The 69,474-nt window shown below is 36.1% G+C and overlaps 1 protein-coding gene across 2 annotated transcripts; it reads right to left on the minus strand.

Annotated features, from left to right (window-relative positions):
* Positions 1-14,296: 14,296 nt before the first annotated feature.
* On the minus strand, positions 14,297-57,589 carry LOC147398278 (uncharacterized). Of its 2 annotated transcripts, none has more exons than XM_086447426.1 (13): positions 57,375-57,589; positions 41,378-41,487; positions 41,172-41,282; positions 41,025-41,082; positions 40,844-40,933; positions 40,313-40,407; positions 40,039-40,092; positions 30,253-30,390; positions 16,815-16,872; positions 16,590-16,704; positions 16,232-16,301; positions 15,876-15,947; positions 14,297-14,724 (listed from the first exon to the last, which is right to left on the minus strand). In XM_086447426.1, the coding sequence occupies exons 1-13, from the start codon at positions 57,553-57,555 to the stop codon at positions 14,686-14,688; spliced, it is 1,191 nt and encodes a 396-aa protein (XP_086303552.1). In that variant the 5' UTR covers positions 57,556-57,589; the 3' UTR covers positions 14,297-14,685. The 2 variants fall into 2 exon arrangements, with proteins under 2 accessions (XP_086303552.1, XP_086303551.1); XM_086447425.1 differs by lacking the exon at positions 14,297-14,724 and adding an exon at positions 15,357-15,731 and having other exon boundaries at positions 57,375-57,587.
* Between the last annotated feature and the right edge of the window lie 11,885 nt (positions 57,590-69,474).

A 69,474-nucleotide genomic window follows, 5' to 3' on the forward strand; every position in this document is an offset into this window, starting at 1 on the left:
TTTTCTTTTTGAAAACATTTTCTTCTGGAAAATATTTTTTTGTCTGAAAAATAGTTTTTTTATTTGGAAAGTATCTTCTCTTGAAAAATCTTGTTTTATGGAAAATATTTTTTGGAAAACGTTTTTTCTTAGAAATTTTTTTTTTTAGAGAATAACACTTTTTTTGGAAAACACTTCTTTTGGAAAATATTTTTTCTGGAAAATACTTTCCCTTTGTAAACTATTTTTCTTCTTTGAAAATTTGATTTCTATTTCAATTTAAATGGCCCGGTCCATCAGGATTGTTGGATCGAGTTGGGCTGGGTCCTTTGCAAGAGACGGATTTTTTATTGGGTCGGTGCACCCATTTTGATTTTCAAAAATAACATTTTTTATCCTTGAGGACAATCATACACTCTGATCTCATCATTCAACATACATCCATTTCATCATTCACATGCATTCTGATCTCATCATTCACATACATTCATCAATCAACAGGTTTCATTCAATAAACAACCCAGGAACACCCACGATAAGTTCGAGTCGTGACCTACTGGGAAGGTTTCTAGACTCTAAGCTTACTACGTGCAATGCATTTTTATCTGGCCACCCTTGCCCAAGCACACCTATATATCTTTCGATACGTGGTGACTTGGTTTGATATACCGTATAGGTGATAATCTAAAACCTCAATTCACTTCTCTGAAGCCAAAAACAGCCAGTTTGATCTCCAGTTAAGAGGTGGCGCACAATGCTGAGCAAGGGCCCACTTAAATACCTCTCGTCTAGAATAGACGTAGCCTATCCCCCTCGTACAGTAGGGTACAACGGGGCAAGATCTGCTTAGGCACCGGTTTTGACCAAGAAGTGCAATTGATACACTTAGATTATCTTTTATACCTACGAGTACGAGTCAAGGGTTGTAGCTTTCATAAATGGTTTGGCATCCCACGAGGGGACCGACCACGTACTAGTACTACGTTGGCAATCGGGACATGTGACTGTGTGGCTCACAATAGGTTAAAGGCTCAGGTCGCTCCAGCCTGGGTGCATCAATATAGCTCTCAGAATCACCTGATCAGACGGTATTGATGCCCCCAGTTTGATATACCCTAAGGTACGTGACTGGAGTTGTGGTTTTCATGAATGACGTCGCATCTCCGAAGAGACCGGGCCACGCACTAGTGCCACGTTGGCTATATGGGACGTGTAAGTGGGTAAAACAGTAAACGTGCTTGTGGTGTGTGCAAAATAGGGTGGGGTGTGCCCGGGGCCTTTTTCAAACACGTGGGCCCATAGGCCAGATTATGTCATCACATATGGATATCAAATGAATATTGATCAAGAAAATAATCTAAAACCCATCACATCGAAATTAAGATGAAATCAAACCCATCACAAATATATCTTCGATCATGACAAATCAATTAATGAGCATGGCATATAATAATTGATCAAACAAAAATTGCAATAGGCATAATTTTTATAATTTTTAAGGTCCAATCAATGATCACTTTTGGGCGATCCAAAATAAATCGAGATTCCAATAGGTGTTACATTGATGATAGAATGACAATGGTTGAGATGAGCTCACTCTCAAGAACATTAATTGTGCCAACATTAGATAAATTCAGATTTTCTGTGAATTAGGAAAATACAATCTGAACTTGCATCGATGATATCTAAGGCTCCCGATAACGAGATCGAGTGAACTCAAGTTCTAAATTAATCTACTCGATGAGATCTACATTTTATTAATAGGTGTCCAAACTTTGTTCTCACCAGAATGTTCTGTAAAAACGTTTTAACGTTGCTGTCCCAACCATCATTCAGAAACAATTCCAGATTTATAGATTGAACTTGCATCGATGATATCTAAGGCTTCTGATAACGAAATTGAGTGAAATCAAGTTCTAAATTAATCTACTCAATGAGATCTACGTTTTATTAACAGGTTCCCTGACTTAATTCTAACTAGAATGTTCTGTAAAAAAGTTTTAACGTTGCTGTCCCAACTTTAATTCAGAAATAATTCCAGATTTACAGATTGAACTTGCATCGATGATATCTAAGGCTTCCGATAACGAAATTGAGTGAACTTAGATTCTAAATTAATCTACTCGACGAGATCTATGTTTTATTAATAGGCTCCCAGACTTAATTCTCACTAGAATATTCTCTAAAAATATTTTAATATTTCTGTCCAACCTTCATCATTCCATCATTTTCATAGGTCAATTTGAATCTTTCATTATTTAGGGGTCATCAAAAAGTGATCTTTAATTGGAGAAAAAAAAAAGCAATACCCAAAATCATTTACAATCAAGATAAAAAATAAATAAACAGAAAAAATAAATAAAATAAATCCAACTAAATAATAAAAAAAAACTAGGTCATCTTGGCAATGCTACCATACTTGGGGTTTTTCAAGTTTGATCCTCAATAGTCCCCAGCGGAGTCGCCACTGAAAGCGCCCTCGATCCGCGGGGTGCGCGGATCCACTTTTGACCCTTGAGGTTTGGGAGTCGCCACCTAGTTATTCTGGTCTAGGAACCAAACTGACTCTAAAATGGATAAAAACTAATCTACTACAGATAAATCCGAATCCGGGGATCATGTTACGGGATTGGAAGGTGTTAGGCACCAACCCCGCCCGGCCATTGCCGGTCTCTACTTATCCCAAATAAAGTTACATCGCTAATGACAAACCTAGATTAAAAAAATAATAAAAAAAAACTTACCTTTGATCTGCAAAAGTGCTATTCCCTCAGATCTGGTGAGAATGGCTCCTTGTACCGTATTCCTTACTTTGTTCTGTCTCCGGATCTGATTTCTGATCTCCGAGGCAAGGTATCTCCTTCTTGGATCTGGATTCTTTGAATTTGTTGTGGATTTTTGGAGTATTTTTGAAAGGTTTCTAGGTGTTGTTTAGGCTAAAATCGGAGTAGGGGTGTTAGGGAAGGAGTTGGGGCTCCAAAATTAGGGTTTTGGGGAGGTTGTGGAGGCTTCTTCACCTACTTCTTCTAAGGTTTTTTCTTTGATACCAAAATAGGGTGTGGAGGCTCCTATTTATAAAGTTTTTAGAAGCATTTAGGGTTTGATTAGGGTTTCTTTTAGGGTTTCAATTAGGGTTTTGACTTAGTCTTTAGGGTTTTAGGGTTTTGACTTTAGTCTTATGAGATTGACTTGATTAGTTTTAGATTAGGGTTTGGATTTAGGGTTTTGACCTTAGTCTTATGAGATTGACTTGATTAGTTTAGATTAGGGTTTTGATTTAGGGTTTTGACCTTAGTCTTATGAGATTGACTCGATTAGTACCTTGACTTCAGTCTTGCTTGATTGACTTTAATTTTGACTTCAGTCTCACTTGATTGACTTTAATACCTTGACTTCAGTCTTGCTTGATTTACTTTTAATTTTTGGAGAACCCCCTTCTATTATATCTTTAATTCTTTGAACCCCCGAATGGAAGGGTCCTTCAAGAAATATCCCACGAACCCTCAACAATTTTGCCTAAGAGTCCAATTGATCGATTTTTTAGGTTTAACTTTTTAAATTAATTTCATTAATGTTTCACTTTAATTATTTAATGTTTTATTTATTAATTTCGAATTTTTTAATTATGAAAATTGTGAAATTACCGTTTTGCCCTCGGAGAGGATTTTTTACGTTTTAAGTCATTTTTTAATGTTCCAGGATGTTTTGGAATCAGTTTTTCGTAAGGAATTCAATGAGAATGTTGGTTTTTTTCATTTATAAAGTTTTTATATGAAATGATCGTGAACTTTATGAGGGGTATTTTCGTAATTTTGTCAAATTTTGTGAAAATTGGCGAAGTGGTTTACTTGGTTTCGATTTGTTGTTTTATGTGTTTGAACGGATTTTCCTAAGCGTAATGTAGGCTCTAAGGTTGTTTTGAGGTTAGGGGTATTTTGGTAATTTAATCATTTTTTGTGATTTTTATCGTGAAGCTTCTTTTTGGTTTGCAAGATGATGATTTCTATGTTTCTGGGGTCATATTTTCCTAGCGTAGCGTGGTTTCTAAGTTTTGTCAGTTCGAGATACCTCACCCGGATTTCTGAAACATATCTGGTAACAAAATAAAGCATTGGAATAGAGATCCATCATTGGGAACCTTTGCGATCGGGTCGACGACTTGATTAATCAGGCGGATGCAAAAATGGGGTGTCTACAGTTGAGGCTCCAAAATTAGGGTTTTGGAGAGGTTGTGGGGGCTTCTTCACCTACTTTTCCTAGGATTTTTTCTTTGATACGAAAATAGGGTGTGGAGGCTCCTATTTATAAAGTTTTTAGAAGCATTAGGGTTTCTTTTAGGGTTTCAATTAGGGTTTTGACTTAGTCTTTAGGATTTTAGGGTTTTGACTTTAGTCTTATGAGATTGACTTGATTAGTTTTGATTTAGGGTTTTGGCCTTAGTCTTATGAGATTGACTTGATTAGTTTAGATTAGGGTTTTGATTTAGGATTTTGACCTTAGTCTTATGAGATTGACTCGATTAGTTTAAATTAGGATTTTGATTTAAGATTTTGACTTTAGTCTTATGAGATTGACTTTAATACTTGACTCTAGTCTTACTTAATTGACTTTAATTTTGACTTTAGTCTTATTTCATTGACTTTAATATCTTGACTTTAGTCTTGCTTGATTGACTTTAAATTTTTGGAGAATCCCCCTCTATTATATCTTTGATTCTTTGGACCCCCAAATGGAGGGGTTCTTAAAGAGATATCTTGCAAACCATCAACAATTTTTCTTGAAAGCCTGATTGATCAATTTTTTTATTTAAATTTTATAATTAATTTTATTAATGTTTCACTTTACATTATTTAATGATTTATTTATTAATTTAGATATTTTTAATTATTAAAATTGTGAAATTACCATTTTACCCTCGGAGAGGATTTTTTAAGTTTTAAGTCGTTTTTCAATGTTCCAGGATGTTTTGGAATCAGTTTTTCGTAAGAAATTCAATGGGAATGTTGGTTTTTGTCATTTATGAAGTTTTTTATATGAAATGATCGTGAACTTTATGAGGGGTATTTTCGTAATTTTATCAAATTTTGTGAAAATTGGCGAAGTGGTTTACTTGGTTTCGATTTGTTGTTTTATGTGTTTGAGTGGATTTTCCTAAGCGTAATGCAGGCTCTAGGGTAGTTTTGATGTTAGGGGTATTTTGGTAATTTAGTGATTTTTATCGTGAAGCTTCTTTTTGGTTTGCAAGATGATGATTTCTATGTTTTTAGGGTCGTATTTTCCTAGCGTAGCGTGGTTTCTAAGTTTTGTCAGTTCGAGATACCTCATCCGGATTTCTGAAACATATCTGGTAACAAAATAAAGCATTGGAATAAACATCCATCATTGGGAACCTTTGCGATCGGGTCGACGACTTGATTAATCAGGCGGATGCAAGAATGGGGTGTCTACAACAGGAAGTTACTCTTGCCTTAACAACCGCTCAATAGAGAAAGGTGCCAGTAAATCCCTTTAAAAAAAATTTAAATCTCAAATTGATTCAATTGGACCATAAAAACAATTCAAAAAGAAAATGCCTAAAACTAAAAAACCCAATCAAATAATCAGCAATTGTGCCAATTTTGCAATGCATTAATATTTAGGATTTTCATGTTTGATCCTCAAAATATCCTTAGTAGAGTCGCCATTGAAAGCACCCTCGATCCACTAGTGCAGATTGATTTTTATTTTTTGGGAAATCGCCACCTAGTTTTATGGTCTAGAAATCAAAAAATAACTCTAAACAGACAACGACCACAGAACCACAAAAAGATTGGAAGGTGTTAAGCACCAATCCCATCCAACGAAAATCGGTCTTTACTTTTTTAAATTATTTATATTGTAAAATTTCCTAAATCCATAATAATAATAATAATAAAAATCTTTCCTTTTACCTGAGTGATTACGACGATCGATTCCCTCGGAAACTAGCGATGAATGTTCCTCATGTAAATCTTCTCGTTTTATTTTTGTTGCTAAATCTACTTCCGATCTTCGATATTAGACTTTCTTTTTTCTAAATCTAAATATTTTTATGATTCTTTTAAGATGTTTTTTTATGTTGAAAATTAGGATTTGGGAATTAGGTATTGACTTGAGGATCCAGATTTAGGATTTTGGGAAGGTTTTGGAGAGTTTTTGATATTGATTTTCTAAGATTTCTCTTAAGCTATGAAATTAGGTAGTGGAGGCTCCTTTTTAAAGAGCTTTGTTGATAAAATTAGGGTTTGATTAGGTCTCTTAAAGATAAGGTCTATCTCTAACTAATATGTTAAATGATATAAATAAGATTTTAATTAATTTTTAATTAGGTTTTATTTTTTTATTTACGTAGAATGGGAATTTTTAAAATTTGAAAAACCCCCCAATGGAGAGTTCTTTATTATATTAGTCTGAATTCTTTGGGACCCCCGATGGAGGGTTCTTTATTAAACATTAAGTGGGCCCTACTTGAATAAATGGGCCACCACTTAAAATTTGGCCCTTGGGCTTAATTAATTGAATTTATTTTTTTAAAAATTTTAATTTGATTTATTAAGATTTCACTTTACATTAATTAATATTTTAATTATTAATTTTTGATCTTCGAATTTTAGGGCTGGAAAATTATCATTTTACCCTCAAAGTGGACTTTTGAGTTGGGATGTCTTTTTTTGACATTTTGGAATGTTTCAGAATCAATTTTTTGTAAGAAATTTAATAAGAGTATTGGTTTGTATCACTTATGAGTTTTTGGAGTATCGTAAACCCTATGAGGGGTATTTTAGTAGTTTTATCAAATTTTGTGAAAATTTGCAAAACAATTTATTTAATTTTAGTCATTGTTATATGTATTCGAAAGGATTTTCTTAAGCGTAACATAATGTCTAAGGATGTATTGGTGTCAGGAATATTTTGATAATTTAATCATTTTTTGATGATTTTTCTTGTAAAATTTTTTTTGTCTCAAAATGATAAACATATTTTCCTAGCGTAGTATGGTATCTAAATATCACATCCAAGCTTGGTAAGCACATCTAGTAACAAATAAAAAAAAACTTTAGAATATTAATCCATCATTGGGAATCGTCGCAATCGAGTTGACAAATTGGTTAATTAGGCAAGTACAAAATGAAGTGTCTACAGCCTCCACTAACACCATATAGACATACCCGACCACTGTCTCATTATTTGGCAGTGACTCGAAACACCTTCTTGCAAAGTTCTCTAGTGCATCTATCCATTTCAGCATCTTGTTCACATGTAGGTTAGATTAGATAACAAGAATCGTGCATTGAGGTATAGAATGAGTATGTTACTGAGTAGAATATGATCACAATATGTTTGAAGAATAAATGAGTATTCATGCTAAAATCATAACTTATGGACTCAATATCAATATAGTTTTCTGATATATATAGGAAAATCTTATCACATGATGGTGACGTTTGTCGATTAAACTAAGTAATTATAAAATACTTGCACAATTTACCATAACTGGTTATAAAATACAACAAACACATTCTATCCAGACCATCTAAACCCTTGTATTATTAACTGTAACTTTCTTCAAAATCTTATAAATTTCATGTCTTTTCTTTACTTTCCAACTTCTATGTTTACAACTTGTAGCTAGAAATCAAATTCCTCAGTTCAAATGTCTAGGTTTCTAAATTTCGGTATTCTCAAAATATAAACCACATTCCACATCTCATTAACAAAAAATAAATACATTCATCATATTGACATTATAATGTAGACAAGTACAGTATGACATTATAATGTTGTATGCTGAAACGTACAATAGATTTCACAATTAATATTCATGCCTCAGTCAAGGAATTCCATAATTATCATTGAGAGACATTAATGTTAGTTCCTAATTCTATGGTTGGTTTGACCATAAGTGGTTCGCCCTTTGTCCAGTTCAGGTTGGCCATTGATGAGGGTATCACACGATCACGGGGACGCTTCTTCACCTGGGTCAATCGAGTTGACTACTATAAGCTAACCTCGATCACGAGGATCAACCACCTTCGTCGTGCCTATCAGGCTAACATGTGAAATCTAAAGTATCACTATCTCATATATTCACTTTCCCTTCTCATTATAATCCAAAAATAAATAAACACATCCCGTGTACCTCTGACCCAAACATAAATGCACGAGCACTCCCTAACCAAAAGTAAATACGCTGGGTACTCCTGACCCAAAATATAAATGAACACTTGGCACTTTTTCATCCAAAGTCAATGATTCTAGGTATTAACTGATCCCAACTACCCATCCATTAATATTTCTAGCATAGGAATTCTTACCTCATAAGCTCTGATGTACATAAAAATATCCATTCTTGTAATAAAGATTAATACCATCTTCCAAATATTAGGACACCTTAACTCTAATTCCTAACTAAGTCTTTACATGTTTCTATTAACTTTCTCATTTGTAACTATGTTAACTCGTCAAGTTTGAGTTCGTGTTTTATTTTTCGATAAAACATATTTCCTCAAAAAATTCTTATTTGAACTCACATTCTATATCACACAATCGATTCAAGCTAGACTTACTACCACATTATCACTTAGAATATATTAATGTTTTCTAAAATATTTTTGAGTTTACATCAAAGTATTGTTCGTATTTATCGTAAAAATCGATCATTCATAGTTATAGTATAACACAAGGATAACAAGAAAACTTGATCTTTAAAACTTCATAAAGTAAAAAAAGAATTGTTTAAAAAGTGATTTTACGCTAATCGATGATCATATGGGTCCCATGGAGTTTTCGACCAAAATTTCATTTTCTACCCCCTACATGTCATCTGCAGTGGTAGTGGGCTATTTTCTGCAGTGGCACCGCAAAATATGTTTGCGGTGGGTGGGGGTGCCACCATGACTCCCACCTTGCAGAATCAGATTTGCATAGGAACTTTTTTTTGTAGCTTTTTTTGTGCTTTCTTTAATTGTATTCCAAACATTATTTGTCGATGGTGTTGAATAATATAGTGATTGTAGAACACTTGAGTTTAAAAATTTTCTCAAAAAAATCAAATCACATCTACCAAGTGAAATCATAGCTTCGTGATTACGATCATACAATTGTAAATACTCAAAGAGTAGTTATTCGTAAAAATATCATATATATTTTTGAGATATAGAATATAAGCCACAATCATATAGTGATTATTAAAATAACTATTCGGAAGGGAAATAATTCTACCTGAGTCAACTAGTGCACCGTCTACCAATTCCTTCTGAACTTAACGAACTTCCTTGAAACTAGATCAATTCCTCATACTCTTATGTCTCAGGTTTACGTAGGACCTTTGAAAGTTAGGATTTAACAAAGTTGTAGGAAGGAATGGGAACCAGGTTGCTGGAAATCTGGTTTAAGTAAAAGAGAACAAAATGTCTCTTGAGAGACCTTTAAATAGAATTGAATGTAAATCTAACCATGGTTAACTTAACCATTGTTTGATTAACTAAGGTTAATCACATATGGGGTTATCATGCCACATGGCATGGGCTTACAAGAAGGAATGACATGTCCCAAAAGTGCATGGCTATGGGACACCTTGAGGGGTTAGGTATCATGGATACTTAGCTCATCTTGACTATAGTCAATGATAATTGACTTTGATAAACTAACCATGGTTAGTTACTAACCATGACCTTAATAAAGATTCCTTGGTTAGATCGACGAATGGGACCCACTCTAGGTTAGAATGACTTAGTTTCCATCATCATGACTTTGGTCAAACCTAGTTGACTCAATTGACCATATCTGGGGTTCAACTTCGGAACACCTAGCTGAGTTCATTTCTCGTCGAATTTCAATATGCAAATAGTCCATCTTCAATAATTTTCTGAGATCTATCTAATGATAGTATCTGTTTGCCGAAATCCTTATTCCTTATATAACCTGTTGTTATGACGTATTCTCACTCATCACGATTTTTCATCAACTTTTAGAGCATATTTCTTTTTAGCAAATTTTCTAAAAATGTTTTACCCCAAACTTATTTTTTGATAGACTTCCCAATCTTCTAATCTTATGTACTTATCAGAACATTTCCTCGAGTTTCATGGTATTACGGGCGAGTCTTCACATGACATCAACATAAAGCTAGAAAAGTTCTCTTAAAAAGCTTGTAAGAGAATTCATCAGTACAAAACTGGCATCAGTAATGAGCTAGGAAAAGCTTTTGTTATTTAAGGCTCTTAGCCTTTTCTCTTATATTTTTGTATTTTAATCTTCTAGTATTTTCTTTTTAGCTAAATAGTCTTGTAAGAAATAGAAGAAGAAGAATTTGTAAGTTTCTCCATGAAATAAAGAAAAATTCTTTCATCTCTTATCTCTTTTCTCTTGCAATGACATTAGGCTAAGCTCCCCTCCATTGGAAAGTGGAAAAGCCTAGAGCAAGTTCTTGTGTTGTTTCTAGTTTCATGCCTTTTTTTTATCTAAAATGCTCATGAATTCTCTTTAAGATTTCTTGCACCTTTTATTTTTAATATAGATACTTTATGCTTAGATTATATCAAGATAAAATATGTTTAAACTATATAATTGATAGTAGGAAGTTCAAGGAATTCTACTTTGTTTATGTTCCTTCATTTGATTTTATTTGCTAAACTTTCCGATCTAAGGAGCTAACATCAAACTCTTACGATTGAGTTATAAAAAAGTTAGAGACTAGGAATTGCTCATCAACATGTTCTAGGTAGATCCACCTCCAATGGTGCTTTAATTTCATAAATTTACTTGCTTTTAACTTCATTTACTTTAGTTAATTTTCTAGCAACTTTAAATCTTTTTGATAAGTTCAAAAATACAAAGAAAAACAGTTTTAATCCCATTTGGTTGAAACGAATTTTATCCTCTTAGCTTAACTCTACTCCCCCTTTCTCTTGCGTTCGATCCCCTACTTGCCCCACAAGTAAGGTAAAAGTAAGATTAATATTAACTTCGGTGGGAAGAATAACGATAGTCCCATTAAGTTTATACAAGAAATCAACATGGGGCCCGATTTGACAAAAAATGATGATTTTTGTTTGATGAAGGATTATGAACCCGACCGTGATCCACTATAGGTTGTTGACCTCGTTGAGTCCATGATTAGAATTGATTGTGAATGGTTGGCCTAACATTATTAAAGGCCTTGTGACTTTGAATTTGTAAACTCAAATTGTAGGACCGATGTGCCTCATGGGCATTGTGGGCCTAACTTAGGTCCCATAAAGAACAAGTGGGTTCCTTGTCTCGATTTTATGTCATTTTGAGTTTCGTCTTGATAGCGGAGTGATTATTTCCCCTAAATTATGTTCCCATCTTGGAATGGAAATTTTGAGCAATTGAGCACGTGAGAGTCCAATTTTGACCCTTTTAACCCCTTGGGGGTCATTTACATGAGTGTGGGCCTAACATTGAAGCCCTTGTGACTTTGAATTTGTAATCTTGAATTGTGGGACCAGATGTGCCTCGTTGGCATTGTGGACCTAACTTAGGTCCCATAAAGAACAGGTGGGTTCCTTGTCTCGATTTTATGTAATTTTGAGCTTCGTCTTGATCATGGGGTGATTATTTCCCTAAAGTATGTTCCCATCTTGGAAGGGAAATTTTGAGCGCTTGAGTACGTGAGAGGCCAATGTCGACCCTTTTAACCTCTTGAAGTTCATTTTTTTGAAGTGATGAGACTTTGATGGTAAAATTATTTTTTTAATTTAGGTGCCAATGGGCCACAAACCCAAGAATAGTGTTATCAAAACAGAAGGCAGAAAAGTTTTAGCTTCTGGTCCCTACTGTTATTCTAGGGACTTAATCTAAACCATTGGTTCGTACTTTATGTATGCACTCAATATTTCTTAAGTCTGTACAGTAAGCATGGACTCAATTCATTTACTTAAGTTCGTATAGTAAATACAGATCAGAAGCTTTTCTGTCAAAGCAAAATTGTTTATGTTGTCTATCATGGACACTGTCCTGAGTCTTTGTTTTTGGGGTTTTGGAGGACATTGCCTCTGATTTTTGGTTTGGGCAAGAAAAAAAAAATAGACATGTTTTTTAGATGCATGAGTTAAAAGAGAATAAATAGTTTTTTCCCCTTTACCTAAGGGAATGAGTAAAATCCTAGATCTGTACTACTTTCCTTCATAGGCTTCAAAACTTATACAACGTGGACATGGGATCGATGCATGCTGGTTTCCGAAGTCTTTAATCGTGTTTTGATGCATGCTGGTTTATGGGTAATTTCAAATACACATTCTTCAAACCTCAATGTACATTGAAGTATTCAATTTTTAAGTTGATGACGGGGTGGATGTTTTCCTCTCCATCACCCAAAATAACGATCTTGGAGGTTTGAGAATATCAGCATCCAAGGTTAATTTTTGAACAAAGGAGGGGTGGTTGTGTAGTGGGTTGTGAAGCGCATATGCATTTTTAAAGGTGTAATAATTCTTGCATTGTTTGTTTGAGATAAACAAAAAGAATAAGTAAATAAATAAAAATTATAATCATTCTATATATATATAGGGAGCAGTTCAGCGGCCCTAAAGTTTGCCAAACATTTTTCAAAACATGGGTTAAAAGTTCTGGAATGGGCTGAGTTTTTGTGAGGATGATCTCAATGATTAGGACATCATCCTCACCAAAAATCAGCCTATTCCAAAACTTCTAACCCCATCAAAAGTGATTTACAAAAATTGGATAGTCCACGATTCTTCAATTTGTAAACTAGGGTTAGAAATTTCAAAATGAGCTGATTTTTGGAGAGGATGATCTCTTCACTGTAGAGATCATCCTCACAAAAAATCAGCTCATTCTAAAGCTTCGAACCCATGTTTTGAAAAATGTTTGGCAAACTTTAGGGCCGCTGAACCGCTATATATATATATATGTTTTAAATGAATGAATCAAGAAAAATGGTTGGATAGCATCCCCAGTGAATTCACCAGTTGTTGCTACATGATATTCAAGTTCGAAAATCACCTCTACATGAATTTGGAGTCACCACCATTCTTTCCTAGAAAAGGGTGTGAATGGTAACCTGAAAAGTATTTTTCGGAAAATCGACATTTCAGGCATTGTAGTGACTTTCGTATGGATAAAGGTACCAATCTACCTAAGATATAAGTGAGGGGTCCCTTCTAGAAAATAGGGAAGGTGTTAAGTACCTTATTTCCTACAACTTAGGTGATAACCTTAGATTCGGTCACTTTTTAAAATAAATGAAAATTCGATAAATTCGATTTTGTACCCTTAAGTCTAAGGGACTTTGATCTCAACTTAGATCATAGGTGGTTCCTTATTAAAGAGAGAAATCCCCCTTATGTCCATGCCTTGAGAATACAATTTTTAAAAATGTATGGGCTTTGTTGGCTAAAGGTCCATTCTCATAGAATGAGAAGACCCTACTACCTTTAACCTCGAAAATGGTTTGGCGGTGGGTGCAAAGTGTATGGGGATTTTTGAAATGGATTTCAACCTCTACTCTTTCAACCTAGCCGAAGCCCAATCTACCAAGTGTAGGATAAGGTATACACTACATCCTAGGATCGATCTAAATCAAAAATAAAAAAGAGGGGGAGAGATAGAAGAGGGATAATGGAAAGGATAAAAAGGGGAATTGTATTGTTATTTTGTCCTCACTCTAAGGGTAAGATGGGACGAAAAATAAGAAATGAAAAATGACATGAAATTTGTGAATGCAATTAAGGAATTATGAGGTTAGTGGAGGGCATATTTGGTAAAAGGGGTTGAGATAGGTTGCTTTGACCCATATGGGTTGGATCTCTCAATCCCATACCCTTATTGAGTGTGGGTCAAGCTAAAAGAGTGGTGTTGATAGAGGGAATAGTTGATGTGAGGGGTTTGATTTTGGAAGTGAAGGAGATAATGCCATGTGTCCCCAACATAGGCATGTCTTAGCTTTAGGTGAGTTGATTAAGGAGGTGGGGTGTGAGGAGTATGTGGATAACTTGTGGTGTATTTTGAGAAGAGTGTGATGGAGTGAGGTGATGGCATGTGGATGTAGAAACAATGATGACAATAATAAGATTGATCTCTTTTGAGAGGTTAGTTGTGATGGTGACAAGTGTCCTCTTTATGAGCATAGACTACACCCAAAGACTTTTAGATTTCGGCCTTGGAGTTGGGTTAAAATGGTGGGTTGAATAATGAGGATGAGCTTAGGGCTTTGAGTGGGTTTGACTGAGTTCAAGGGTTAATGATGGCTTAGATTGCTTTTAGAATGGATTAGATAATGATAGAAATTAAATTTAGATTTAGTGGGTTAAGGGATTTGGTGGGCTTCGATAGATTTTTTTTGAAAAATGATTTGTTAATGATCCCATATGCTCATTAGAACCTTACGACTTTTATTTAAAGAAAAAAACTGCCCTTTTTGAGGGTTGGGCCCTTAGGACCTTTCAGTTTTAAAAATACTATTTTTAGGCCTTTTTACATGAAACCTGTTCAAATTGAGGTGTCTACAAAAATCATATCAAATTGAGGTGTCTACAAAAATCATAGATGCTTTCCTTAAGATCTATGATTCCTCTCCACGTTCACATCAAGATGTGCAACAAGAGGTCCAATCTTGAGGCCACTTAAGCACCACTCTTCTTTCAATTTTAGAAAACTTTTGCTCTCAATGACCCTCTCTCTCTCTCTCTCTCTCTCTCTCTCTCACACACACACACGCACACCCCGCTTGCATGTGTAATCCTGCACAATGAGGTTTCATATTAAAGCAAAAGTTTAATAGTAAAACTGGAAGACAATTTGAAGAAATTCAATTCTATTAAAAGCATATATTTCCCATTGCTTAATAACTTAACATATTTGTTCAAATTTATCACCTACATAAACTTCAATTAGTCGGATTTCATTAACATTGATATCAAGAACACATGGTGTCTACATAAAAAGAAAGTTATAAGAGGAAGAAAAAAAATGTTTGATGTTCAATCTATAAAAATAACTAAATTATGTGCAATGAGACAATGGAGGGTTTGGTACACAGGCCAGTATTTGATGCAAATCCAGTTAAAGGTGGAATACTTCTGACTTAAAACGGACTTGACTAATATTTTAAATTATAAATTTTTTCTTATGATATACTTAAATGATAAATACATTATAAAATCAGATATAACCCATTTGAAAATTTTAAAAGAATATTTAAATTATTATAATAAAAAAAGTTTAATCCTACATAAATATGTGCCTTTGCATATGCAACCTACATATTTATATATATCTTCAAATTTCACATCATGATGATCACAAACAATACAGGGATTTCCAAAAACAAAGATCAATTCAGAAATGATCACAGGTCTGATTCAACACTGATCTTTCACTAATCACAAGCTTGAAACACTTGTTTTTATTTTCCATTTTTCTTGTATCAAGAAGTGTTTCTTTCTTCCAGTTTCATCTGTATTTGAGCTTTCATCTAGTATCAAGGTAATTGTAGAAATCTATGGCTAGATTATACATTACCGTATGCAAAATCTCAAAGCAGGAACAATGAAAGAAAAGATTTTTTTTTTAAAATAAAGCCCTCCAATATATAATTCACAAAGATTACACTTTAAAACAATGGACACGATTCATGGTTTATTTTGTGCATAGATGGACGTACGAACTGCTTGGTGTGGACCCAGAGCTTTTCCATTTACTAAAATTTGTTCCAAGAAATCCACACGAATGGATTTGAATTGGTACCGCTGCTCCAATAACCAAAGTGATAAAAAAAAAAATTTAAAGAAAAACACTATCATTAAAAGGGTGATTGATCAATCAATATCCAACAGGCCACCATGTTCACTGATTATTAAAAGAGAGAGAGAGAGAGGAGCGAAAGAACATACCTTGAACTTCCAAGAAAAATGGATGACCCGGAAATTTGGTTCCAGTAACGTCAGACGATCTCCTTCTTTTATCTGTGACCAAATGCATATGTTACATATTCTTTTATTGAATGCTATATTCTGAAATACCAAAAGAATTTGTCACCAGTGGGTAACCCAAATACTACATCATTTTCTTAAACTTATTTCACCACCGCATTGCCATTGAAATTAAAGTTGAAAGATTATGATTGCTCTAATTATAAAAGTAGACTGCAATGACATTAAAGTTAAAAAAATTATATATTAGAAACCAAGGTTACTTGTCAACATATTAGAAAACAACAAAAGCCTAAAGTTAGCCAAGTCATCCTTACCACATCAGCAGATAGCCCATATGCTGAGAGAATGACGCAACTCTGCTCTGAATCACACAGCAAATAGTATCTACAAAATCATAACAAAGCCCAACTCTAGTCATAAAGCAGCAACTTTAAAAACACTTCAGACATTGAAGTTGGAAATAATTCAGATCTTTGACATGACTTGGTTTCTCCCACAATAGTTTAGAGAATTGGGAGACTCATCATCATCGAAGCCTATTAAGAAAGATTTGGGGTGCAGAAAGGGAGACCGTGTAATCAAATACTCTCATGATAAAAAAAAGTCAACCTTTTTAAAACTATAAATAAATAAACATAATATCCAGTAAATATGTTCACACGAGTGACTTACAAGGGAGCTACATTTTCATGCTTAATAAAGAGTATCACTTTTCCTAGAACTGCTACCGCTTTGTTCAGCCCTTCCACCAGGAGATTTATGGTAACTTTCTTGTGCGAAGAATTCACTTTATGATGGAAAACCAATCAGAAAATTTTATTGGAAAGATAAATAGTAATGTCATCCAAGAGTACCATAGGCTATTAAATAATATCAAAAGACAAGTGGGATACTAACAATTAACCTCTCTCAGAGATGATGCCAATGAGGCAAGTTGTTTTCCCCTAGTGTGCGACTGCAAAAAAAGACATTCTTGTAAGAATCAGATGCATTCCTGTAGAATATTCTGGAAATTGCACGAGTTTAAGATACCCATTTTTAAAAGAAACTCAATTTTTTAAGTTGTTGACAACCCTTTAAAGCTTAGCGGTGATACAAAAAAAATGATGCATATAAGGATGCCTCTAAAAATGGAAGTTAAAAGGAAAGCTTGGATGCATAGATTGCTTGAATTTGTATGAATTAAAAAATTCAATAGATAAAAAAACACCTCCAATTCAAGATCAGCATGTTTTATATTTAGGCTTCAGCACTTTTTTGTTTGTTGCAGAGCTGCCTCTTGCGAATCTTGAATCAATGTCGTCTTAGAATAAGCACCTCATCAAGGATTTGTCTTCCTTTCACAATAGCCATTTGATACGAAAAACCAACGATCCAAGAAATTGCAAGTCTAGATATCATAACTTTAGAGAAGTATATAAGAGCTACAAAATGAGAGGAAAACTGAAAGGATGTGGATTAAAAGTGAGAGCAGATTTGACTACTGTTATAGGAACACCTAGGTTTTATCAATTCTAAGTTTATTCTACGTAAGGAGTAGTGGGGGAAAGGCTAGTTAGGTGCTGAAGAAAATAAATTACATAAAAGAATTTCAAGAGAATGAGGTTTTATTGGCTGCTGTGAAAAGTTCCAACAAGGCCAACTGGGTATGTGAAAAATAATGTTTTGCAATAAGGAGTTGTAATTAGGTTAGATGCATAGAATAGGGTTAGATTTGCTTGAGAGAAGGTTTGAAAGGTTGTAGATTGGGTTGTAAATTTCATAGTTTTGAAAGACTTGGAATAAATTTTAGAAGCATTTGAGTAAGTTTAGGTGATTGATTGTGAACCAAGAAGGGCTTGGTTGGGAGAATCTTGATTTGGGAGAAGGTTTCAGGGTATTTTGATTGGGGTTGGATATGGGTTAAGTTAAGGATGATCTAAAATAGAAATGAAAAAAAAAAAAGATGAGAAGATGAAGAAGAAAAGGATATAAAAGAAGATAGTACCTTGGAATCACTGCATAGGACTTTGGAATCACTCCAAGATGGCCTCACACCACATCCAATCACTGGAGAAATCTCAAAAAACAAAAAGAGTTGTACAATTTTTTTAATTCCATAAACTATAAGAAATCAATTACAATAGATAGACTCTCCCTTGTTAGTCTCAAATATGAATCCTAACATGACTTAAACTTTACCTTTAAGTCCTTGAGGTGCAAAACCCATGTAAAACTAATACCCTATCAGTATTTTGACCAAAACTTTATCAAAACACATCCGATTCGCAAAATCTTCGATTTGTTGTATAGGTAATTTAACCTTTCAAATGACATGAAAATCAATCCAATACCACGAGTTTTTACCCCTCAAAATAAGGCCTAAAGAAAAATGTTGTAAATAATACTCAATCCCAGATCAAACTCCTAAAATATCAAAAAGATAACTCAAAACTAGATTCGAATAATTACAAATTTGTCATTGTAACCCATGACTTTTGGCTTGAATTGCGTCACGCATTAACAACATTTCAATTAGGATAATACAAGAATTTAGATAAAATTAAATGGAGGAACAAAATTCATTCAACCAAACCCAATCATTTGGGATTAGGCTTTGATGATCATAGCAACATAACGCCTGAAAAACCTGTGCAGTGTGTAAAATAGTAATGGAAAACACACACGAGGGAAAAAAATTCTCACTGTGAATACCCTCACTTAATAGGTCATAATCCTCTACAAAGAGATCACAAAGGGAACACCAATCGACTCCTCCATCAAATATGTTATGCTTCGAGATCAAGGCCTAGTCCATGGAGTCAATATTTGTCACAATGGATCACCATAGTTTCATAAGGTTCCAAAATATAACTTTTGAAATTAATGCAATGACTAATCCCATCCACATGTTTGAACACAGAATAATTGAAGGAATGTAAAAGACGTGTAGGGGTATCTTGGGTAGTTAATGGCTCTATAGTAATTAGTGTCCCTTATGTATTTTCTCAAATAAATAAAAGTTATTATGTGTGTGAGTGGAAGAAACACTGAACACTTTTTCCTCAAACTTTATCAAAAAGTTATTAAAGTGTATAAATATGAAAACTAGTTTAATATATATCCCTTACGATAAGGATTTTTAGTATGCTTAAAAGACCACCCAATATCATTGTTGACCTTTTCATCTACTGAAGTAACAATTTTTTTTTATAAATATAAATTGTATAAATGAAAAGAAAGGGAGGTTGAGATATCCCCCAAACAACAAGATTAGATAAGCAACAAGGGAAAAGCATAAAGAAATAAAAAATACATGCCCCGCAGGGAGCTTACACCCACCAAAGATATCCCAGTTAAAAACAAAATCTTGGAAACGCACTCCCTCAAAGTCTTTGCTCATCTTTGACCACATGAAGAGAAGCCCCAAAATCTCTACGATCACTGTATGAGACGAGTTCTCTTTGCAATGGAAAACCCTGTTGTTGTGCTCTCTCCAAAGACCCCAAGCAATGGCAAAAGGCAGCATGGCCCAGAGAAGCCTCTTTCTTGAATAGAAGATATTGAAACTCCACCCCTCCAGAAGTTCAGAAAAAGATAAGGGAAAAACCCAATCCACCTGGAAGCGAGATAAGAAAAACATCCAAATAACTCGGGAAAAAGGACAATGACTAAGAATATGATTAACAAACTCCCCATCCCTAGAACAAAGAAAGCAAAAGTTTGGAGTAATCCACCCTCGATTTATCAAATTATCCAAAGTTAGGATTTTACCCAACGAGGCAAGCCAAATAAAGAATGATACCTTAGAAGGAACGTGAACGGACCAAACGATAGATGGTGAGGACGAGACCTCACCTGACGGCAACAAACAATAATAGAAAGACTTAACAGAGAACTTCTTATCCTTAGCCTTGACCCACTCCCTTCTGTCCTGCTCATTCTCTCTGAATTGGATCGAATTCAGGAGATCTAGAAGAGATGTAACTTCCGTCAATTCTCAATCATTAAAATTCCTCCTAAATCCCAGATCCCAAGAGTACGTGTTCCCGTACCAAATCAAACACTGCCTTACAGAGTTATTTTTTTTCAAAGTGCAAGCGTACAAGGGTGGAAATTGAGTAGACAAAGATAAATATCCACACCATAAATCCTCCCAAAATCTGACCTTGTCCCCCTTTCCCACTTTGAATCTAATCTCCTTATCGAACTTATCAACACCCTTCAGGATACCTCTCCACACACTACACTCGTAGGTCCCTGTAACCTCTCCGCTATACCAACCAAATCTCTTCTCTCCGTATTTTGCCTTAACCACTTTCCTCCACAAGTTATCTCTATCTTCCCCGAATCTCCACAGCCACTTCCCCAGAAGAGCTTTATTAGAAATTCTCAGCCCTCGGATCCCCAAACCTCCCTTCTTCTTCGGAATGCAAACCAACTTCCAATTCACCAAATGATACTTTCTACCACCATTATTATCATTCCACAAAAAATTCTTCATAAGTCTTTCAATCTTAGCTTCCACTGATTGGGGCAACGAAAACAATGATAAGAAATAAATCGGAATACTCGTTAAAGTACTTTTAATCAACGTAACCTTACCCCCCTTTGAGAGATATTAAGCCTTCCAAGTACTCAATTTCTATTCCATTTTCTCGATAACACCCTCCCAAATGTTTTTACTGCAATACGGAGCCCCTAAAGGTAAACCTAAGTAGGACAAGGGAAGCGTATCACTCCTGCACCCCATAGTAGCTGCTAAAACTGGAAGATTCGGCACCTCACCCACACCAAACAACTTGCTTTTCTGCAGATTGACGTGTAAACCTGAAATTGCTTCAAAACAACCTAATAACACCCGAAGAGCTCTCACTTGATCTTTAAAAGGATCTAAGAACACTAAAGTGTCATCTGCGAATTGCAAATACGAAATCAACAAACCTTCAGTAGACACTCTAAAACCAGATAACCACCCTATCTCGACCCCCCTTCTGAACATTTTACCCAAGGCCTCAGTCACTAAAAGAAATAAAAATGGAGATAACGGATCTCCCTGTCTCAACCCCCTGGAACTCCTAAAATACCTTGTCGGGCTACCGTTGACCAAGATAGAAAAAGAAACCAACGTTATACACTTCATAATCCACCCAATCCACTTAGACCCAAATCCCATCCTACCCAACACATACTCCAAAAAATCCCAACTCACATGATCGTAAGCTTTTTGCATATCGATTTTTCCTATTAATCCCGCCTTCTTGTCTTTAATTCTAGAATCTAAACATTCATTAGCCATTAACACCCCATCCAGAATTTGTCTTCCCCTAATGAAAGCACCTTGTTTATGACTAATTAATTTCTTCATAACTTCTTTCAATCTATTAGCCAACACCTTAGATAAGATCTTATACACCGATCCCACTAAACTAATAGGCCTATAATCACTCAAGTCAATCGCCCCCACCCTTTTAGGAATCAATGCCACGAAGGTGCTGTTCAAGGCATAATCCAAACACTCTTTTTCCCTGTAACTCCCAAACCACCTTCATGAAATCTTCGGATAAAACTTCCCAACAATGCTTGAAAAATTCCACTGTAAAACCATCTGGCCCGGGCGCTTTGTTCCCTCCCATTGAAGTCACAACTAATCTCACTTCCTCCTCCCCAATCTGCCTCTCCAACCGCACCCTTTCTTCACAAGTTAACGTATTGAATTCTAGGTTATCCGGACGAGGTCTCCTATCCTCTCTTTCCTTATAGAGCTCTTTGTAGTAACTCACTACACCCTCCCTAATACCCTCTTCCCCTTCCACCAAACTCCCATTGATCATCAAATTAACCATTTGGTTATTTTTCCTATGATAATTGTCTACTGAAGTAACAATTATCTTGTTACTCACCCAATTTACGCATCAGTTGCAGGACCAAAGGAATGTTTCGAGGAGTATGTGGAGGCAAAAAATACAAGGAACCTAAAATACGTAGAGGATTGTCAACAAGAGAAGACAGGGTAAGCAGGTGACCAATAGCAAGAAGGGAAAAGAAGAGGCTTGGATCAGGGGTAGGAAAAATTGATGGTAATAGCAATGTGTGGGAAGATTCCGGGTGAACGATTGTAGGAGGTCATAGTATGATCCATCTATATGAGTAGTATTTCTTTCGTACCTCAATTCCATTTTGACATTGGATATGTAATTAGATAAACATGATAGTAACGTTGTATATATTAGATTAAGCTTAAATTATGCTAGACCTGACCAGTTGAAGTCTAACTTTATGTAATAATAATAAGGGTTTATTTATCTTAGAACTGAGTTCTTACGGATAAAGAGAAATTTTATTGGGTTCATATAGCTTTAGTGATGATCCACGTACCGTTTCTAACATAACCTTGTCGAAGATGTGACGTGTCAAGTCACATCCCCAGAGGTGGTGTGACAATGTCAGTGTTGTGGATGTGTTTTATTTTTGGTGATGAGTTATGATTTTTATTTATGTTCTGAGAATACCGAAAGCTAAAAGCCTAGATATCTTAACTAGGGAAATTGGTCACTAACTACAGATTGTAACAACAAAAGTTGGGAAGAAACAAGTAACAAGGGTTTAAGAGAATAAATAGAGTATTCAGTTCAGAGAGTTAAGGTAGATTGTTTGAAAAGTTGAATAACCAGTAATGGTAAATTTGGTGATACTTATACAATTACTCGGATTTATCGATAAACCACACTAAGTTGTGATGAGTTTTCTCAATTACATACCAAACTATGTTGATATCAAGCTTTTATGATATGGGTTTATCATGTTTAACCGTTCATCCTACAATCATTGATGTACCCCTCTCTACTGGGTAACATATCTGTTGCTCACCCATTCTGCCCCTCAATTATAGGATTCAAAGGAAACTTCGAAGAACCAGTTATAAGTGGAAATGCTTACCTTGGAGAATTTTGAGGTTAGTCTTATCAGAAGGAATAACATTAGGAGGTTTGGTGGATGAGTAGTCGTTGGATTCGAGTGATTGATGAGACGGATGGTCTAAGTTGGCAATATTACTAGAGGCGATCAATAGCTTCAGAAAATTGATGGTGTGAGCCCCAAGATTCTTTTCAGGATATTTGTAATATTAGTTAAACACTTTTAACTATGTGAAATGTTTGCAAGTATTTCACCATTTTGAAGATAAATACAATAGTTGTGATTAGTATCAAAATTTGTGGTCCCACTCTGACTTAAAATTTTAACTTAGTTCACATGCTCAACTTTTTGAAATATTGAAGAATCAGTGGTCACGTAATGTTTCTGACGTAACCTTGTCGTAGACATTGCGTGTCAAGTCATGTCCTTGGAGGGAGTGTGACATGTTGGCTCAAATCTTAAGGTTTTTATATTTTAGATCCTCATTGGGAAATACAACAATTTGGAATAAAAAGTGAACCCACTTTTGGACCCACTTGGTTTAGGTTTAGATTTCCTTTGGTGTTAGGAGAAATTAGGGTTTGAAAGAGGGATTTTGGGAGTTCTCTTCAAAACTTAAGTTTCTAAAACAAAAAAAACTATTTTATTAAATAGGCCTTACTAAATAAATGACATTGGGGGGGTTATTTATGCAAAAGAAAACAAAAAAAATGTAAAAGAAATCTCAACAAATGACCCATGGTTATTTACGCCTCAGGTTTGGGATTTTCTGCCAAAACTGAGGCTTAAGCCTCACATAACCTCAAGGTGTAAGCCTTGAGGTGTACACCTCACACACCTAAGGCGTAACCCTCACAAAATCCTTATGAGATTGAGGCATGATCCCTACGCCTCGAGGCGAAGCGTAAGCCTTTTAAAATACTGCAAGTAAGAATCGCAAATAATCATGTTCATCCTTGAGTATTTCAAAATTCGATGACGAGTTTTTTTAATTTGGGGAGAATAATGCAAGATGCAAATCAAGCAAACAATCTAATTGAAGGGGACATTAGATATCATGGGTCATTATTTGGTGGATTTTATAGCCATTTATGTGTTGAAACTTTTTTAGAGATATTAGAGTCCTTTTCTATTTGTTTTAGGTTATTTTGAGTCCTACTTGTTTTAGAAATTTATTTTTAGGTACTTTAAGTTCAGTAGAAGAGCTTTTTTTTTTAATTATAAATTTTACTTTTTCAAAACATTTTTATTTCGGAAAAGTTATTATTTCGAGAAAGATACTATTTTGGAAAAGTTACCTTGGAGTACAAGGTAGAGTAAAATTAGAAATCTTTTAGGTTTTAGCAACTAGTGGTTTCTATTTAAACAATGTAATAATAGGTTGTTGTAGGGAGATTGTGAAGGAATGAATTACAAGTTTACAAAAAGTTTTGTTATTTCAATTCTTATTATAAAAAATAAAATAAAAAATTCTAGGATTTGGGGAAAATCTAACCTGGTGATGCCATGGGAATCATTGGTGCAATTCAAATGTAAATCTACCATCTTAATTTTAATGTTTTCTTCTTTTTTCTAATTTAACCTATCAATAATCCATCAAGCATCCTCCAACCCCATCAAGAAACCCATCCAATTCTCCTTCACCATAAACACCATATACCATTAATCTCTCCTCCAAATCTATTATATAATATATTACCTAATGTTATTCCATACCCATAAAGCTAATTACAACACCTAATTGCAAAACTTTGCCTTTAACCTTCACCACTTAACCCTTTAGGCCCTAACTTTTACCTTAACCCTTCAATCTTCTTATCTAATGGAAATAATGTAGTTTATTATGAGTTTTCTATTTATTTCTATGCAAGGGCATTTATGTCCATTCACACATTAGCTATTATAAATATCTGCCAAGATCTCATTATGAGACTTGACAATTGTCTTTTCTACAATTCTTTTTGGTATCAAAGTCTAGAGGATCCATCAACCTCCCTTTTAGATTCCCCTCTCTGGTTCGTGGGATCTTGAAGTCTCCTACATCCTTTTCTCTTCTTCTTCCATCCCTTTCAACAACCCTAAATTCTTAAGACCTGATAACCTAGTAGGAACTTTGTTAGAAGGTCTCGAAGATCTCCCCTTCGGGGGCTTGTTTTTCTCTTTTCTCATCTTCCCTTGATCGCATATTGCGATATTAATTCTATCATTTTTTCACATACTGCAATAATATTTTTTGCGTTGTGCTTCTACCCTACGATAGGGTTTCTATCTTTCATAGGTGTATTGACGTAATTTTTACCCATGTTACAATTTCTGCTCGCGAATAGCCTGTAAGAGTGCTACCTACTACTTGCGATAAGTTTATTGCCAGCTGGGGATACCTGTGACAACAGCATAACTGTTGTTTGAGAGTTGCGATAGTAGTAGGACTACTTGTGAGACTTGCGACAGCAATACAATGCTGTTTTTGTGGCCTGCGACAACAGCAAGACACCTTGTGAGACTAGCAACAGCAATACAGTGTTGTTTTTGTGGCCTGCAACAGTAACAAAACACATCGTGAGACCTGTGACAGTAATACAGTGTTGTTTTGTGATCTGTGACAACTGTTTTGTGGCTTACGACAACAGCAAAGCGCTATTAGGTGATCTGCCACAGTTTTTGTGGCTATTTGGTGGTCTGCAACTCCAGTTTGATGGTTTCTTGATGGTTGTTTGGTGGTCTACACAGCACCACAGCCCTACTGGGTAATCTGTAACTGATGATCTGCACAACACCAGAACCCTGTTTGGTTGTTTGCGACTCCAATTTGGGGGCTTCGTGGGGGCCTGCAACAACAAAACAACAGTGGTTTGCTATGTGTTTGTGGACTAGGAATTGTGTTGCTTGGCTGTGTAAAGGTTTGCGACAGTAGCAAATAGCCCTATGAAGGCTTGCAACAGCAGCAACAGTGTTGTGTGGGTTATGATATCGCATTTGTCTTGGTCTCAATTCGTGACTATTTGGGGAATAGAGGCAAATCTAGATGGTTTTTGGGCACTGTTACTACTCATGTCCAAGAGAGCCGTAGTCGTGGTCGAGGGAATAGTTTTATTTGCAGTATTTGTGGGAGGATAGTCTATGAGAAGATCCGATACTTTTCGCTCTATCCTCTTTTGTTGAGTTGTATTGCCACTCCTTCGTTGGGGTATTCTACTCCTCATGCTACCACTATGGATTCCTTATTTATTCTCACCACTGTCTCTCCTGGCACCATTGATTTACAACAGCTTCAGACCCAGATTGCCACTTCTAGTTGTGATCAAATTCGTACTCTCTCATCTTCAACTGTGACCTCAGGTATATCTTTTACATTTCATATCACCCAGTCTGGTTCAATTCTCCTAACTTGTTTTATTGATTTTGGTGCCTCTGATCACATAACCGGTGAGTCTAGTCATTTCACTTCATCTATTTTTCCTGATAATTATAGGGAGATTCGCCTTGTTGATGAATCCCTTACACCTATTCATAGCAAGGGTGTCATCCCCTTATCATCTAGTATTTCTCTTGACTTTGTGTTCCATGTTCCTCGCCTATCTTTAAATCTTGTCTGTAAGTAGTCTTAACAAATTTATAAATTGCTCAGTAACTTTTTTCCTACTCACTATGCTTTTCAAGACTTAACTTCAAGGAAGATTTTTGGCAAGGGGTATGAGAGGGATGGGTTGTATCTATTTAGATCTCTACATACTGTTGCCCCGGCCTCTGTGTTATCCTCTTCTGGGAGTCATACTTTTTCTTTTCAGTCCTTAGATTTGTGGCATACTCACTTAGGAAATACTAATTTTCAGCACTTATGTTATTTATTTCCTGCTTTAAAAAAATCTGTGAACTCTTCAAACATACTCGTACTTCATATATCCCTCGCGTGCATCGATTTAACATTATGTTTGATTTAGTTCATTTTAATGTATGGGGGCCTTCCCCTATTACTACTTTTATTAGTCATCGGTATTATGTTACATTTATCGATGGCTATTCTCATTGTACTTGGGTTTACTTGATGCGATCTCGGTCTAAAGTGCTTCCTATTTTTCTTAACTTTCTTAAAATGATTCAAACCCAACACAACATCACTATTAAAGCCCTTCGGTCTGATAATGGAGGTGAATATATTTCTGATAGGATTCGCTCACCTTTATGAACATGGTATGCTTTACCAGTTGACCTGTCCCTACACCCCTGAGCAGAACGGGGTGGCGGAACGCAAGAACCGCCACCTTGTGAACATTGTCTGTTGCATTCTTCGAGGGATGCATGTTCCTAAGTTATATTAGAACATGATAGTCCTCACTACGGCCTTTCTTCTTAATCATGTTCCGAGTCGCACCTTAAGGGGACAGGTGCCTTTTCATGTTCTTCACCCAAATAACACCCTCTTTCCGATTATACCTAAAGTTTTTTGGTGCACTTGCTTTGTTCAGGACCACACCCCTCATCGCACCAAATTAGATGGCAAAGTTATTCGGTGTGTTTTATTGAACTACTCATCCATGTCAAAGGGGGGTATCGTTGTTATGACCCTATTTCTCATCGTTTCATACATTCTATGGATGTCACTTTTTTTTTAAATATTCCCTACTTTCGTATCATATCTTCTTTACAGGACTCTTTTCCTTTGCAGGACTCTTCTTCTGCTCCTCCTATAATGCTACCTTATTCGGTCTTTGATCCAACTTCGCCAACACTTAAAGTTTACTCTCGTCGTCTTCACCCCTCTCCAACCTTGACAACCTCCTCCTTGGACTCAGGTGTATTATCTCCTACTCATGCTTTTATCCCATTTGTTTATGACTCTCACTTACCTATTGCACTTCGCAAAGGTAAGCAGGGGTATGTTATTGATCATCTTATTGCTTAGTTTGTTTCCTATCACAGACTTTCTCTTTCTTATCAGGCCTACCTTATCGTTATTGTTCTATTAAAGTTCTCCAGTTTGTTTCAAAGACTTTACGAGATCTTCAGTGGACTGGAGCCATGATTACTGAGATAGATGCTTTGCAGAAGAATCATACCTAAGAGCTTGTTCCCTTTCCCTCTAGGGAGCGGACTGTTGGTTGTAAATGAGTTTTCAATGTCAAGTGCACTGTTGATTAATACAAAGTTCGCTTACTTGCTAAGGAATTTACGCAGATTCTAGGAAAGGATTTTGGTGCTATATTTGCTCCTGTAGCTAAACTTTCTACTATTAATCTTCTTATCTCTTTAATTGCGTATCACTCGTGGCCTCTTCACCAACTCAATATGAAAACTGCATTTCTAAATAGTGATCTGACTGAGGTTATCTACATGGACCCCCCTCCTAGGTTTCGTCTTCAAAGGGAGTATACTAGGAAAGCATGTCGCCTTCTTAAATCTCCGTATGACCTGAAACAGTCACCACGAGCCTGGTTTCAGTATTTTTCTGAGGTTATTTTATATATAGAGTTCTCTAGATGCCACTCAAATCATACTTGCTTTGTTCATCGAGGATTGGATAGTCATTACACCATCGTTCTAATTTATGTGGATGATATTATCCCGAGTGAAGATGATGCACAGTGGATTGACAGGGTAAAGATGTTATTGGGCCATGTTTTTTAGGTTAAGGACTTGGGTCCCCTCAAGTGCTTCTTGGGGATAGAAGTCACCCCGCTCTCACCGTGGTATTTCGTTATCTCAACGCAAATAAACATTGGATCTTCTTTAGGACACTGGTATGCTTCGTTGTCATCCTGCTTCTTCTCTTATGAATCAGAATCATCGCCTTCATGCCGAATTTGGTGATCTATGATCTGATCTTTCTTCTTATCAGAGACTTGTAGGCCATCTGATCTATCTAACACTACACCGGATTTGACCTTTGTAGTTAGTCTGATTAACCAGTTCATGCATGCTTCGTGCATTTCTCATCTTGATGTTGTTTATCGTATTCTTCGTTACTTAAAGTCGCGTCCTATTCTTGGGCTATTCTACTCGTCCACTGCTCAACCTCATTTGTCCTGCTTCATTGATGTTGATTATGTTGGTTCTCTTATAGATAGGAGATCTACCTCTGATTTTTGTACTTACCATGATGGTAACCTGATCTCGTGGAAAAGTAAGAAACAGAATGTGGTTTCCTGTTCTGTTGAAGCTGAGTATCGTGCTATGGCTCTTGGCACATGTGAGCTTATTTGGCTTCGATCTCTGTTAATAGAGCTGAGATTTCTAGTCTCTGGTTCTGCCACCTTGTTTTGTGACAAGTATGTTATTATGCTTGCTTCTGACTTCACGAAAGAACCAAGTATATAAAAGTTGATATTCACTTGCTCAAGAAGAAAATTCGATCTAGTGCTCTTCAGACAATCTTTCTATCTTCTTTAGATCAGCTTGCCGACATGCTTACGAAGTCTGTTGGTTCTTCTGTCACTAAGTCTCATCTTATCAAAGGTAGGCTTAATTGATATATTTGCCCCAGCTTAAGGGGGAGTATTGGAAATAGTGTAGTTTATTATGAGTTTTATATTTATTTCTATATAAGGGCATTTATGTCAATTCACACATTATTTATTATAAATATCTACCAAGCTTTCAATTATGAGATTTAACAATTATCTCTTCTACAATTCTTCTTTATCTACCTAATTATACTTTCCCCCACTCTTCCTAAAGTAGAACAAACCCTAGAATCAATAAAACCTAGGCTGTCCTACATAATTCCTCCTTCAAGAAACTAACAACATCCAACAAGGTATTAGCTAACCACCAACATTCTAGACAAAAATACCATGCACCCCAATCAACTCATTCCCTTCTTCAAGATCCTTATGACCGAATTTTTTTCAACCAAACATTCTCCAGGGTGAGCAGCTTAGAATAAATCCATAACATCATTTTTTTCCCCTTATTTATTAAACACCGATTACACTCAACTTAGGGATTTGAATTAGGAAATAAATCTATTAAAGTTCTCTCAAATGCATAAATCTTCCCAAAAAAATTGTTAGAATCAACCTATACTTGATGATAATGATCTTCATGGTGAGGAGATTATCCAGCCAAACAAGCAGCCCTTGATTCATGTCAATGTGAACCTCTAGTGTATCAAAAAGAAAACTTATTTAGCAAGGTGAACTATTTGAGACTCAAAAAAAGTAAGTTGCAATCATCATGCCAACTTGCCAAACATGTTACGATCTAGAAATGATTAGAACCCTGTTCTGATTTTCCTTATTGGTGAGCCATTATGTGTGTGCATGACTTTTGTTTTACTTATCTTGGTTATCCTAGTTTTCTTCTTTTCTATTTCCATTTAGTACACGTTCCTTCGAAATATTAAACAACTAATACATTTATATTCTCTAACACAAGTGAAGAGGAGATTAAATTTACATATTGAGCAAAATTTTTACATAAAGGTAAAAAGATGTGTTACCTTGAGAAAAGTCTCCAATTTGTCAAGAAGATTGACCATCTTTTGAACCTCCTCATTTGCATTAAGGCCAGGATCCATCAAAGCAGCAGCTTCAAATCCTGTAAGGGCTCTCTCATAGTTTTCAAGATATTTATATACCTGGAAATAATAATTCCATCACATAAGCATGATATATATGATGATACCACTACCTAAAATTTAACAATGTGCAGCTTCAAGCATGTTTTAATTTTAAAGTTTGTTTTTATAATTCACATCTGTATTGATGAAAAAACATATACAAAATATCAAAAAATATATATATATATCAGAAAAGGATCTCACTATGACACATTCCCCAAATAAAAGCATGTCACTGTAATGTATGGATAAGGACTTCTGCTGAAATTAGAAGCAAATACAGACAAGGAATGTTGAGTAAGAAAGGTGACCCTGATTATCACCTAAACCAAGTGCCAATCGCCGTTTGGTCTCCCTTGCAAATGAGGGAGGTGAAGGCATGGAGATGGAGTGAGCAAAGTAGCACGGAGAAGAGCAACATAGTAGCAGGGGTTCCGAAGTAAACTATGATGGTTTGCTTTGTTTTGGACCCCCTATATCTATAAATGGATGTAGGCCATGAAGATTACCCTAGGATGATGAATCTGAGATTGTACTTAATTAACATAAGCAATGTAAACATAAATGATGAGTTCATTCACAGATGCACAAGAGAATCTAATCAAAAATAGTCCTAATGTCCATCACAACCCCACAATGATGACAATACAAATATTTAGGAAGGATTCCAATGGAAGACATGTCTTCCTCTAACCTAGTGTAGAATAAGAGTTTGAGGAGAGAAAAGTAGAACGAAGAAAACATGGGAGGAGTCAAAAGTGACTTCAACCCTAACGTCCAAGACCTCATGGGGATGTTAGCATTCTCCAACACATTCTCTACCACTCGGTGTTGCCTACAAAATGTCAAGTATCTAGGATCCAATTATCAAGCAACTCAAAAATAGACAAGTTTCTTGGAAAGCTAGAGATATCTCTCCAAATGAGGGAAGATAACATTGATTAAAAGCACTTTGTCTAGCATATGGATTTTACGGTGGGGCCTTTCTAATCCTCCTTCTCAGATAAATTATGGATGAGGATGCTCTAATTTCTTCATCATAGGCTAGAGCGATTTGTGTAGATGGAATCATATGGATTACCACCATTAAGGTAGAATTGGAACCATAAGTGAGAATAGAGAAATTCTTGTGGAATTACTAAGTGAAGTTTGGTAGCCCCAAAGCACCAGGATTTGATTAGAAACTTAGAATCCTTTGCAGCAGTTTCATCGCTTTCCATGGCATGTACGTTGCCTTTAGGGTGGTAATGCATGGACTTTTGATGGTTTAAAGTTTAGATGATGGTGGCGTCAAGGCTTCTAAGAAGATGCAAATCAAGTGCAGATCATTCTTAGAACTAACAACAAGCTATGGTTCAAAGTTGCATCTAAAGACGAATAGGCACATTCCATGTATAATAGACGCATGTCTGACCATGGCTCAAAGTTGTATGTCTATTGTAAATGCATGGCTCTTAGAGGAAGCATTTTTTCCATTATGATGAAGTGAGTTTTTCTTCTTTTAATTTTCCTTACCCACAAATCGAAATTTGGTTACATAGTTGATACGGTCATCACTGCCATTAGAGACCACAACAACTGTGATGCAGAACGATGAAGGAAGAAGAGGAAATTTGGGAAGGGAATTTGATTTAGGATTTTAGGTAAGGACTAAGGATTAAGGATTTGACCACTGTAGCTTAAGAGTTTGAGAAAGAGAACAAAAGAAGATATTGGAGAAACATGGAAGGAGTCGAATAAACACCAACCCTAGCCACACAATGTATTATATATCTTAACTAAATAACAAAAGAAAGAAAAGACAATATTACCCCTTCTAATAATAACTTATTACTCCTAACAGCTACAATACGGTTACCTTCAAAGTTCAAGGTAATCCCAAAGGTTTGGTTGCGAGCTTTAATTTTCACATTCTACAATTATGATTTAGAATCTACGTTTATAGGATAAGGAAATGGTTAAAGGTTAAAGTTTGTAAGGTAGTGAGAAGAGGATTAAGGTTTGAGGTTTGTAGGTTTCAAGAATTCAAGAATAAAGTACTAAAGAAAATTAAAAGAAAAGAAAATCAAGAACAAGAAAGAAAATTTGAAGAAATTAAGAAAAGGAAAAAAAAGATGGGATAGAAGGATAGAACCTTGGAATCACACAAATAATGATGGAGAACTCACTTCAAGAAACTCATTCTTTATTCATCAAATTCTTCGTTAAAAAATATCCTAATACAATCTATATATAGAGAAAAAAAAATTTTGATAAATACATCTAAGAATCCTAATAAACTAAAATATTAAATAAAAGACATTATACTAAGACCATGGGCCAATAATACATTAAAATAAGCCCAAAAAACATAAAAGAATAAAGCCCAAAAATAAAAAAACTTGTTGAATAACTCTTATTTTATTAGTTTTACAGATCTTTTGTCCGTTTTAGTCTTTTCACCTATTAGACCATGCAATTCCCTTAAAGTCTAATTAGGGCTTAGTAATGAAATACTTTTTACTGTTTTCTTATTTTTAACTTGGTATCAAAACCTACCTCCATCTCCTCTCCTTCCTCCTTACTACAACCCCATCGCACAACCCCTCTTGTAAATCTACCTCACAACCTCTCGGTTCAGTGTAAATAATCACCCCTACGGGGTTGTTTTTACTCCATCCCTAATCGCAACATGCGATAAAGTCATTAAAACTCATTGAAACTTTATGGCAACAACAGGGTTGCTGTTCTTAGGCCAACTAATGGCTCTAAAGGCTTACGGCAATAGGTTTTAAATCGTTTTGGAACTCACGATCACAGCAGGGCTTCTGTTTGCATCGTTTGGAACCCACGAACACAGCAGGGTTGCTGTTTTTGAACCCACGACCACAATAAGTGCATTGTATGGGGTATGCGATCACCACAGGTTGCTGTTTGGAGTCATCGATCACAGCAAGGCCATCGTTTGAGGCCTACGATCACCACAGGTTGGTGTTTGAAGCTTACGATCAGCACAAGGCCATCGTTTGAGGCCTGTGATCACTACATGAGACCTATTTTTGAACCTGCGACCACAGTAGGTGCCCTGTTTAAAGGTTGCAACCACTGCAGGGTCATCGTTTGAAGCTTACGATCATCACAGAGGTTGTTTGAAGACTTGTATGAGGCCTACGACCAGCATGGAGGCTGTTTTGGAGCCTGTAATCACTACAGGGTCATCGACTGAGGCATACGATCAGCACAGAGGCTATTTGGAGACTCGTCTGAAACCTGTAATCAACACAGAGGCTGTTTTGGAACCTGTACTCACAGCAAGGGTGCTGTTTGGATTTGTTTGGAGGCTCATCTAAGGCCTGTGATCAGCACAGGGTGCTATTTGGATCTATTTGGAGGGCTGTGATCAACACAAGGGTTGTTTGGAGAATGTACTCACAGCAAGGGTGTTGTTGAGAGCCTTCCCCTCATCTTCTTTGAGCTCTCTTCAAACCAAAGTACATAGATTTTTTTTAATGGCCTCTGAGACGTCCTCTTCCTCAATCACTGGTAATAGTAATGGCTCGAGTAGTCTTCCTTCTCACTCAACCGACTTTCCAAGAATTCAGATTACCCCCGTGAAATTAAATGGCCCTAATTATCTTCTTTGGGCACGATCGGTTGAAATGTTCATTAGTGGAAAAAGAAAGATCGGTTACCTCACGGAAGCGGACAAACAACCAGCACAGAACGACACTTTTTACTTCCACTGGTTTGCTAATGATTCTATGGTCCGTTCTTGGTTGGTTGCATCTATGCAACCACATATTGCGGTTGGGTTTATGTTCTCCTTGACAGCAAAACAAATATGAGACTCCGCAAAGAGTATTTATTCGCAACGCCAAAACAACGTTAGGATCTTTAACTTCGAGCATGAGATTTCCCGTCTTTCGCAAGGTGATTCTTCAATTACCACCTATATATCACAACTACGTGCTCGGTGGGAAAAGTTGACCTTCTATTCCTCGTCCTACGCCTGGAAGGATCCTCTTGATGAGACATTATATGCGTCGATCCTAGATAAGAATCAAATTTTTCAGTTTCTAGTTGGTCTACGAGAGAAATTTGAGTATGCGAGAGTTCATTTATTAGGTATGGATCCCTTTCCATCCCTACAGACTGCTTATTCTTATGTCTTGGCTAATGAAAGTCGTCGCGCAACTATTCTTCCTCATTCTTCAGGAGACCACTCTACTATGCTTGCTTACCTACCTTCTCCACAACCTCCTAGTGGGTCTCTGCTACCCGTCAGCGACATAACTGTGATCATTGTAGAAAGTTGGATCACATGAAGGCTCATTATTATGCACTTCATGGTCGTCCTAATCAGCGACGTCAACAGTCTCAACGACTTTCAGCTCATATAGTCTCTCAGCCAACTACTGATTCAGCACCTCCTTCAGCTACTACATCCTCCTCAGATTTGGTATCTCTATCCCAGGCTGAGCTTGACAAGTTCAGGAAATTCTTCAATCAGATGGAGACTTCATCTCAACCGGTCTCTACTTTTTCTCATTCAGGTACTTTTGCATCTGCACACAGTGTTTCAACCACTTCTTCACCATAAATCATTGATTTTAGTGCCTCCGATAACATGACCGGTACGTCCTCCCTATTCAAAACCAATAATGTTTGTTCTGGTCATCGCAAGGTTCGTCTAGCTGATGGTTATTTGTCTTCTATAGCTGATCAAGGTCATTTTCCTGTTACTTCTTTATCCTTAACCAACACACTGCATGTTCCTCAATTCACTACTAATCTTATATCTGTTAGTGGCATTACCAAAAATTTGAATTGCAGTGTAATTTTTTATCCCTCTCATTGTGTCTTTCAGGATCTAGAGTCGAAGAGGACGATTGGAACTAGACGTGAAGTGAATGGCCTGTATCTCTTGGACATACCCAGTTTACCTAGCACTCATTTTGCTTCCCAGATTACTAGTAGTAGTCAATCTAATAAGGCTCTTGTAATGCATTGGCACTTACACTTGGGCCATATATCTTTTGGATATTTGAAACACATGTTCCCTGTTTTATTTAATAATAACAATTTGCTTCATTTTTCTTGTGAAACTTGCCAATTAGCTAAACATATGCATTTCTTTTATCCTATTAGTATAAATACTACTATACCTACTATGTTTGACCTAATCCATTCTGATGTGCAGGGTCCTTTCCCTATCACATTAACTCTTGGTTTTTGATATTTTGTCTTGTTCATCGATGATCATAGTCGTACCACTTGGGTCTATCTTATGAAACATAAGAGTGGAGTTTTTAGAATTTTTAAGCAATTTCTTGTTATGGTTCATACCCAGTTTGGTCGTATCATCAAGGCCTTCCGTTTTGATTATGATACTGAGTACACCTACAGTGAGGTCTTGAAACTTTGTTTAGAGTTTGGCATTGAGCATCAAATGTCTAATGTTAAAACCCCTCAGCAGAATGGTCAATCAGAAAGAAAAAAACTGTCATATTCTAGAGTTAGCCCGTGCCCTCTCTATTGGCATGAACATGCCTCAATCCTATTGGGCCGATGCAGTTCTTACTGCTGTTTACTTTATTAATCGGACCCCCTCCCAAGTTCTTTAGTTTGCCACACCCATTTTTTAGCTCTATCCAGATCGTCCCTTGTTTCCACTTCCTCCGCGTGTATTTGGGTACGTATGCTTTATTCAAATTCTTGACCAAACTTGTACTAAACTGGACCCTAAGGCCGTCAAATATATCATTTTGTATTATTTCTCTACCAAGAAAGGATACCGTTGTTACCATTCTCCTTGACGGCGTTTCATTTCTCGGGATATTTCCTTTTTTGAGCATACCCCATACTATAATGGGTCCGTTGGCATTCAATCTGAGTGGTTTTCTCTCGATTCACCTGATGATCCCTCCCCTATTTTATTTCCTCTTCCCATGCCTGTTATTTCCCATCCCCTGCCAGTTCATCACCTCCTCCTCAACAAGTCTTCTCTTAGCGTCCTCACGATACTACCATCACTCCTACGCCAGACCAGCTCGCCTCATCTCTGATTTTGTTTCCTATCCCCTATGATGATCGTCCTATTGCCATTCGTAAGGGTAAGCGCACTTGTACTTATCTCATTTCTAATTATATATCTAATTCTGCCTTCTCACCCTCCTATCAGAGTTTTTTTGCTTGTGTTTCCGTTGTTTCTCTTCCTCCTACTATTGCAAATGTTATTACCCATCCTGAGTGGCGAGCAGCTATGAGTGATGAGTTGAATGCTCTTAAAAAGACTCAAACTTGGGAACTTGTACCTCTTCCACCTGGTAGGAAAGTTGTGAGATGTCGCTGGGTTTTCACTCTTAAGCATAATCCGGATGGTTCTATTGCTCATTATAAGCTCGTCTGGTGGCTAAGTGTTATGCTCAGACTTATGGGATTGATTATCAGGAGACATTTGCTCCGGTTGCCGAGATGACCACTATTTGTATACTCCTTTCTGTTGCCGCTATCAAAGGGTGGCCTCTTTTTCAGTTAGATGTCAAGAATGCATTTCTCAATGGTGATCTTCAGGAAGAAGTTTATATGATCCAACCTCCTAGGTTTCTCACATCTGCTTCTCCTACACATGTCTGTCGTCTTCATCGTTCGCTTTATGGACTGAAACAGTCTCCTCGCGCATGGTCTAAACGCTTTACTGAAGCCATACATCAGTTTGGTGTACATCAAAGTTCTACTGATCATACTCTCTTCTCGCGTCACTCCCAGGGCAAAACTGTTGCTCTGATTGTTTATGTGAATGATATTGTTCCTACTAGAGATGATGATACTGGCATTGCCGAGGTCAAAACTTACTTAGAACGTCAATTTGAGATTAAGGACCTTGGACATCTTCGTTATTTTCTGGGTATTGAGGTTGCAGTCTCAATTCAGTATCTTTATTTCTCAGCGTAAGTATGTTCTTGATATGCTTAGTGACTTTGGTCAGCTTGGTTCTCGTCCCATTGATACTCCTATTGAGCATAATCACAGGTTGGCTGATTCTGAGGGGGAGTATTTGGAGGATATTAATCAATATCAACGTCTTGTGGGAAAATTGATCAATTTGTCTATGACTCGCCCTGACATTGCCTATGTTGTTAGTGTTGTAAGTCAGTTTATGCACTCGCCTCAAACATCTCATTTAACTGTTGTTTATCATATTCTTAAATATCATAAGGGATGTCCTGGTCGAGGTATCTTGTTCAATAATCATGGTCATCTTCGAACTGAAGCATGGACAGATGCAAATTATGCTGGTTCAGTGACTGATAGACGGTCGGTCTACTTCTGGATATTATACTAAGGTTGGTGGAAACTTGGTAACTTGGCGCAGTAAGAAGCAGGATATGGTTTCTGGGTCCAATGCAAAGTCAAAATACCGAGCTATGACATTTGGAGTGTGAGATATTGTGGCTCAAGACCTTACTAGCTGATTTGTGTCTTCCAGTGACAGCCCATTTTTCATTATATTGTGACAATAAGTCAACTATTAACATAGCAGCAAATCCAGTTCAACATGACAGAACGAGCATATTGAAGTTGAGTGACATTTCATTAGAGAGAAGATTATTTCTGAGCAAATTTCTACTCCGTTTGTTCCTACATCTCAGCAACTTGCTGATATTCTTACCAAAGGTGTCAGCAAAGCCACTTTTGAAGGTGTCTTGTCCAAGTTGGGCGTTGCCAACATCCACGCACCAACTTGAGGGGGAGTGTTGAATAACTCTTATTTTATTAGTTTTACAGATCTTTTGTCCTTTTTAGTCTTTTCACCTATTAGACCATGTAATTCCCTTAAAGCCTAATTAGGGCTTAATAATGAAATACTTTTTACTGTTCTCATATTTTTAACTAAACTAAATAAAAATTAAGTCTGCTCTTCAAACTTTGATGTCCCCATCAAACTGTCTTAGTTCTTCAAGCAAGAATCAGATCTAGTGTTTCTAACATTTCCAAGAAAAAGTCCAATTGCCTAAAAGAATGAATACAAGATTTGTTCTTTTAATTTCTAGACCTTTGAGGGTGACCTTTGGCAATTGGTGATAAGCCAAACTCATTGCCTAGTTTTTGTAGAGAAGTATCTTGCCTTTCAAGAAAATTTTGCAATCTTTGGTGTCCATTAGGTCTCTTAAACCGGACAAATCAAATAACACGGTTGTCTAATTAAGAAGGACAAACATACCAATTTATTTGTGTCCAGTCTCGTAAACCAAACAGCCACCTTCCACCTGCCATTTTGCCATGTACACTTTGGCAACGACCTACCTACTACCTCAAGCTGCCGGTGGAATGAAAAAATATCCTATCCTACAAATTTTGAGTCGCCTCGAAAGCCAGATATGTAACATGAATGTGATGCCCAGACTCTGAGACCAAATTTTTAAATACAAAGAGATAGATGGCAAGCCAAATCAAGATGAAAACCTCCTTGTTCTTTTTGGGGGATTGAACAAAGCAAAACTTTGCTTGCCCAATCTTGGAGACAAGGAACTCTACCGTAAAATGAGAAAAAGACCCCCTAAAGGTATTACTCCCTTATACCTTGTGCACGATCACGACGAATAGCTCGGCCTAACTCAACAATATTAGTGTGGTCTTCACAAATTCATTTTGTCCTTGTTTTTGAACTAGAGTAAGGTTGGTTTCTTAGGAGGAAAAAACTATGTGGGACTTGCTCTTGCAATTTGTTGGGGCATTTGGTTGGAAAGGAATAGGAGAACCTTTTCAGATATTGAAAGGCCTCTCCACGACATGATTTTGAACATCTTAGGGTTGTTTTATTGGTGCAAAGGGGAAGTTGCATTTAGAGGTGTTTTCTTTGAGGAATTCATTTTTAAATGGGGTGTTTTGTGCTCCTTGTAATGTTTTTGTTGTTTTCTCTTTTATTTCCTTGTACTTGTTTCTAGCTGGTCAACTCAACCACTTTATTAATATATGTTTGTTTTACTATAAAAACAAAAACAAAAAAAAGCTTGGCCCAAGCTCATCAAACTGTTTTGAGTAGGCAAAGTCTCCTTTCAGACTGGGGTAGAGAGCATTCTATCTCCTTGGAGGGGAAATGCTAGCAGGTGGGGCAGGGGGTAGCTCATCCTGGTTGAGACTCAGCTGCATTCCTCTTGGGCCTTGGTAGCTTGGCCTGATTTGTTTGGCCAAGTTACATGCACCCAGGCTCTGGTAGCTCAACCTGATGTGTTTGGCCAAACTACATGCCCCCTGAGCTCTGGTAGCTCAGCCTTATTTTATGGTTGATTCTCTTCTTCAACCAAGGTATGGGTTGATCATTGTCATTTGGTTATTGAACGGGCTGAGTCTGGCTGTCAGTGACGATCACATGGGACTCGAGACGACACATACAATGGATGGGCTGTGCAAAAAACTGATACCCACAATATAAAATGCCCAATCATATTGGTTGATTTGGTTCAACAACAACGAAAATATAGCGAGAACCAGGTATAAACAAATTTTAGTTGATTGGACAATGTCCAAGATACAAAGAAGAAACCAACAAGTTAAATCAATAGAATAAAATATTCAACTAATGTAGGAAAATTGCAAATCTATCATTCAAGTGCAGCAATGATTCAGCAAAGTCCAAGACTTAAGTTGTTTTAACTTCAAAAAAGAGGAAGGTAGAACACTTACAGTGGCACAGTTAAAATACAAGTCAGGATTAGACTTCATTCTTTCATCTTTTTCCTGAAAGATTTCATAAAGAATTACAACATACTTCAAATTATTAGGCTGAGCACAAAGTTTTTCAAAACTTCAAGTGATCTTCTACAACAGTGGACAGATATATCCTTCTGCCTCTTGCCAAGAGAAATCACACACAAACCAAACATGCTTAATGCATTGGAAATATTTACTTGGTGAAATAATGGATTAGTTGGGAATATCAAAAATCCTGAACACTTACAGCATTTTGGTAAGCTTTCAAAGACTGCAAAAGCTTGTTGTGATCCCATGCTCCAGTCACAAAAAAACTTGTGAGGTATGCATTTCCTAGGTTGTCTATCAAGGAGAAATAAAGATATTACCATCAGCTCAGACAAAGAAAGAAGTGGCAAATTAGTAAACGAAGTAGGGACCGTAAGCAAAATCCATGTGAGCTAGCAACTAAACAAGGACCCAAACACAAGAATTAAGCCTGAAGACATTGTAAAAGCTCAAAAACTTACAAGAAGAAAAAAAAAACTTCATAAAAAGGGATAGGAAATGCATAATAGTGCATTCCTGAGCTGTTACCAATGTACAACTATACTTGATAGGTAATGAAACTATAATTGGAGGTTGAATCAATTCATGACCAAGCAAATACAAATTAGTTCAGAAGAAATTAGTAGCCAATAAAAAAAACCTGATATTTGCAATGATTAATATATATGCTAATCGAGAGAGCAGAAATAATATAGCTGTGATGGGGTAGAGAAAGGGCATGGAGCCGTACACCATGAGTTCCCATCCTTAACGTCCAATGTAATAGCTTCCTTTGCATGATAAATGCTTTCTTCAACAATATGTGCCTGATTCTCAGCACCTACAAAGGAAAGGCAAACACATAGGTTAGCAATAAAGAAACAGGGGAAGCAACACAGTTTTATGTGCAAATGACATAACAAGCTCCTTGCCTTGAGCCAATCTTCTTTCAAGCATGGATAACTGACAAAGTATCTTCTTGTCAGGAACCTGGCAAGACAGCAAAAATAACTACAAATCAGAGACTGATGTACCAGATGTAGACATCCTGACTAAAATCTTAGGACAACAGAAATAACCTTATTTAGTGCTAGAGAGAAGCAATTCTTTGCAGAAAGCAAATCTCCTTTCTTCCAAATGCAATTACCTAAGCAGAGCCAGGCATCTGCAAAAGATGGGTTCAGCTTAACCTGAAACATGAAATAATTATGATTTCAAAATATGACCCCCCATGATTTAAGAAATCTCATACAACTAAACTTCCAGCTTCTTCAAGGTCACATACAGCTTTCGACAGATGATCTTCTGCTTCTTTACGATAATCAGGAAACACATCCAAAATTTTTCCTCTCAAAAATTCGTAACTCGCACGTTGTGAAGGTGCTTTCCTTTGTTCTACACAGGAACATATAGAATATTGCACTCAGAGATAATGAGGCATATAAAGCAATGATCTCATTGAACATAAATTGTTTAGAAACTTTCGATGGCATACCATGCAAGTGAGCAACTAGAGAGAGATGATAAGGCATTTCATTATCATTTATTAAAAAATACGTGTAAAGATAGTAAAGGAATTTCAGTTTATTACTTGAAAAAAGTATTAACTATAATTACCATTCTCTTTATATAATATATGGGAAAGGGAGTCTCATGGGCAACGTTGAGGTAACCCACTCCTCTACTTTTTTCTCATTTCTTCTTAACTTCTCCTCTCTCTTAGTTTCCATCTATCTTTTATTCATCAATAAAACCATATATATTTACAAAATGATGTCGGAGCAACGAAGATCCTCCTCTTACACATTCTTTATTTCCCTCTTTTTTCCCAAAGAATAATCTCAATGAATTAAATTTTCTCTTGAGAGATCCATGGTTTCCATAGATTATTTGATCAACAACCCATATTGTCGCTTGTGTGGGTGTTTTCCCAGAAGTATTTGATGTTTCTCTTCATCCTACAAAAGGAGAATTGGTAGTTGTACATGTGTTGATGTGCTTGTGGCTGTACACGTGGTTTATCAGTGTCGTGTATTAATGTGCTTGTGGATTATGCGGAGTAACTGTGTTCCATGATCATGTATGAATGTATTGTCATGAGAAATGATATTTGTGCAGTAATCACAACTCCACATTGTATGTGGGCAATTTTAGTGCATTATTCCTTACTTTGCAACAAACAACATACAAAATATAGACTCGGGGGTGGAAATACCCAAGATACAAAATTTCATCTTGAGAGAATGTTCACAAAAAGAACTGTAAGGAGGCTTAAGCCTTGAGACTTGTCTGGGGCGAGGCTATCATAAAATGCATTGAAACTAAGGCCCTTCCCCAAAGGTGTATGACTTATCAAAGTTTGAAAAAACTTATGCCGAGGAACGCACGTGCCTTTTTGGTGTCTTTTAACTAAGGCATACTATGGGGACATGTGCTTCCTTTTTCTTGGTTTTTGTAGTATTTTACATAAATAACCTCATAATTAAAATTTGACCCATTCCAGCTATAGTTCTATTTTCCATAATAAAATAGTCTAATATATAAATTTTGATCATTTCTTGCTCCAAACATAGAGCCACTTCCTATGGCCCTTGCAAAAAAATGCATTCATAACATCTGAGAAACATTAAGGTCTTCAAGTATATATTACATATTTTCATTTGACCTACCTCTACAAAACTTAGTAAATTTGTTGCACCAACGGTCTTTTGTTCTCCTTCTTTCACTAATTTGATGTTGATGAGCTTGGAATTAGGATTTGAATAGTAAACTTTAGAATGTGATACTGTGAACTGGTATTTTTTTAAATCCTTGATTATTTTTTCTCTTGTTCAAACTTTTATTATTTATTTGTCTTTAACTAAGTAATTATTTATTTTTTAAAATGAATATTAAGGCCTACGGCTCAAGGCTTCTCCCAATAAACCAACCACCTCATGCCTTAGTCACAGATTGCCCACTTGTTTTGCATGAAGAAAAAGCATACTACATTTTATCATAATTCTTAGATATTGTTCAGATCTTGTCTAAGGCATAGTCACAAAGTCAGAGTACATGTTTTAAACGATAGGGAAACTTCGAAAAACGGGAAAAAGGAAAAAAGATGAAAAATAAAATTTATTAAAAATTATTTAAAAAATGTATATAAAATAATACATTAGACACTTATTTTCCTTTATTCTATTTTTCAACATAACATCTTCTCAAACATAATTTTACATGTTGCTAAATATGTTAACTCGTCAACATATTTTTTTTTTCTTTTTTAAACATTATTGAATATTTAAATACCACCCTAACATCAAGATAACATCACCAAATCTAATATTTTTACATTTATGAATCACCAAATCTTTTTATGTATCAAATACCAAATTAAAAAACATTTGTGAATAAAATCACAAACAACCATAAGGGTACAACGATAGTGTTTAGTTGTTTTTTTTATTGTTTTTATTTTTTTTTTTTTTTTGGGAAAAAAAAAGTGAACAAAAACAAAAAAAAATACATTTAAAACATAAAAACGGACTTTTTCAACAAAACAAAAAAAAGTGTTTCTTGTCATTTTAGTCGTCGGGAGTACAAGATATGTTTTAAACACTTTTTTAAAAGTTGTTTTTTGTGACAATGGTATAAGGAAGCAGTCCACACAAAAAAAGCATGTAACCGTGAGAGCACCATCTCAATTCTATGACCAAATTATTCTACTTGTGGAACTAAGATGGGGAGAGCCAAAGGATTCAAAAAAAAAACAAATAAGAACCGCAGATATTGTATCTATCTCTGAATCATTCAAATTTTATGCCTTTTTAGCACTCCTTTTGCAAATTTAGAGTAACTTTCCAGAACTTGCACCCAACCTACAAAGATTCAAAGACTCATCATCATATCCCCAAAGCTATTTTTTCAAAAATAGCCATATCCGTTGTCTTGAGGTCTTTAATACCCAAACCTCCCTAGTCTTTAAAAAGAATAATGGTTTATCAATTGACCGAATGAGATTTGAAGGTGTCATCCTAATTGTTGAATAACTTTATTTTTTATGAGTATTTTATGTCTTTGTCCTTTTTAGTCTTTTCCACTTATTAGACCTTGTAATCACCTTTAAAACCTAATTAGGGCTTAGTAATTAATTAATTAAGATTTCTCTCAATTCAATTTGGCATCAGAGCCTACCCCATCGACCCTGTTTGGTCCTCCATTGACCCCTTCTTTCTTGCTACAAACTCCATCATCCCTCTCCTCCCTTACATCCATCTTCAACAACTCTAGTCTTTAGATTCAAACATCACCCCTACAGGGGTTTTTTATCACACCATGCGATAGAAGTGTTAGAATACACTACAGCCTAAGGCAATAGCAGAGTCGCTGTTTTTTGGTGGCTGGTAAGCCAAACGATGGCCATTGAACCATCCACAGAGACCTGCAGCAACAGCCCCTTAGTTGTTTGACAATACGTGACCTACAATAACAACAGTGGTGTTGTTTGGGACCTACGATAATAGCAATGGTGATGTTTGGGGCCTGCAATCACAACAGTGGTCCTGTTTGGGACCTACGACAACAGCAATAGTGTTGTTTGGGGCCTGTGACCACAGCAGTGGTATTGTGTGGGGGCTACGATCATAGCAGATCTGCTATTTGGAGACTGCGACCACAGCAGCTTGCTGTTTGAAGGTTGCGACAATAGCAAACATGCTATTTGGAGGCTGCGATCACAGCAACTTTGCTGTTTGAGGGTTGCGACAACAGCCAAATGTTGTTCGAGAATTTTTGGGGCACATGACAGCCACTGAACCCCTGTTTGAGTATTACAACAACCACAAAACTACTTCTTGGTGCCCTATGATTGAGTTGATGGCTGTTTAGGTCACCTTCAGCAGTATTTGATCACCTTCCACACCTCTTACAATTGTGTATTGCCACCTTTAGAGTGCTACGATCAATTTATTATTTGAACTCTTTTCAAACCAAAGCACATCGAGTTTTTAATGACCTCCGAGAATTCTTTTTCCTCAATCACTAGTAATAGTGATGGATCGGGTGGTCTTCCCTCTCATTCGACTAGGCATCCAAATCACCACCTTGAAATTAGATGGTACTAATTACCTTCTTTGGACCCGATCAGTTGAAATGTTTATTAGTAGAAAAAGAAAGATCGGTTACCTCACAGAGGCGGACAAACAACCTGCACCGACTAACATTGCTTACCCCCAATGATTTGCTAATGACTTTATGGACCGTTCTTGACTAGTTACATCTATGCAACCACACATTGCAACTGGTTTTATGTTTTCCAAGACTGCAAAACAAATATGAGATTCCGCAAAGAGTATCTACTCGCAACGTCAAAACAATGTTTAGATCTTTAACTTAGAACGTGAGATTTCCCGCCTCTCGCAATGTAACTCTTCAATCACCACCTATATATCACAGTTTTGTACTCCTTTTATTCCTACATCTCAACAACTTGTCAATATTCTTACTAAAGGTGTTAACAAAAACACCTTTGAAGGTGTCTTGTCCAAGTTGGGCGTTGTCGATATCCACACACCAACTTGAGGAGTAGTGTTGAATAACTCTATTTTTTATAAGTATTTTATATCTTCGTCCTTTTTAATCTTTTCCACTTATTAGACCTTGTAATCACCTTTAAAGCCTAATTAGGGCTTAGTGATTAATTAATTAATTAAAATATCTCACAATTCAATTCTAATTGTGCCACAAGAAATCTTTGGTATTTATTTACAAAAGACACAAGGATCGAGAAAAAGGACATGTGATAAACCAAAATATGGTGAGCTTGCTCTTGATGGAGATCAATTTGCCCCATTTAGAAAGGTATCCATACATCCAATTCACTAACTTCCAACAAAATATCGAAATCAATGAGTCCCAAAAGGTTTTTAACTTATAATTGGCTCTTAAGGGAAGACAAAAGGAAATTGGGACAAAATTTGATTTTGCATCCTAAGGTCTCAGCTAAAAATTGAATGTTCCTCGATCCCACCCCAAAGATTATGAGCTTTAGGAGGTTAATATGAGGGACCAATGTTACTTTGGAAAACATGACAAACTACTCAAATGTCATATACTATGGGGAAACCAAAAAAGAATAAATCATCCCAACAAATTAAATGTCAGATATCAGCAAGACTACCACCATCCATAGAGAAACCATCATTAACGGCTTGGACTGAATATATCACAGCTTTGGAAATCTTTTGATAGTTCACAAAAATGCTACAACCATCATTAATAGCTCGGACCTTTTAGACCCTCTATGGTTTCAAAATTTTCAAGCCTAAGACCTCTATGATGGACCTCCCCAAATCTCATTGTCTAGCTCAAACAAAAAACCATTATATGATAAAGTTCACGAGTCCCACAAAAGAAAAGCTAGGGGTTTGAAACATGCCATGCCACCTATATATTGACCGAATCAAGAAGTAAAAGAAAGGATATTGTAATTTTAGAAAAGAAAATAGTTGTTCTTCATATTCATCATAATGCTTGAGTGTAAGGTATATATAGCAAAGAATACTAACTAATCTATAACTTACTTTCCTATAAAAAAGGAAAATCTAATTAGAATACTAACAAATCTGTAACTAACTTTCCTATAAAAGAGGAAAATCTAATTTCTGCAAAAAACAAAAAAATATACCTAATCATAATCTTAGATACTAACTCAGATTTTATTTGATAGAAAATAAAATATCCTAACAGTTTTCCTAAAACTTCGACACCCCCCCTCAAGTTGGTGCATAGATACTAATCATGCCCAACTTGCTTACAAGAAGTTCGAAGTTAGGTCTGAATAATCCCTTGGTGAAAATATCAGCTATTTGTTGCGTTGTTGGAACAAAGGGCATACAAATAGCTCCATCGTCAATCTTCTCCTTTATGAAGTGTCTATCAATCTCCACGTGCTTCATACAATCATGTTGCAATGGATTATGTGCAATGCTGATGGCGGCCTTGTTGTCACAGTACAATTTCATTGGCTTATTGACCGACATTCTCAACTCTTCTAGTAAACTCTTCATCCATAACATCTAACAAACTCCATATGTTATAGCACAATACTCTGCTTCAGCATTATTTCTCACAACCACGTGCTGTTTTTTTACTTCGCCACGTGACCAAGTTACCACATACATATGTACAATACCCGGAAGTAGACCTCCTGTCTATAATTGAATCTGCCCAGTCTGCATCAGTGTAGGCCTCAATGCTTTGTTGTGTGGTCTTCTGAAAGAGTAAACGTTTACCTGGTGTACTTTTAAGATATCTTAGGATTTGATAAACTACTTCAAGATGTTTCTCATAAGGTGAGTGCATAAACTAACTTACCAAGCTCACAACAAATGCAATATCTGGTCGTATATGTGATAAATAAATCAGTTTCCCTACCAGTTTTTGAAATCGAGATGTATCCACTGGATCGCCTTCTTTGTCATCTCCAAGTTTTTTATTGGGATCAATTGGAGTGTTTGTCGGCCTGCATCCGCTCATTCTAGTCTCCCTAAGCATATCAAAAACGTACTTTCGTTGTGAAACAACAATTCCCTTCATCGATCGAGCAACCTCCATCCCGAGAAAGTATCTTGAGATCCCAAATCCTTGATCTCAAACTCTGATGTAAGAGACTTCTTCAACCGATTCATTTCAACCAAATCATCCCTAGTGAAAATTATGTCATCTACATAAATGATCAACACAACTATCTTCTCATTCTGTGAGTGTCTCACAAATAAGGTATGATCAGCTTGTCCCTGAGTATACCCTTGGCCTTTAATAAACTGAGAAAACCTCTCGAACCAAGCCCTTGGTGACTGTTTCAGCCCATATAAGGACTTCTTTAGTTTGCACACGTTCGAGCCAAATCTACCATCAAACCCCGGGGGTGCATCCATATATACCTCTTCCTCCAAGTCACGATCAAGGAAAGCATTTTTCACATCTAATTGTTGTAAAGGTCAATCGAGATTTACTGCAAGTGACAGGAGAACTCTCACAATATTTAGGTTTGTTACAAATGCAAAGGTTTCTAGATAGTCAATGCCATAGGTCTGAGTAAATCATTTGGCAACTAACCTAGCTTTATACCTTTCAAGTGATCCATCTGACCTGTATTTAACTGTGAACACCCATTTACACCCCACTATTGTCTTTCCTCTGAGTAGATCCACCATTTCCCATGTCTTGTTTTTCTCAAGGGCCTTCATCTCCTCAAAAACAGCCTCCTTCCACTTAGGAACCTTTAGAGCATCCTGCAAACTTTTTTAAATCTCCATACAAGACACTTGTGAGGTAAAAGCACAGAAATTGGGTAAGAGATTTTTGTATGACACATAATTTAACAACGGGTGTTTGATACATGACCTTACACCTTTTCGGATAGCAATGGGAATATTAGAATCAGTGGACTCACTAGACTCAAACCTACGACTCATGGACTTGGGACCAAGATCAGAATTAGACTAAACTGGTTGTATAGATTTAAAAGAAATGTTACCTGGAGGATCTGTGGACTCATGGCAGTGCAAGAGATCAGTTGACTATTTCCTTTGAGTTGTATTCCTTGGCGAATAGACAATATCAAAGGGTATTAACCCTGTGTTTTTTGTTCTTGTTTTTCCTATTTGTTTCATTAGAATCATGATCATCATGAGATGGCATTATAGATGGACCTTCATTGTCATTATTTAAAGAACTTGATTCACTCAAATCTGGTACAATAATTTTTGGACTCTTAAAATGAACCGAGGGTGTGGAAAAATGAACAACTGGTATTTCCTCAAGTTGAAAATATTATAGATGGTCCGAATCTTAATTTTTCCTCCCCCCCTGAAGAGGAGTACTAAAAAAAGGCGTTTTTTCAAAAAAAAAAGTTACATCCATGGTGACAAACAATTTTCTGAAAACTGGGTCCAAACATTTGTATCCTTTTTTATTAAAAGCATAACAAACACACATTTCCTATCACAGTGTTCAAGTTTTCCTTGATTGTGATCATGGACGTAAACAAAAACAGTATACCCAAATATTTTTAAAGATAAAGACGATGAAAACCAATTTGTCGGATAAAACTTGTGAAAAACATTCAAAGTAGTTTCAAAGTTTAAAACCTTACTAGGCTTCAATTTATGAAGTAAGTTGCAGTAAGAATGGCTTCGCCCTAAAGATATTTAGGTACCTTATTTGTAAAAAGTAATGCCCGAGCCACTTCTAACAGGTGTTTGTTTTTTCTCTCAGCTATTCCGTTTTGTTGAGGAGTGTCATTACAAGAGCTATGATGAACAATCTCTGTTTCCAAGAAAAAAACTCCTAAAACTTTATTAAAGTATTATTTGCCATTATCGCTCCTAAAGATCTGAATTTTCTCATGAAATTGTGTTTGCACCATGGTGTAAAACATTTTAAAAATAGTTTCCACTTCAGATTTTTCTTTCATTAGATAAACCCAAGTTAACCATGTATGATCATCAATGAATGTAACGAACTACCTTTTTTCAGAATTTGTAGAAACCCGACAAGATCCCCAAACATCACCATGAATCACAATGAATGGTTTAGAGGGCCTATAAGATTGTGGAGTAAAAGATGCACGATGATATTTAGCAAACTAATAAATCTTGCATTCAAAAGAAAATGGACTTTTATTCCGGAAAAAATTTGGAAACAAGTACTTTAAATACTGAAAACTTAGATGGCCTAGCCTATAGTGCTATAACATTATTTCACTATCCTTAGAAACATAAATAGAATTGAAACAGGAACAGTGGTCTTGTCTACTCAAGTTGGTCCCATTTTCAAAGACATAGAGTCCAACACACTCTCTAGCATTGCCAATCGTCCTCCCCGAACTCAACTCCTGAAACTCACGTTATAAAAGATAAAAATTAACACAACACATATGATCAGAAGTTATTTTACTGATGGACAATAAGTTGCAAGATAGGTTAGGAACGTGAAGAACATTATGAAATATTAAGGAAGGAGAAAGATGGATAGATCTGGCTCCAGCTATAGCAGAGAGGGAACTGTTTGCAATTTTGACCTTTTTGTCCCCCTGCACAAGGACTGTAAGAGACAAATAACTTTAAGCAACCTATCATATGGTCGGTTGCTCCAGAATCGATGATCTAAGAATTTTCTGAATTTGGAAAGACAAATTCACTAAGAAAGCAGAAGTGAAAGAATTTTCTGAATTTAAGCCAAAGAACAAGACGGGTTTACAGACAATTTTGGAGATTGAAAAAATTTATATAAATGCTCTAACTGCTCCTTCGTGAATGGGACAATTTCCAAATTGACTTGGTGCTCCTGAGATTCATTTGTTGTAGCGTGAAAAACACGCCCTTCTCCGCCATACTTCTTCCAATTTGGTGATTTACCATGAAGTTTCCAGCAGGTCTCCTTTGTGTGCCAAGGTTTTTTGCAATGCTCACACCATGGCTTGAGATAATTTTTCTGTTTTTTTTTAATTCACTTTTTATTATTATTATTATATATAGAATCTCATATTATTGTTCCTAGAGAAGTGTGAGGCAGATAGCAGAAAGTGTGATGAAAATTACTGCAAGCATGATAACTCTCTCATCTAATACAAGCGAGCGAATTGGTCAAACAGAACTCTCTTTCAACAAGGTTTTTTTGCCAGCAATAACAAAATAGCTGCTTTCTAGCATCATGTATGTCATAAGAAAATTAAAAACTGATAAAACAGTAATTATAAAAACCCAAAACTTGGAACCATGGAAGAAGAAGAAAATATAGAAAAGAAAGACACCCTATAATAAATAAACCAGCACTAAGAAGTTTGACCCTCTTCAGCAGCAGCAGCTTCAAATGTCTGGCCTGGCACAAGCTCTGGTACCATGTAAGTTTAGAGAAGAAAATAATTGTTCTTATTCATCATAATACTTGAGTACAAGGTATATATAGCAAAGAATACTAACAAGTCTATAACTTACTTTCTTATAAAAGAGGAAAATCTAATTAGAATACTAACAAATCTGCAACTAACTTTCCATCAAATGGCGATTATCTCTCTCAGACTTCCAACCTGCAACTCACGATTCACAAACTCGATGGGAGAAAAATTATCTCGAGTGGGCACAGTCTATGAAATTGGCGATTGATGGAAGAGAAAAATTAAGGCATTTAATAGGAGAAGTGACAAAGCCTACTTCAAATGATCCGTCTTTGAAAAGATGGCAACCTGAAAATTCTCTTATCATTGCATGACTTATAAATTCTATGGAGCCAGCGATTGGGAAGCCCTACCTTTTTAGCTAAGGAAGTTTGGGAGGCTGTGCAAGATTGTTATTCAGACTTGGAGAATTCTTCCCAAATCTTCGATTTGAAAACACGATTCTGGCAATCCAAGCAGGGTGATCGTGAGGTTACCATCTATTACAATGAGAAGACGACTTTATGGCAAGAACCGGATCAATGTTATGATGATGATTGGGAGAAACCCAATAATTGTGCTTGTCACAAAAAAAAAGGGAAAAGAATGATTAGGTCTACATGTTCCTTGCAGATCTCAATCGGAACTTGGATGAAGTTAGGGGGCGGATTCTGGGTCGACAACCATTGCCTTCCATTCGTGGAGTTTTCTCCGAAGTCAAACATGAGGAGTCTCGAAGAAGAATCATGTTGCGGAATCCAAAGCATAGTCTAAACCAAGAACCTGAGGGCTCGGCATTTGTTACTAAGGGATTAGATTCCAAGGGAGATGGGCGAAAGAAGGCATGGTGTGAGCATTGCAAAAAAACATTGGCACACAAAGGAAACCTGCTGGAAACTTCATGGTAAACCACCAAATTGGAAGAAGTCTGGCGGAGAAGGGCGTGTTTTTCACACTACAACAGACAAATCTCAGGAGCACTAAATCAATTCGAAAACTGTCCCATTCACGAAGAAGCAGTTAGAGCATTTATATAAATTTTTTCAATCTCCAAAATTGTCTGTAAACAAGTCTTATTCTTTGGCTCAAAAAGGTAATTCTTTCACTTTTGCCTTTCTTAGTAAATGTCTTCCCAAATTCAAAAAAATCTTAGATCATCGATTCTGGAGCAACCGACCACATGACAGGTTGCTCAAAGTTATTTGTCTCTTACAATCCTTGTGCAGAGGACAAAAAGGTCAAAATTACAGATGGTTCCCTCTCTTCTATAACTGGAACCAGATCTATCCATCTTTCTCCTTCCTTAATACTTCATAATGTTCTTCACGTTCCTAACCTGTCATACAACTTATTGCCCATCAGTAAAATAACTTCTGATCATAAGTGTCATATTAATTTTTATCATTTATATCGTGAGTTTTAGGAGTTGAGTTCGGGAATGGACGATTAGCAGTGCTAGAGTGTGCTGGACTCTATGTCTTTGAAGATGGGACCAACTCGAGTAGACAAGACCACCGTTCATGTTTCAATTCTATTTATGTTTCTAAGGATAGTGAAATAATGTTATAGCACTATAGGCTAGACCATCCAAGTTTTCAGTATTTTAAGTACTTGTATCCAAAAAAATTTCGGATTAAAAGTCCATATTTTGAATGCGAGATTTGTTAGTTTGCTAAACATCATCGTACATCTTTTACTCCGCAACCTTACAAGGCCTCTAAACCATTCACTGTGATTCACGGTGATGTTTGGGGACCTTGTGGGCTTCTACAAATTCTAAAAAAAGGAAGTTCGTTACATTCATTGATGATCATACACGATTAACTTGGGTTTATCTAATGAAAGAAAAATCTGAAGTGGAAATTATTTTTAAAATGTTTTACACCATGGTGCAAACACAATTTCATAAGAAAATTCAGATCTTTATGAGCAATAATGGCAAAGAATACTTTAATAAAGTTTTAGGAGTTTTTTTCTTGGAAACAGGGATTGTTCATCAAAACTTTTGTAATGACACTCCTCAACAAAACAAAATAGCTAAGAGAAAAAACAAACACCTGTTAGAAGTGGATCGGGCATTACTTTTTACAAATAAAGTACCTAAATATCTTTAGGGCGAAGCCATTCTTACTGCAACTTACCTCATAAATCGAATGCCTAGTAAGGTTTTAAACTTTGAAACTTCTTTGAATGTTTTCTACAAGTTTTATCCGACAAATAGGCTTTCATCATCTTGGGTGTATTGTTTTTGTTCACATTCACAATCACAACCAAGGAAAACTTGAACCCCGTGCTAGGAAATGTGTTTGTTGGTTATGCTTCTAATAAAAAAGGATACAAATGTTTTGACCCAATTTCTAAAAAACTGTTTGTCACCATGGATGTAACTTTTTTTGAAAAAACACATTTTTTTAATACTCATCTTCAGGAGGGAAGGAAAAATGAAAATTCAGACTATCTAGACTATTTTCAACTTGAGGAATACCAATTGTTCATTCTCCCACACCCTCGGTTCATTTTAAGAGTCCAAAAATTATTGTATCAGATTTGAGCAAATCAAGTTCTTTAAATAATGAAAATGAAGGTCCATCTAGAATGCTGTCTCATGATGATCATGATTCTAATGAAGCAAATAGGAAAGAAACAAGTACCAAAAACACAGGGTTAATACCCTTTGATATTGTCTATTCGCCAAAGAATACAACTCAAAGGAAATAGTCAATTGATCTCTTACACTACCATGAGTCCACAGATCCTCTAGGTAACATTTTTTCTAAGTCTGCACAACCAATTCAATCTAATTCTAATCTTGGTCCCAAGTTCATGAGTCGTAGGTTTGAGTCTAGTGAGTCCACCGATTCTAAATTTCTCATTGCTGTCCGAAAAGGTGTAAGGTCATGTACCAACACCCATTGTCAAATTATATGTCATACAAAAATCTCTTACCCAATTTCTATGCTTTTACCTCACAAGTATCGTGTATGGAGATTCCAAAAAGTTTGCAGGATGCTCTACAGGTTCTTAAGTAGAAGGAGGCTGTTTTTGAGAAGATGAAGGCCCTTGAAAAAAAGAAGACATGGGAAATGGTGGATCTACCCAAAGGGAAGACAGCAGTGGGGTATAAATGGGTTTTCATAGTTAAATACAAGTCAGATGGATCACTTGAAAGGTTTAAAACTAGGTTAGTTGCCACATGATTTACTCAAACCTATGACATTGACTATCTAGAAACATTTGCACCTGTAGCAAAGCTAAATACTATAAGAATTCTTCTGTCACTTGCAGCAAATCTCGATTGGCTTCTACAGCAATTAGATGTGAAAAATGTTTTCCTTAATGGTGACTTGGAGGAAGAGGTATATATGGATACACCCCCGAGGTTTGATGGTAGATTTAGCTCAAAAGTATGCAAACTAAAGAAGTCTTTATATGGGCTGAAACAGTCACCAAGGGCCTGATTCGAGAGGTTTTCTCAGTTTATTAAAGGCCAAGGGTATACTCAAGGACAAACTGATCATACCTTGTTTGTGAGACACTCACAAAATGGGAAGATAACCATGTTGATCATTTATGTAGATGACATAATTCTCACTAGGGATGATTTGGCTGAGATGAGTCGATTGAAGAAGTCTCTTTCATCAGAGTTCGAGATCAAGGATTTGGGATCTCTAAGATACTTTCTCAGGATGGAGGTTGCTCGATCGATGAAGGGAATTGTTTTTTCACAACGAAAATACGTTCTTGATTTGCTTAGGGAGACTAGAATGAGCGGATATAGGCCGACAGACACCCCAATTGATCCCAATCAAAAACTTGGAGATGACAAAGAAGGTAATCCAGTGGATACATCTCGATTTTAAAAACTGGTAGGAAAACTGATTTATTTATCACATAGACGACCAGATATTGCATTTGTTGTAAGCTTGGTAAGTTAGTTTATGCACTCACCCTATGAGAAACATCTTGAAGTAGTTTATCAAATCCTGAGATATCTTAAGAGTACACCAGGTAAACGTTTACTCTTTCAAAAGACCACACAACAAAGCATTGAGGCCTACACTGATGTACACTGGGCAGATTCAATTATAGATGGAGGTCTACTTCCGGGTATTGCACATATGTATGGGGTAACTTGGTCACGTGCCGAAATAAAAAAACAGCACGTGGTTGCGAGAAACAGTGTCGAAGTAGAGTATCATGCTATGGCTCATGAAATCTGTGAGATGTTATGGCTGAAGAGGGTACTAGAAGAGTTGAGAATGCCGGTTAATAACCCAATGAAATTGTATTACGACAACAAGGTCGCCATCAGCATTGCACAAAATCCTGTGCAACATGATCATACAAAGCATGTGGAGATTGATAGATACTTCATAAAAGATAAGATTGACGATGGAGCTATTTGTATGCCCTTTGTTCCAATAACGCAGTAAATAGCTGATATCCTCACCAAGGGATTATTCATACCTAACTTCAAACTTCTTGTTAGCAAGTTGGGCATGATTGATATCTATGCACCAACTTGAGGGGGTGTCGAAGTTTTAGGAAAACTGTTAAGATATTTTATTTTTTGTCAAATAAAATATGAGTTAATATCTCAGATACCCGTCCGAGACCGAAACTTATCACCCGAGTCGTCTCGGTATCAGGCATGGACGAGATGGACGGACAAGTCAATTTTTCGGATGAGATTTAAAACCTCACATTCATTTTTTTCATTTTTGAACTAGACGTCTTAAACATATTGGGGATGAGACGCAAAACTGAGTTTTAAAACTATAATACAAAAAGAAAGAGGGGAGATCCATAAGAATTAAAAACATATATATATGGGCCGAGTTCCGTAAACAACATTCTAGACAACGTGTTATGTCCTATATGAGCTAAAAGTTTCGGAATGGGCTGATTTTTTGTGAAGATGGTCTCTATGATGAAAGGGGGTCATCCTCACAAAAAATCAACCCATTCTAAAATTGCTAGTCCCAATTTACGAGTTGAAGAATCGTGGACCATTCATTTTTACCATTAGTTTGTAACCACTTTTCATAGGGTTAGAAGTTTTAGAATCGACTGGTTTTTTGTGAGGATGGTCTCCTCACCATAGAGATCATCTTCACAAAAAATCAGCCCCATTTGGAAACTTTTTTTCCATAAAGGACAAAACGTTGTTTATGAAACGTTGTCCTATATATATATAGGGTGGCGCTCAAAGGCCCTAAAGAGAGCCAAACTTTTTTTCAATGTATGGGTTTGAAGTTCAGAATGTTCTGATTTTTGTGAGGATGCTCCCTATGACGAAGAGATCATCCTCACCAAAAATCAGCCCATTCGGAAACTTCTAGCCCCATCAAAAGTGGTTTACAAAAATCGAACAGTCCACAATTCTTCAACTTGTAAAGTAGGGTTAGAAGTTTCTAAATGAGCTGAGTTTTGGTGAGGATGATCTCTTCACCATAGAGATCATCCTCAAAAAAAAAAATCAACCCATTCTAAAACTTCTAATTCCTATTTTGAAAAATGTTTGGCACAATGTTTGCCTCTCTTTAGGGCTTCCAAACGCTTTCCATATTTATATAATGGGTAGCGTTCGATAGACAACATTCTAGACAAAGTTTTGTCTTATATGGCTAAAAAGTTTCAAAATGAGCTGATTTTTTGTGAGAATGACATCTATGGTGAGAAGATCATTCTCACAACAAATCAGCCCATTCCAAAACTTCTAACCCCATGAAAAGTGATTACAAATTAATGGTAAAAAATTGAGGGTCCAAGATTCTTCAACTTATAAAGTAGGGTTAGAAATTTTAGAATGGACTGCTTTTTTGTGAGGATGATTCCCTCCCCATAGAGATCATCCTCACAAAAACTCAGGCCATTCCAAAACTTTTAGGTCATATAAGACAAAACGATTTGTCTAAAATTTTATCTCTTGAACCCGACCCAAATATAATTTGAGGTAACTCTTATGTGAACAAGAAGGGTTCCAACAAGTCCCATAGTGAATTGATGTAGTTTTTCTCTTTTTGGGAAGACTTTGCCCATTATCACGGCCTGCCAAAAATTTACCGAACAAAATGAAAATTAACACGACATACCAAATACAAGGCAATAAAGCTCTTGTGGGTTTTTAATTTTTTTTTTGTTTTCTCTAACCACAAACCTAAATTTGGTTATGCAACTTGATACAGTCACTATCACTGCCATTGGAGACCAAAATGACTGTCGTAGTTCTTGAAACAAAAAACAAATGTCCAATTTGCCAAAAAAAAAAGAAAGAAATTATACTAGAGAAGTAAACACGGAGGGTTATTTGAACTATCAATCAAAATCTGTAGATATTTTAATTTATTTTTATATGTACCTGAGGGTATCGAATCCAGTATGTTGAGAGCGAGATCAGCTTTGGTCTGCAACTTGGAGATCTTCTCTTCTTGGTCAACAGGAAAATATGTGTCTCGCAGATGGTAGAGATCTTCGGTTGCCTTTCTGGCTTTCTCCATTGAATCTCCATCCTCGCCTTCGTTTTGGCTACTGCTGCTCATGTCTGTACGAACTCAACTTCAAAACTCCAGCCTGATTCCGGAATATGGTTTTAAATCTCGTCCGAAACCGGGATGACTCGCCCGAGTCATATCGATGTCTTTAAGCAACGAGACGAATATACACGGTGTTTCACCATTCACACAATCTCGCGAGATAAACAAGATGTTTTAGACGATATTTTAAAAATCTCGGCCGAGTCAATTGGGATTTTGTAAATTTTAATTAAAATAAATCATTTTCTTAAGATTTTAACTATTTGTTATATAAATAAAACATAATTTTTTGCGTAAACATATCTCCCTTATTTTATTTTAAATAATAATAATTTTTTTATTTAAATATAGGATACTCTTAAAAGCACCCCAATTACTACCGAGGGCTTCTCCCACACCATATATAATTCTTTGTCTTATATGCATTAGAAATTTAGAAGTCATCCTCATCAAAAATTAGTCCATTCTGAAATTTCTAACCCCATCAAAAGTGAATTTAAAAAAAATTTGAAGATTTATGGTTCAACTTGTTTTGATGGGGTTTGAAGTTTCAAAGTGGATTAATTTTTAGTGAGGATTATCTCCGTAGATGCTATTCAAGAAAGGGGGGCTGACGAGGCATTTCACAACTGTGATTTTGCTTTTACAATAGAAGGACCAAAGAAATATTTTTGAGAAATTGGGTAATTATTTTTATTAATTATTAGTAAGTAAGTGGATAGGTTTAAGTTAATTATAATAACTTATACTATTCATTTTTATTAGTTAAAGTGTTATATCGGATTAAATATAGGTTCGTACATAATTTCCAAAGTTCATACCTTATATTATATTTTGCATTGAAGAATTTATGTGCATGGCCACATGGATGCCACATTGGCAACCACATGGGCTCACCACTTGGCCGCCACCTAAGGAGTCACGTGACCCAAAGGAGATTACTTGGGAGGTGTGAATACATATGAGCCCACACCCTTCAATGTCCCATGCATGTTCACCCCCCATTACTGAAATTTTAATGAACCCAAGGTTCATTCATTAATGCTTAAATATTCTCAAATATTTATATCCATTCCCTCATTAATTCATGAACCTTGAGCACAAAAGGTAGGGTTTTTCAATAAGTTTCAAAAAGTCAAGAATAATCAATCTGAAGGCAAGTATTAACCCATGATGGTTACCATATGTCGAAGAATTCGACTTGAACTATATCTTATATCTATTAAATTAATTACCATCTTTCTTTTATATTTCTTCTAACAAATTAATTACATTGCTTCAATTTATTAATATTTTAAATTATAATGGTGGTCGAACCACCACATACTTGAATCTAACCCATGGCCAAGGTCAATTCATTATTTTTCCTACTTAAGTTATTTTAAATGGTCGGTCGAGTCGCCTAATACTTGATTCTAACCCATGGTAAGACCAATTTAATATTTTTCCTTTTTACTTTATTTTAAAATCATAATGGTCCTTCAAACCGCTTAATACTTGATTCTAACCCATGGCTAAAGTCAATTTCTTATTTTTTCTATATATTTTATTTTAAAAGTATAATGGTCAACTGAACTGCCTAATACTTTATTCTAACCAATGGTTATTTCCTATTTATTTTATTATAAATTATAATGGTCGGTTTAGCCGCCTGAAATTTCTACATAACGTATGATCTACATTTTACATAAAATTCTTATTTCTCAAGACGATGCACAAGAGACATAGGCGTAATTGGGGTAAACTACTTTTATTTAAGAAATCGTTATTAGCATCAGTAGACAATGGGGCTAACCATTCTTTTGTGTTTAGTAAATATTCCAAATATCTCAAAACTAGCCCCAACATACTATCGTGGCCCATGATAGTCACCACCCCTTCTAGAAAAATCTTCCAAACAAAAGTCTTGTTCGTAGATTGTCCGATTCAATTCGACAATATAGAAATGTTAGTAGAATTGATTCAATTAGAGATGACAACTATGAAGTCATCCTAAGAATGGACTAGCTAGAAATATACCATGACACCATTGATCGTGTGGCTAAAAAGGTAATCTTTAATATCCCCTGATACCCTAACATTGTGATGCATGGTGTTTCTAGAAATAACACGCCACAATTAATCTCTACAATTAAAACATGTAAAATGATCAAAGAGAGTTGTTAAGGATATCTAGCTACAGTTACAATGGACAAGGACGAAGAGGATATGATTTACAACATACCAGTTGTAAAAGAGTTTAGGGACATGTTTCTTGAAGAAATACCAGGACTTTCACCTAAACGAGAAATAGATTTTTCGATAGATATAGTCCCATGAATAACATTGATGTCTAGAGCCCCGTATAAAATGGTACCAATGAAGCTACAAGAATAGAAAGTCCAATTACAAGAGCTATTAAACAAAGGATTCATCCATCTAAGTGTTGTTATACATCAAAATGGGCCCACAACTTAAGTCACAGTTTAGGCTTTTATCTGGGAATCAGACATCAATTTGGATGATCAAAGTTTCATAATTCTAAGAATGGAAGGATTTAAAGAGTATGAAGATTAAAGAGTCCAAGATTTAAAGGATGTTAGTGGAATGAAGAAGTATTAAAGAAAATCAAGCTTTAAAGGCCAAGAAGATCAATTTTGTCATATAATGATTTATGGTCGTTATATAACAACTAGAACAAATAGCATGCAGAGATCTATTTTGGGTCACTTAGGTGGTATTTGTTTCCGCTTCAAAACACGGATTTCAGTGTGTTTGCACTGAAAATCTGCGGTTAGGTCCAAAATTACCGTTTGTTACGAAATTGCGTCATAATTTTGCGTTTTTAAACACAAATTTGAAAAGCTCCTCAGACCAGCTTTTTTTCTTTGTGTTTGCAGGAGACGCAATCACCGAAAAATGGTTTGAATGGAAAGACGGATATGCCCCTGTCATTTTCTTCTTCTCTTCTTCTCCTATGTTGATCAAACACACAACACTCTCTCTCTTTCACACAATCTCATAAATTTCTCTCTCTCTCTCTCTCTCTCTCAGATCTCTTTCTCGCACAGATCTCTCTCTCTAGTATTCTCTTCTTCTCTTTGCTGTCAACAAAACCTGGAACAGATCGGTCTCTCACTCGCACAAATCTCATAACAAGCTTCTCGACACAACTCCTAATCTTCTTCTCGACAGCACCTCACATCAACTTGTTTTTTATGTTTAACTTGGATTCGATTTTTCTTCATTTTGATTTGAATATTAATGAAAAATCATAAATTTTTGGTGGTTTTATTTATTTTGTTAAATCCATTTTCTGTTGATTTTTCGTTTCTGAGTTTTGTTTACATCAATCTATATATATAACTCATTCGCATATAGATGATTTGAATGGTGGTGAATTATGGAAGAAAAAGTAAACTAGGATTTTTCATAACTAATATAATCTATTGTTTCTGTCATTGTTATTAGATGGCGGAGAAGTCTTGTGTTAAGCGCCTTCAGAAGGAATATATAGCATTCTGCAAGGTATCTAACTGTCTTTTATTTATTTTTAGCTCTTAGTATTATTAGTATTTAGTGAAATTTATCTGTTAACTTCCCTATCCTTATCATTCATAAATGTTGCTACTTGTTTTTGTGCAAAAATATTGGTTTGTCTATTTTATCATAATTCATAAATCAAGGAGATACTAACTTAGTTATGTTCCACTGAATAAAAGTTTCAGGGGATAACCAAATTTCTTATTGTAGTTTTGGTCAAAGTATAATTGGAAGCTTTTTATTTTGTTTTATCTTCTCGTGTTGTATATGCATAATGAGTTTATTTCACTTATGATGTAAAATCCGGAATTTTTAATTCGTATCTCGAGAAAAAATAAATAGTGAAATTTTAAGAAAATCTTGAAAGTGGAACTTAGGGGTAAAATTTTAGGATGTTTCTGATTATTTTTAATGGAATTTGACCTCACCATTGGATTCAAAATGATCGAAAAACATACTTTAGCCTGTAAGTACGCTCAAATGCTAGTCCAAATATAAAAGTTGCAAAATCATCGATTATCGAGTCGGACTAGGCTAAAATAGTGACTTTTTGCTAGAGCAAGAATTATTAAGATTCGATTATACCATTGGATTTGTAACAAAAAATTATTAAACATGGACTATTTATTTATCATTTTTGAAGATCAAAAAGTTGAATTATCGTCAAAAATGAAAACGACATCAATTTTAGGGGTCCCCTCAGGCCAAAAATATAAATTTTTGTTAAAGATTTGTAGAAATTGACTACACCATTAGATTCGAAACAAAAAATTAGGCGAAATAGAGTATTCATTTGTCATTTTTGGAGTCTGGATGGTCAAATTATCGTCGATCAAAACAATTGGCAAAATATCGATTTTGTCCCAAATTTTTATATAAATAAAATTTTAATTTTTTTCTCTTTTCATTTCGTCTTCTCCAACCTGTCCAACAATAACCCATTTTAAAAAAAAATTTATTTTTTTCTTCGATCTTCTACCTTAGATTCCTCGTAAACGGCTCGCCGTTGACGACCGACGTAGAAGGGAGAAACGTTCGCAGCCTCGCCATCTACAAAACCCACTTAAATTCCTTCCATTTTTTCATTTTTTTCATCCCGTATCATCAAAAATCAGCCGTACATATATACGAGGATTTCGAAACTTCGACCTCAAATTTCATCCATTTCGGGGTCAAACCGTCCTCCGTCATAGAAGGGAGAAAGGACGACAACATCGAGATCTTCGAAACCACGGGGTTGGTTTCAAAAATCAACAATCTTGATGTACGAGTTACCTCGATTTCTGTGTCGTTCGTCTCGATTTCCCACAGGTATTTCAATTCCTTCGCATAGAGATTGTAAGGAACTTTCAATTTCTATTAGTAATCGTAAATTGTGAAAATTGCATTTAAGATTTTATCGAAATTTTTTTGATGTATTTCATAAATATAGAATTCTTTTGTTATTTAAAAATTCTCACTAGAAATTGCATGTTTGATATGGTTAATTGTATTTTTTAACAAATTATACGTGGGTAGAGTATTTTAACGGGTTATTTCCATCAATTGGGTCTTGTGCACTGCTCGGACCTCGTTTTGATATAAAATTTGTATTCTTTATCAATATTATTGATAAAAATAAATTCTATAATTAAAAAATATGATTTAATATTCAATGAACTCATATTGAGTTGATGAATATCAGAAAATTGATATTTTATTGAAGAGATTGAAAACTGTAAAAATCAAAAAAAGGAAAAAAGGGTATGAAACGGTAAAATGTCAGAGTTACACCCGAGGGGTGATGTCTGTGTAGATACGTGGTTTCATCATTACGATGACCACATCTACTAAGGTTAGGAGTCGCCACCATTCATTTTTGTAAGTGTGTGTGAATGGTCACCCGATGTGCATTTTTTAGAAAATTGTCGTTTTGGCGTTTAGTGACTCTCGATGGATAAGGTAGGGATCAAATCTTGAGATTCGGGATAAGCGGCTCGATTGGAGAAAAGGAAAGGTGTTAGGTACCCTTTTCTCCCCACTAAATAGTGATAACCTCAATTCAACTCGGTCATTTGATTTAAAAAAATGCGAAAAATACAGTGCCACGTGTGTGCATTTGTACCCTAAGTAGGGATTTACTTTCGGCTCAATCATAGGATCATCTCATTAAAAGAGATGATCCTAATGGATCATTTACCTTGAGATCCACTCATCTTAAATCCATTTTAAAATAAATGAAGAGGAGAGGGGATAATAGAAGAGGGAGGAGGAGAGGGTAGAGAAAAAGGGGGGATTGCATTGAACCCACCTTGAAGCTTCAAAGTTTTCTTTTCTTTTCTTTCCTTCCTTCTCTTTCTTTGAGTCTTCTTGAGTCCTTAGTAGAATATGAGAGTATGAGAATGGAAAGAGGTGATTAGAGAGAGTAGGGATTTTCTTTTTTTAGTGAGACTTGGTGTGGAGTTAATAAGAGATGATTGGTAGACTTGGTGAGAATTGGTGATAGTTGTTAATAGTGAGAGTTGGGGAAAGAATTTTTGTAGTAAAAGTTGGGGGCTTTTTTGGAAAGAGGATGAGGGTATTTATAGATGTTGAGGAGTTATTTTAAGGATATAATGGGGTAAAATGAGGAGAAATGGTAGAATGGTGTGGGGTTTAAGAGAAAGGTGGGGGTAAATTAGTGATGATTGAAGAACATTTGTGTAAGAAGGGTAAATGGGTTGTTTTACAACCCAAATGAATTGGATCTTTTAACTCATTTGAGTTGAGTATTAGATGGAATAAAATAAATGAGAGTGATTGAGAGGATGGGATTGTGTAAGAGAGTAATTAATTGGTGAAGTGAGTTGAGGGGATGAGATTTTAATTAAAAGAAGGGTTGTGTAAGAAGGTGGTTGATGATATTTTGGGAGGGTATAGGAGATGATGCCATGTGTTAAAATAGGTGGAAATGAAGGGTTGAGATGGGTTGATGGGAGAGGTTGAGTGTTTGACTTGAGAGGATGGGTGTAGGTTTAGGTTATATATGTGAATTTTGTAGGAAATGATGAGGGTAGATTAGGGGGAGGTATTGAAAGCGCCCTCGATCTGCGGGGTGCGCGGATCCGCTTTTGACCCTTGAGATTTGGGAGTCGCCACCTAGTTATTACGATCTAGGAACCGATCAATGACTCTAAACAGATAAAGGACTAATCTAGAACAGAAAAAACTGAATTCGGGGATCATGTTACGGGGTTAGAAGGTGTTAGGCACCAACCCCGCCCGGCCAAAGCCAATGTCTACTAACTTCCCAAATAAATTACATTGCTAAAAAAAACCTAGATAATAATAAAAAAATAATAGATTATACCTTTCCGATAGCAAAGACTTTGTTCCCTCAGATCCGACAAAAATTACTCCTTGTACCGTACTCCCTTGCTTCGTTCTGTCTCCGAATTTGATTTTTGATCTCTGAGGCAAGGTATCTCCTTTTTTTGATCTGGACTCTTCGAGTTTATTATGGATTTTAAAGTATTTTTGGAAGGCTTTTGGGTATTCTTTAGGCTAAAATTGAAGGAGGGATGTTAGGTAAGGAGTTGGGGCTCCAAAACTAGGGTTTATGGGAGGCTAGGGGGCTTTTAGACTTACTTCTCTTAGGGTTTATGATTTGATACGAAAATAGGGTGTGAGAACCCCTATTTATAGAATTTTGTAGGGGTTGATTTTGATAGAGTTAGTGTTTAATTAGAGTTGTGTTTTAGTTAAAATTATTTTAGGTAGAGTTGTGTTTTAATTAGAATTGTTTTAGGTAGAATTATTTTTTAGTTAAAACTCTATTAGATAGAGTTATTATTTAATTAGAATTCTATTATGACTTTTGGTCTTATTTGATTGACTTTTAATATTTTGACTTTAGTCTTAATTGATTGACTTTTAATATTTTGACTTTAATCTTGCTTAAATGACTTTAATTTTGACTTTAGTCTCACTTGATTCACTTTAATACCTTGACCTTAGTCTTTCTTGATTTACTTTAAATTTTTGGAACACCCCCCTCTATTATATCTTTAATTCTTTGGACCCCCAAATGGAGGGGTCCTTAAAGAAATATCTCACGAACCCTCAACAATTTTACTTGAAAACCCGATTGATCGATTTTTTTAATTCAAAATTTTAAATTAATTTCATTAATGTTTCACTTTAATTATTTAATATTTTATTTATTAATTTCAAAAATTTTAATTATGAAAATTGTGAAATTACCGTTTTGCCCCTAGAGAGGACTTTTCACGTTTTAAGTCGGTTTTTTATGTTCCAGGATGTTTTAGAATCTATTGTTCGTAAGGAATTCAATGGAAATATTGGTTTGTGCCATTTATGAAATTTTTTGTGTGAAATGGTTGTGAACTTATGAGGGGCATTTTCGTAATTTTGTCAAATTCTGTAAAACTTAGTGAAATAATTTATTTGGTTTCGATTTGTTGTTTTATGTGTTTGAATGAGTTTTCCTAATCGTAACGTAGGCTCTAGGGTTGTTTTGATATTAGGGGTATTTTGATAATTTGGTCAATTTTTAGCGATTTTTATCGTGAAGCTTCTTTTCGTTTGCAAGATGATGATTTCTATGTTTCTAGAGTCGTATTTTCCTAGTGTAGCGTGGTTTCTAAGGTTTTGTCAGTTCGAGATACCTCATTCGGATTTTTGAAACACATCTGATAACAAAATAAAGCAATAAAAATACACATCCATCATTGGGAATCATTACGATCGGGTTGACGAGTTGATTAATCACGCGAGTGCAAAAATGGGGTGTCTACAGATACCCCTCTTTGGCAGAGGGTTGAAGCAAACTAGATAGCAAATCTATTTTGGTAGATAGTGCGATATCTGAATGCCAAAGCTAGTGACAGTTCATTTTGCAGCCTGATTTAGCAATTCGTCGAGGTATTCGGATCCTTGAGGGTAAAACTCTCCCCGAATAAAAAAATGTCAGGTCCTTGAGCGTGAGCTCTCACTGGCAGTGTCAGATCCTTGAATTTTAGAAAATTCTCCTTGACTGATGTAACAACTGTGCAAGTGTGTAATTAAAAATCTGTAATAAATTTCAAAGAGTTTAAGTTGGAACTGAGCAAAATCCAAGATAACCCTCGACGGCAACTGGCTGAGCATAATCCGAGCAAACCCTCGGTGGCATCTGGCTGAGCATAATCCGAGCAAACCCTCGGCGGCAACTAACTGAGCAAAATCCAAGATAACCCTTGGCGGCAACTGAGCAAAATCCGAGATAACCCTCGGCGACAACTGGCTGAGCATAATCCGAGCAAACCCTCGGTGGCATCTGGCTGAGCAAAATCCAAGATAACCCTTGGGGGCAACTGAATAAAATCTGAGATAACCCTCGGCGGCGACTGGCTAAGCATAATCTGAGCAAACCCTTGGCGGCAACTGGCTGAGCATAATCCGAGCAAACCCTTGGCGGCAACTGGCTGAGCAAAATCCGAGTAAACCCTCGGCGGCAACTGAGCAAAATCCGAGATAACCCTCGGTGGCAACTGGCTGAGCATAATCCGAGCAAACCCTCGGTGGCATCTGGCTGAGCAAAATCCAAGATAACCCTTGGGGGCAACTGAACAAAATTCGAGATAACCCTCGGCGGCGACTGGCTGAGCATAATCTGAGCAAACCCTCGGCAGTAACTGGCTGAGCATAATCCGAGCAAACCCTCGACGGCAACTGAGCAAATTCCGAGATAACCCTCGGCGGCAACTGGCTGAGCATAATCCGAGTAAACCCTCGGCGGCAACTGGCTGAGCAAAATCCAAGATAACCCTTGGCGGCAACTGAGCAAAATCCGAGATAACCCTCGACGGAAACTGGCTGAGCATAATCCGAGCAAACCTTCGGCGGCAACTGGCTGAGCAAAATCCAAGATAACCCTTGGCGGTAACTGACCAAAATCCGAGATAACCCTTGGCGGCAACTAGTTGAGCATAATCCAAGCAAACCCTCGGCGGCAATTGGCTGAGCAACATCCAAGATAACCCTTGGCGGCAAGTGAGCAAAATCCGAGATAACCCTCGGCGGCAACTGGCTGAACATAATCCGGACAAACCCTCGGCCGCAACTGACTGAGCATAATCCGAGCAAACCCTCGACGGCAACTGGTTGAGCATAATCCGAGCAAACCCTCGGCGGCAACTGGCTGAGCAAAATCCAAGATAACCCTTGGCAGCAACTGAGTAAAATCCGAGATAACCCTTGGCGGCAACTGGTTGAGCATAATCCGAGCAAACCCTCGGCGGCAACTGGCTGAGCAAAATCCAAGATAACCCTTGGCGGTAACTGAGCAAAATCCGAGATAACCCTCAGCGGCAACTGGCTGAGCATAATCCGAGCAAACCCTTGGCGGCAACTGGCTGAGCAAAATCCAAGATAACCCTTGGCGGCAACTGAGCAAAATCCAAGTTAACCCTTGGCGGCATCTGAGCAAAATGAATAAATCTAGGAAAAAATGGATGAATCTAAGAAAGAATGAATAACTTGGGAAAGAGAAAGTAAGGAAAAGAAAGATTAAATCTGGGAATGAGCAGATCTGGGAAATAATGATGAATTTGGAAATGAATGATTGAATTTAGGAATGAATAAATTTGATAAATCATTAGTGAATTTGGAAAGAATCATGGAAATAATGAATGAATCTGGGAATAAATCTAGGAAATAAATTCTGAGTAGAATAAAACTTAAAGGTTGAGAAAATCTCTGGGAAAAGATTTGAGTTATCAACAAGTTTTGCGACACTTTTATCCAAAAAAAAAATTGAATAAACACTAATAGAAAGAAAGTTTAAAAAGAAAAAACCTTGAAAACTTCTGTTCAAAACATATTAGGCATCTCATTCTCTTTAGGCACATGTTCCAAAATGATCTTTAAATCAGAATTTCTTTCTTCTTGATAAACCTGGTTTGACAATATCTGGATTTATTGAGATGGTTAATTTTTATTAGGTCAAGATTGCTCAACAGACAATTCGAACACATGAAACATAACAAGAACTTCTACGACTGAGATAAAAAAAATGCCTTTATTTAAAGATGACAAAGAATAGACGAACATGCTTGACCCAAGTGACCTCATCCTTTGAAATTCTGAGACTCTTAAGAGCATCATATGTGCAACTTTGAATAGATAAACATTGAAAGTTTGGATTTTTCTTTCGAAGTCTGAAATTAATCTGTCTTTCTCCCTTTCAGATCATTTAATTTAATGAACATTCCTTCGAAAATCAAAGATGATTTCGATGTCTTCTAAGTTTTTGTCCTTCGTCTGATCTTTCTACTGTGGCATGAACCTTGAAAGAAGTTTCGTAGATTCTCCTCTCGGATTCTTCTTTGATGGTGTCTTAACTTTTGTCAGAATTGCCCTTCTGGGTTTTCAATCTAGCAGGTTAGGAATTTTATTTTTTATATGCTTTTCTTTTTGCTTAGACCGTCCTTTCGAATTTTCAATCTAACGAGCTTGCTCTGGCTTTTGTCCAAATCACCCTTTCAGGTTTTCGATCTAGCGAGCTTTTTTTTTCTTGGCTCTGATTGTTGCCAAAGTTGTCCTTTCAGATTTTCAACCTTGCGAGCTCGCCTTAGTTTTTGCCTAAGTCGCCCTTTCCAGATTTTCAACTTAGCAGGCTTTTACTTTTCTTCATTAAGAGATCCTTATTAGTGATAGCACGAACTTCCCTTGACCATTTTACGTAATACCTAGGAGGACTTTTTAGGTGGGCTTAGGAGGGTTTAGAAAAAAAGGATATATAGTTCAAAATCCCAAAAAAAATGCCCCTAGTCTAATGTACTATCCATTTCTATGTATCTTTTTTTCTTTGATTTTTTTTTTTATTTAAAAAAAATGCCCCTAGTTTGGCATTCCTGATTTTTTTTTCTTCTATACTAGAGGAAAGATTTTTCTTTGAAAAATACTCCATTTTTTCTAGGAGTAGAAATCATTTTTTTTAACCGGGCCTGAAGTAACTTCTCAGGTTGCCTACGTACCCCAATTTAGTTTGGGATCAGGTCTAAACGTAGTTCGAAATACCCTCCCCTAGGTTGGTTGGTTGGTGTGGTTTAGAAAAAAAAATGGTTATCTTTTCATATTGGATAGAGGGGCTAGCGACGAAAAATATATATATATATTTAAAAAAAAAGGTAAGATTGGGAAAAGTGCATCGATCAAAGAAAGGCCTCCTTAAATGGGGTATCACATAATTTGATTGAGGTTAGTTAATGATTGGCCTTGTAAGGTCTCTTTGACGATAATTGATCTGCCTTAATTGGGCTCAAACTTCTGAATGAGTGATTTTAGCATTGAGTACTCAAGTTGGTTTTCTCTTATAGTGTTGATTCTAGCTCTTAGAGATAGTATTTTTTCTAAAGGAAAAATTTTGCTCCTTACTTGACG

The sequence above is a fragment of the Akebia trifoliata genome, chromosome 7 (genome assembly GCF_017979445.1).
Source record: "Akebia trifoliata isolate Shusen 1 chromosome 7, ASM1797944v1, whole genome shotgun sequence".
Classification (NCBI taxonomy): Eukaryota; Viridiplantae; Streptophyta; class Magnoliopsida; order Ranunculales; family Lardizabalaceae; genus Akebia; species Akebia trifoliata.

What these genes read in the sequence shown, in the direction of transcription:
- LOC147398278 (XM_086447425.1), bottom strand. Translation starts at nt 57,555, where the DNA reads ATGAGCAGCAGTAGCCAAAACGAAGGCGAGGATGGAGATTCAATGGAG. An exon ending in TCTCTCTAGCACTAAATAAG is followed by an intron (nt 41,083 to 41,171) that starts GTTATTTCTGTT and finishes CTGTCTTGCCAG; the next exon opens with GTTCCTGACAAGAAGATACT. An exon ending in TGTATTTTAACTGTGCCACT is followed by an intron (nt 30,391 to 40,038) that starts GTAAGTGTTCTA and finishes TATTATTTCCAG; the next exon opens with GTATATAAATATCTTGAAAA.